The sequence below is a fragment of the Gavia stellata genome, chromosome 28, assembly GCF_030936135.1.
Source record: "Gavia stellata isolate bGavSte3 chromosome 28, bGavSte3.hap2, whole genome shotgun sequence".
In the NCBI taxonomy this organism is placed as follows: domain Eukaryota; kingdom Metazoa; phylum Chordata; class Aves; order Gaviiformes; family Gaviidae; genus Gavia; species Gavia stellata.
The window spans coordinates 8683128-8755216 of NC_082621.1; the positions used below are offsets into that span (position 1 = coordinate 8683128).

Consider the following 72089-nt stretch of genomic DNA (forward strand, 5'->3'; position numbering starts at 1 on the left):
CTGGTCAAGAGTCTCCCTGACCAAGGCCTCAGACCAGCAGGAGGACCATGCAGTATAACTGAGGCAACCCTTGGTCTTTGTGCTGTGCTGCAAGATACAAGCATCACTACCCTCCCAAATGGAAGGCCAGGACAAAAAGCGAACTTCACAGCAATATGTACATGGGGACGACAAGGAGGGTTATTCTAGTCTAGGGAACATCAGGTGCCCACGAGGGCTCTTCCTCCACCCTTGCAGGTGTGGAGGGCCTGGCAGGTTTCAGCAAAAGTGCAGCAAAAGGGAAACAGTAGATTGGTGTTTACCACTGTGGAAAGGATGGGGGGAAAGACTGCTTGAGAGAAGTACACTTTTATTTTGGCCATGCCAAAATAGGCCATCAGGCTGTCAAAATTCTCAAAGATTTGGGGTGTCCAAGAGGTTATTGGATTTTTTTGTAGATGAAGGGATAGCGACTAGTAAAATCATAGTAATGTACCTTTTCACTGAAGGATGTCGGTAATATAAATAAATAATATAGAGCCTGCTGACAAAAAGAGCACATTTGGGTAGCAGAAGCATCTACAGTTCCTCACTAAGAACTCCGTGAACTCCCCATCTGACTTTTTTCACAGTGACCTCCTCATGCTCCCATACAGACCTAATATTAAATCCTGCTGTTGTCATGTGGTCTATCTTTTGCTGTGTCATGTAATAAAAATACCCAAAGTTTGCCTCAGTCAGAGGGTTCTTTCTTCTTTTTTTATGGTAGCATTTGTCCATTTGACAGTCACTGTCTTATAACTCATGGGGAGTTGAATATTTTCCTTTTCAGATTTATACGTAATCCACTGAGAAAAGGGTGTCAAAGATCTCTTTTTCCTCTAGTGATGATGATTTGAGGGAAGTTGTGCTACACTGTTACATTTAAGAAACACCAACTGCTGTGTGGTCATACAAATAGAGACTAGCACCCTATGCTGAAAGGGATCTAAGTTACACACCTTCACATTTGCGTCACCCTGTTTCTCGTAGAATGTGAGACAAGTCATCACCATAATCTCATTCATAGAATCATAGAATATCTCAGGTTGGAAGGGACCCATAAGGTTCGTCGAGTCCAGCTCCCTGCTCCTCCTGTATGATATGCAAGGCTCCCTCAAAATTTTGGCAATAGTAAAAGACAAAAATCTTCCTCTAATTTATTGCATGTCATAGCAAAAAATTATCCTCAAGCACCATGCCATTCACCATGTAAAATTCTGGTTTTGTATAAGGTTCTACATAATTTTGATTTTCAGCAGTGTTGAAAAAAAATGGAATAATGTTTGCAACCCACAAATCCCAGTGCTTGGGGAAAGCTGCTTAGTTACATGGGAAAAAAATTTAAAGCATCTATGAAACATATATTCAGGCTGGGAACTTGTATACATGTGCACTTTCCACCTTGGGTGATTAATAGCTTGTCCATTCTTTCATTAGGAAGCTATGAAGTAGCCATCATAGCCTTCACCATAATTACAATAATGTCAGCCATGAGGAAAGCCTGGTCAGAACACAGGTGAATGACTTTTTAGGAGATAAATGGCCCATTGTAAAAGTTTCCCTATATTCGTATCGCTTACATTAACAGTGGGACAATATAAGGAGTTGTGCATGCTGACAGCTTCAAGAATAATCTGAGAACAATCACCATGTCCAAACAGCTGGTGTATATGGTAAAAAAATACATCTACACCCCAAACAAAAGTTTTATGTAATGGTACCTGGTCTAAATTAACAAATCTGTGCTCTTCTATGTATCTCCTAACCCCAGACCTCTGCATCTGCCACTCCATCTGCCACACATTTCCATGGAAGCCACAGGCTGTGCTCCTCCTGCTCTATCTTCCCTGCTGCATTTGAAGGAAGGGATAAAACTAGAGTTTCAAAATCCCCATCAGGGCTATGGAGTGCCGGAAGTGGCCCTTCCTTGGAAAGATCCATGTCGTGATCTTCTGGGGGCACAGTCTCTTGCTCAGTAGGGGAATGCAGTGCCCTGAAAGCCCTGTACACGCGTTTTCTTAGTATTCACATTTAAACTTCAATTCCTTATCTTTTCTAAACAATTACATTATTCATACACTTTTATGGATGTATATATTTAGGTTTAAATATACATATGTAAACATATTTGAGCACAGATGTAAATGTATATGTGTGTGCATGTGCATGCACACGTGTATATATGTATATCCTGGCCCTAAGAAAATAAGCAACCAATCACAGGGCATTATTTTAAAATCATATGGGGTATAACAGCATCAAAACCAGCAGCCCCAGAGGCAAGGAGCAGCAGGGTTACCCAGCCATGTGACTAGAAGAGAGACAGGACTTCCACGTCAGGTGGGACATGTGACTGTGGGGTGGGGTGGGTTTTCCACTGCCAGGTGGTGTCCTGGCACCTGTCACTTCTCATCCTGGATAAAGGTTGCATTTTGGTTAATCATGCAGACAGGGCAAGTTGTACTGAATTGCCCTCTGTCTTAAAGGAAGCCTCAGAAATCCTAGAAAACAACTAAATTAATCATTTGACAGTGTTTGGTGCAGTATTTGATGCTTCACTATAGAAGCACAAAATGGATCTTTAGCATTGTTGGATTATGCTGCTTCTTTAATTTAGCTTCTAACATTGACCTTTTAAAAGTCTGTGTTGAGTTTAATTTTTGTTAACATTACAAAGGGTTTGAAGTAATATACATGTATATATATTATATAATGTATACTACACATTAAATAATAATGTATAAATACACAATGGAATGGATTTTGCTTAACTGTAGTGGTGTAGATGCTATATCTTTAAGTCTCAGCTACCCATTCTTTGTAGGCACTGAAAAGAAATAAGCACCTCCCAGTCCTGATTCATCTGACCCCTTGATACACTGCCAACACAAATTAAAAGAAACATTTTGGGGAAAGAGAGAAAGAAGGAAAGAGAGAAACAGGGAGAGAGGGGTGGGGAGGGGAAGTTGTTGAATTTATTTAGTTTATGCTTCCTGAAAGTATGTAACTTTGTCAGTGGACTATGGAGAACTCATCCTGAATACTCATAAAATACAGAAAATTAAGTGATCTGGAGAATTCTAGATGATGGCTTTCCTCCTGGGCATTCCCAGATGAGAATGTCTACAGAATATGGGAAGTCAGAGGTTGTGGGTTCATTTGTTTCCCAGAAGCAGAGATTACTAGTCATTTAAATGCAGAATTAATCATGAGATCATAAAAAAGTAGATTGTAAGGTACCTCTAGAGGTCACCTAGTCCAGGAATAATATATGTTAAAATAAATAATTAATAAATACTCATAAATAATTACAAATAAAGTAAAACACCTTAGAGCTTTTATTAAGACCCTTGGGCATCTGAGTTAGCACTCCATAACCACAGCTGCTGCCACAATTATGTAGCCTTCATCCTTGGAACCAGAAACAACCTGCACACTCTGAAGAGATGAAGAAAGCATTAACTAGAGGATGCAAAGAGACAAAATCTTCTCTATCCTCTAGCACACAATGTTCGCCCTCTGTCATCAGGTGGTGAGTGAAGCAGCTATGGTCACAGGCAGTCTGGTTGCAGTCTCTGGTGCTAGTGCTGACAATCAGGCAGGGAGACAAATCGCTATGACTGGGTCTGGCATTTAAAAGAGCCGAACCTCTGGTGCATGCACAGCAGTACTAAATCCATGGGTGTGTGGGAGAGGACTCATGGCCAGAAGAGCAAGGCCCCAGGTCAGAATGCTGGACTACCAACAGTGCTGCTGAAAGGGAGATGCATATTGAAGCTGTTAGCAGATATTTGTAGGATTTTGAAGCTGGGATTGCAATAAGCTTCAGAAATACTGAATCCCGGTGTGGAGTGAAGCTAGGAGTTGGGTAGCTGAAGAACTGCTGGTACTTGGGAAGGATTTGGGAAGACGGGATGAGAGATGTAGGGATTAGGGGAGTTAGGTCTTGCATTCACACATGATTGAGGGAGGGCTCTGATAAAACCAATGTCAGTAAGAATAGCCTTGAGAGAACTCAGAATCAATGAGAAAGAGAAGTGCCACAGGCAATACTGTACTCATCCTGGTACAAGGACTTGAGATGTTTAACTGCTCACTTTCCCTGAGGATGAAGGACTCTTGACCTTGACCTATGATAACAAGATGGGTGAGAACTTAACTTCAGGGAAAAGGGACAGATACTCGTTTCTATGGAGTTTATCAGTAAAGATCTTAAACAGAAATTGGGTGACTGTTAGTATTACTGTGATTGGACTAGTAATGAGTGATTGTTACATTTTGATTAGACTGCCAAAACATTAATGAGACTAACAATGAAATTTCTTGTATTAGCACATATTCTTTGATGCCCATGACCAAATTGTGTAGGTAGTAGTGGTTAAAAGCCCAGAACTTCACTTCAGTTAGATCCACAAGTGGATATTAGTATTGCCCTAAAGAATGGTATGCCACCCTCTGATGAAGATGTTAGCGGATCCAGCAAGGGTTTAATCATCATCTTCCTAGCAGCAGATGAAATTTGTTTTTGTAGTAGTTACACAACCATTTAGGCTCAGGAATTCCCTATCAGTCAGAAATAACCAGGGGATAAATTCAGAAATTATAGGTATGGTTCATCTGTCCGAAGATAAAAAGGCAATTAAAAGTCTGAGCTAGACATGTAGAGCAGAATTCAAATAGTCCACCATAGTCTGAACCACTCTGATGGCACTGGATGCTATCTCAGACATCTCCACCAGATTGGCTGGTGAGACACGGGACCCATCGTTCTAGACCAGACACTGGAGGGCAGGCACGTTATTCTGGAGCATGTAAAATCACACTCAATATCTGTGTTTAGGACCTGGGTTCCATCCCTGCGCTTGCTAAGAGGAACTGTATCTTTTTCCTTACACTCTGTCCCTCAGGTCACTATGTTGACTTATTCAGATGTAGATATCTATATCAGATGTAGATATCTATATCAGCAGCATTGTAAATTATGCAGTATGAACACCCCCACAAATAACTCATGAAAAGATAGCTTGACTGTAGAATCACTCATAGATTGTGGTTCTTGGGCCTCCTGTAAGCTGTTGCTTTCTGAACTAAAGAATTTAAAGGACTAAAAAGAGACAAATGAAGAAGTGCATTATGTAGCTTCTCTGGTAAACTTGTTTGCAGTAGTGAAGACAAAAAAAAAAGGCAAACAAAGCTGAAGAGCGGAGAGGAAGCTGGTGAAGGGTCTAGAGAACAAGTCTTACGAGGAGCGGCTAAGGGAGCTGGGGTTGTTTAGCCTGGAGAAGGGGAGCCTGAGGGGACACTTTCTCACTCTACAGTTACCAGAAAGGAGGTTGTAGAGAGGTGGGTGTCGGTCTCTTCTCCCAAGTAACAAGCAATAGGACAAGAGGAAATGGCCAGAAGTTGTGCCAGGGCAGGTTTAGATGGGATACGAGGAAAAATTTCTTCACTGAAAGGGTTGTCAGACACTGGAACAGGCTGCCCAGAAAGGTGGCTGAGTCCCCACCCCTGGAGGTATTTAAAAAACGTGGTGCTTAGGGACATGCTTTAGTGGTGGACTTGGCAGTGTTTATGGTTGGACTTGATGATCTTAAAGGTCTTTTCCAACCTAATTGATTCTATGATTCTATAGGCAGACTGATAACATCAGGGAAGTAGGTAGGTGGTAAATATTTCCCAGTTTTTCTGTCTAAAGTGGTGTGGCAGGTAACAGGAGAGAGGGAGTAACCTGGATCGGTTCTTTGCATGACCTCGTTAGGTCATGCAGAGAGGGAATTAGGAAGGCGAAAGCCCAGCTAGAGCTCAACCTGGCCACGGTCGTGAGGGACAACAAAAAAAGCTTCTATAAATACATTAACAACAAAAAGAGAGCCAAGGAGGATCTCCATCCTCTACTGGATGCGGCGGGGAACATTGTCAACGAAGGATGAGGAAAAGGCTGAGGTACTTAATGCCTTCTTTGCCTCAGTCTTTAACAGCCACACAAGGTATCCCCAGGGCATCCGTCTCCCTGAGCTGGATGACAGGGATGGAGAGCAAAATAGGCTCCCCATGATCCAGGAGGAAGCAGTTAACGACCTGCTATGCCACCTGGACACTCATAAGTCTATGGCGCCTGATGGCATCCACCCAAGGGTGCTGAGGGAGCTGGCGGAGGAGCTTGCCAAGCCGCTCTTCATCATTTATCAACAGTCCTGGTCAACGGGGGAGGTCCCGGACGACTGGAGGCTTGCCAACGTGGCGCCCATCTACAAGAAGGGTCGGAAGGAGGATCCGGGGAACTACAGGCCTGTCAGCCTGACCTCGGTGCCGGGGAAGGTTATGGAGAGGCTCATCTTGAGGGCGCTCACGGGACACGTGCAGGATAACCAAGGGATCAGGCCCAGCCAGCACGGGTTCATGAAAGGCAGGTCCTGCTTGACCAACCTGATCTCCTTCTATGACCAGGTGACCCGCCTAGTGGATGAGGGGAAGGCTGTTGATGTTGTCTACCTGGACTTCAGCAAAGCCTTTGACACTGTTCCCCACAGTATTCTCCTGGAGAAACTGGCGGCTCGTGGTTTAGACAGGTACACTCTTCGCTGGGTAAAAAACTGGCTGGATGGCCGAGCCCAGAGAGTTGTGGTGAATGGGGTGAAATCCAGCTGGCGGCCGGTCACAAGCGGAGTGCCCCAGGGCTCAGTTTTGGGACCGGTCTTGTTTAATGTCTTTACTGATGATCTGGATGAGGGGATAGAGTGCTCCCTCAGTAAGTTTGCAGACGACACCAAGTTGGGAGGGAGTGTTGATCTGCTTGAGGGTAGGAAGGTTCTGCAGAGGGATCTGGACAGGCTGGATCGATGGGCTGAGGCCAATTGTGTGAGGTTCAATAAGGCCAAGTGCTGCGTTCTACACTTTGGCCACAACAACCCCAGGCAACACTACAGGCTTGGGGACGAGTGGCTGGAAAGCTCCCCCGCAGAAAAGGACCTGGAGGTGTTGATTGACAGCCGGCTGAATATGAGCCAGCAGTGTGCCCAGGTGGCCAAGAAGGCCAACGGCATCCTGGCTTGTATCAGAAATGGTGTGGCCAGCAGGAGCAGGGAGGTGATCATGCCTCTGTACTCGGCTCTGGTGAGGCTGCACCTTGAATACTGTGTTCAGTTTTGGGCCCCTCACTACAAGAAAGACATCGAGGTGCTGGAGCGTGTCCAGAGAAGGGCGACGAAGCTGGTGAGGGGTCTGGAGCACAAGTCTTATGAGGAGCGGCTGAGGGAGCTGGGGTTGTTTAGCCTGGAGAAGAGGAGGCTGAGGGGAGACCTTATCGCTCTCTACAACTACCTGAAAGGGGGTTGCAGAGAGGTGGGTGTTGGTCTCTTCTCCCAGGTGACTAGTGACAGGACTAGAGGAAATGGCCTCAAGTTGCGACAGGGGAGGTTCAGGCTGGATATTAGGAAAAAGTTCTTTACTGAGAGAGTAGTGAAACATTGGAATAGGCTGCATTGTGGGATGTGGCTTGATGGGCATGGTGCAGTGTGGTGTTGGGTGGGTTGGTTTTTGGTGTGTTGTGGTTTGTTTTTTGTGGTGTGGGTTTTTTTGGTTTTTTTTTTTTTTTTAAGGTTGGACTTGATGATCTTACAGGTCTTTTCCAACCTTGGTGATTCTGTGATTCTGTGATTCTGTGATTCTTTGCTGATTAGGGCTGAACAACTCAGAGAATAGTAGATACTGAGCTGTAGATACTGGGAGAGTTGTAGATGCAAAGCCATGGAAGTCAAGTGCATCCACAGACGTCTCTATAACCAAGTAGAGGTGAGGGGAGAGTGTGATGTGTCAGATACAATGCAATACACGACAGCAGAGTGGAGTGGTATATTCCTGAAAGAATCTTTCTGTCATGTGATGAGATGGGAAGAGACTGGAGCTGACCAAACCACTTAGAGGGAATTTAAAGTGAGGCAAGGAGAAACTCAGCTCCAGATGGATAAGGATTCACAGTCAGCTGAGAAATTAAATATCGGTCAATTTATACACACATCCAGCACAATGAGGCCTTCAGCTGTCCATGAAAGAAAGAAAGAGATGGAAAAAACAAAGAATGTCAAGAAATCTTTTAATTTCAAGGCATGACATGAAATTTTGACTTTTGACAAAAACATCAAAAAGTGAGGTAAGGAGTATTTTTTTTTCTCTTACTTGTTTTTATTCTTTTCTTAGTTTCCTTTCCTTTTTTTTTTCTTTATTCTGAATTTTACTACTTTTTGCCACTTTCTCCTCCTCTCAGTTGTTTTTGTTTTATTTAGTTTCCACTGTCAATATTGATTGAATTTCTCACTGGTCTCAATAAAGGAACTAAACTAAAACTGTTCTAAAACTAAATAATCCTTACAGGTCTGAGCATTTTCTCCCACTAAAGCATTTTCAGTACCCTTTATTCTCTACCTCAACTTTACTGGTGAAGTTACTAACACAGTAATGTGCAGATGCCTTCCTGCAGACAGGCTTACCATCTTCGTAGCAAAATGGAAGAAAAGTGTTAAAAAAAATGGAGGCAAAACTCATATAACTTTCTCCTGACCCAAAAGAAGAAAAAGAAGTGAGAGGAATGAAAGAACTTAGATAAATGGAAAGACTTTTAAAAGAAATCTGACCAATTTTTTTGTTGAATGTGATCTAGACATACTCAGCTCCCTTGAAAGACAATTGGGAAAAATGACATATTTTGGAAAATACTTGATCTGATACATGTTAGAAAAAATGTAGGATGGCATTAGCCATTCCCTGAGCTGGCTATACTGACATAATTAAGTATAAAGGGATTTTAAATTGTTTAATTGCAAACAACTTTGCAGCTGTCAGATGAATTCACCCAAGGGATTCATAAACCTTCCTTCAGATGTGAGTGTTCTGTACTTAGTTTCCTTTTATAATCAGTGGATGTGATTTAGGTTAATTGTGTAGTTTTAGAGTGCACTTCATCTAGCTTTGTTTACCTGTCTACCCTAGAATTAAATCTGTCTACCCTGGAATTACCTGCTTTTGTCAACTGGAAAGAGAGTAGACATGACTAGTTCAGATAAAGCCATTATGCCATAAACCACAAAAATTAACCTACCCATGGAAGAACGGACTGGTACTTTTTGACTTATATTCCATATAAATGCCAGTTCTCCGGGTGCAGAGAAAATAAAGAACATCTGACAAAATGTGGACATTTCCAGTTTACATTTCCAGTAAAATGCCCAAGTTAGTAGCAACCTAAATTACCAGAGTTCCCTAAAACTAGGAAATAGGAAAAGGGCATGCATTTTAGGCAATCTAAATATGCTCCACGTTCTTCAAACAGTTCTGTAGATTTGCACTACTGTTTGGTTTTTTCCATGATTACTGTCTGTTTTTCAGGGTTCTGCGGGGTGGAAAATGGAGCACAAGAACTATACAGTAGTTACAGAGTTTGTTCTCTTGGGATTGTCCCAAAACCAGGAAGTCCAGATGATTCTTTTCTTCTTCTTCCTGCTCTTCTATATGATCATTCTGCCAGGAAACATCCTTATCATTCTCACAATTTGGGGGGATTCCAAGCTGGGCTCACCCATGTATTTTTTCCTGGCCAATTTGGCATTCTTGGACATCTGCTACTGTTCTGTGACCCCACCCAGAATGTTGGCTGACTTTTTCTCACACCGTAAGACCATCTCCTACAGTGCCTGCATGGCCCAGCTTTTCTTCCTCCACTTCCTGGGAGCAACTGAAGCTTTCCTGCTCATGGTCATGGAATATGACTGTTATGTAGCCATTTGCAAACTTCTTCACTACACCAGGCTTGTGAACAGGGGGGTATGCTGTGTCCTGGTTGGAGCTACATGGGGTGGGGGCTTCATCCATGGCATCATTCTGTTTGCTCTCAGCATCCACCGCCCCTTATGTGGTCCTAACATCCTGGACAACTGCTTCTGTGATGTCCATCAGCTGGTCAAGTTGACCTGTGCCAACACTTACATAACAGAGCTTTTGATGTTCCTCAACAATGGAGTTGTTATTGTTATGTGTTTTACACTTCTCCTGATTTCCTACACTGTCCTGTTGCTGAAGCTCTGGACACAGTCCTCCAAGGCAAAGAACAAAGTAGCCTCCACCTATGTTTCCCACATCATTGTGGTTTTTGTCATGTGTGGCCCAGCTATGTATATCTATGGTTTACCCTTCCAAGCTGTCCCAATGGAAAAAGTTGTTGCTGTTTTCCACATGGTCATCTTCCCCTTGACTAATCCTATGATCTATACCTTGCGTAACAAGGAGATCAAAGGCTCGATGTGGAAGATGATCAGTAAATACATATTTTGGTGTGGAAAATTTAAAAAAAAAAATATTTTGAGGTAAGTAAGTGCAAGGTTTATTTTTGTTTTGTTTGTTAATACAAATTTCTTAGGAACAACTCCATAGTGTACATTACATAGCAACATAATATATATTAAGCAAACTTTCTCCTAATTATCAAAAAGCCTTAGGGTGACACTAAAACCTATGTGGAATATTTTAGAGGAGAACAATACTGTGTAAAGGAATTAACACGGTTGTGCTATGAAGTTCGCCTGCTAAAATTTTGCATCTCTACAGAAATTAACTGGCAGGTGTGAAGCATTTATAGAATCATTACTGAACTTCTGGTCCAGATGCAGATAGAAAAAATCAGGTAGCAAGCATGTTAGTTCATTTCAGCTTATACTTGAATCTCTGACTGTTGACACTGCCTGATGTTTGACTTTCATACAATTCTGCTCTTGAATGAGTCAATTGCTTCTCCACAAAGGGAGAATGTGCAAGTCATTGAATGCCCTAGCTTGTAGACAAGCTTTGCCTTTTCATACAGCATAGGTAGGCCTCTGAAGTCAGAAGTCAACTATCAAGTAAAAATCAAAGGCAATGTGGACATAGCCTTACAGTGTAGGCAGTAGTGACAGGATTTGTCTATCCAGTTATAGACATCTACAGCATCAGAATTAATCACCTAAGGATACCTGCATAATCAATGGGTGTTTCTAGTGATCAATTCAGCTAACCCATTTTTATTGTCTACTTTGGGAAGAAATAAACCATGCCTTAAGCATTTTTACCTTGCCCTTAGTACTCTCTCTGTTATCTACTTCTCAGTTTGATTCTAAGGTGGAATCATAGAATAATAGAATATCTCAAGTTGGAGGGGACCCATAAAGACCATTGAGTCGAACTCCCTGCTCCTCGCAGGACTACCTAACACTAAACCATATGACTAAGAGCATCCTCCAGATGCTCCTTGAACTCTGACAGGCTTGGTGCTGTGAGCACTTCCCTGGGGAGCCTGTTCCAGTGATCAACCACCCTCTCAGTGAAGAACCTTTTGCTAATGTTCAATCTGAACATCCCTGACACAGCTTCACTCCATTTCCTTGTGTACTATCACCAGTCACCAGAAAGAGGAGATCAGCACCTCCCCCTCCACTGCCCCTGTTGAAGAAGTTGTAGACTGTGTGTGATGAGGACAGCCTTCTCTTCTCTAAGTTGAACAAACCAAGTAAGTCTTGCCCTCGAGGCCTTTCACCATCTTGGTCGCCCTCCTCTGGACACGCTCTAATAGTTTGATGTCCTTATGTTGAGGTGCGCAAAACTGCACACAGTACTCAAGGTGGGGCTGCACCAGTGCAGTGTAGAGTGGGACAATCATCTCCCTCGACCGGCTAGCTATGCTGTGCTTGAAGCACCCCAGGTCACAGCTGGCCCTTTTGGCTGCCAGGGAACACTGCTGACTTATTTTCAACTTGCCATCAACCCAAACCCCCAGATCTCTTGCTGTAGGTCTGCTTTCCAGCCTCTCATCCCCCAATTTGTGTGTATAACCAGGATTATCCCATCCCAGATGCAGAATCCGGCTCTTGCTCTTGTTAAATTTCACACAGTTGGTGATTGCCCAGCTCTCTAGTCTACCCAGATCTGTCTGTAAGGACTCTCTACCCTCGAGGGAGTCCACAGCTCCTCCTAGTTTAGTATCATCAGCAAACTTACTTAACGTTCATTCAATTCCTGCGTCCAAATCATTTATAAGAACAATAAAGAGCACTGGCCCTAAAACTGAGCCCTGGGAAACCCTGCTGGTGACTGGCTGCCAGCCTGATGTAACCCCTTTTCCTAATCTTTGAGCATGTCCTGTCTGCTAGTTGCTCACCCAACATCTTATGGGCTTGAATCAGGCAAATAATTCCTTTTGAGGGGAAATCAGGATTTCAGGGAGGATGGTTTTCTTACTGTAGTACATATTCTATAGACAGGGTACGTGCAGAGTGTGGAACTATGGCTCCACCCACAAAGTCTTCCAATAATAGCCCAAAAGGCATTGCACCCTCACAAATCATAGTGTTCTCAGTCCTCATGAAACCCTTTCTGTTGCATGGTGTAAGAACCCAAATACAGCTGCACATGAAGTAGGGTTTTTTTGTTATTTATCCCCTTCCTTAACTATCCTACCTATTCTCTGGCAAAAGAAAATGAGTGCCTTACAAAGAGTGCCTTTCTCCTTTTGTCAAAGGCCATAAGCATCCAGCCTCCCCCATCCTGGGAGTCTTCCTTACCACTCAATAAAGTGTGCCCCCCGAGTTGTACATCCTTCATTGCCACAAGGGACTTTGGCTATTGCCTCTGCTCTGTCTCTTCTTGCAATCCTGTCCAGATTCTCTGGTGCATAGTCCGCTCACCTCATCCCATGACTCCTTCACCCAGCAACTCAGTACCTTGACTATGGCTTGTTACCCACACATGAAACCACCATCCATCTAAAAACAGCAAGAGGGACCTGCACCTGGACAGCAGCATCCCCACTCTGGAATGGTGTCCACAATCAGGTCCTTGATGTATTGGGGAACTTTATTCAGCTAGGGATCCTCAAGGAGCATGGTTACTACCATTCTGAGCAGTCCCACACTTTCTGGAGCAGAGTTTCTGTCCCTTTGCACTCCTGTCATGTAATTGGCCCTGAAACCAGTCTTTCAGCACTCTTTCCACAGTGAAAGACTAATCTTTGTCTATGATGTGATCTAAGTGATTCACCTCAGCCAACAGACCAGGAGTGTTCACATCCATACTGCCCACAGCTAGCCCCTTTTAGGGAAGTCTGGCTGCACCTACAGTGCACAGAACTTTCATAATTTCTGGCACAGTACCTACCCTACAGGCCCTCTGGGGGGCCTTGTTAGCCTACCATGTGGGGCACACAGGACACTTTTCTGCATTTGAGAGCCAAAGGACTATGCTAATTCTGAGTGTCACTTGCAGGTTAGGTGGCTTGATGCTCAGCAGCACTTTCTGGGGCAGTTCTAGAAACTTCTAAGGATTCTTCTCCACCCAACATCCTCCTTGAGGTGATGTCAGATATTCCCGCAGACAGAATCTCCTCTTTTCTGCATCCATCCTGCTCCCCCAGGTCTCTGCCTGGTTCCAGGTGCCTGACATTTTTTAAAAGACTTTTAAGATCCTCTACAAGGATCTACAAAGAAATGTGAATTTCTTTCTAATGCAGAAAACAGTATGGGAGGTCTGCCTCCCCACTTGCCACATTTGTCCTTCCATAGCATCGTGTTCAGCATGCCTGTTCTGTGTAGAAGGTTCTATGGATTTGTAGGAGACCATGATCGTGTAAGGATTGCTGGGTTGAAGCTGGAGAATGGGGCACAGAAAGGAAGAGAGGACTGGTGACGTGACAGAACCTCCATCCCTGGAGCACCCTTGAGTGATCCATGGAACAATCTTGTTGTCTAATGTGGGACCAGGATAGAATCACAGAATCGTTTAGCTGGAAAAGACCTTTAAGATCATCAGGTCCAACTGTAAACCTAGCACTGCCAAGTCCACCACTAAAGCATTTTCCTAAGCACCACATCCACTCATCTTTTAAATACCTCCAGGGATGGGGACTCAACTACTTCCCTGGGCAGCCTGTTCCAATGTCTGACAATCCTTTCAGTGAAGAAATTTTTCCTAATATCCCATCTAAACCTGCCCTGGCACAACTTCTGGCCATTTCCTCTTGTCCTATTGCTTGTTACTTGGGAGAAGAGACCAACACCCACCTCTCTACAACCTCCTTTCAGGTAGTTGTAGAGATGCTCCACTCCAGGAGGGATCCTAAAAGCTATACAGTCGACCTGAAGTGAGGATAAGGGGGGAAAAAGGGAGTGTACTAAACCTACAGCTGAGAGTACTACAAAGACCCTTTGTAATCATGTGATAAGAGGACATAACAATCAAGTTTACCAAGCTAGCTTTCAGGTGTGTTAACCTAGAGATGAAACTACACTAGATTGCTAAAGAGAAGTGAGACATGTGCCAGAGTGGAAGGTCCAGCTGTGATTTCCACAGGAGAGAACAAGGGAATGGTTAGGGCCACTACCCTATTTCCAGTCATCAGGAATCTCCCTCAGTTGACCTTTTGAAGATGGTAGAGCACAGCCTTGCAGTGACATGAGGCAGCTCCTTCAACACTGTAGGATGAATCCAATCTGGTGCCATTGACTTCTGCAGGTCTAACTGATTTAAGTTATCCTTATCTCCTTCAACCATGGCTACTGTTTCACAAACTCAGCTAGAAAGCTCAGGGACCTAAGAGGCCTGAGGGCAAAGCTTACTATGGAAAACTGATGCCAAAAGGCATTGGGTAAATCAGCCATTTCCATATTCCTTGTCACTAGGTTCCCGTCCCCACTGAGCAATGAGCCCACATTCTTCTTAGTCTTCCTTTTGCTGCCAATGTACTTTGAGAAACAATTCTTCCTGCCCTTCACCTCACTTGCAAGTTTCAGCTCCAGCTGAGCACTGGCTTTTCCTGAGTCCATTCCTATTTGGGCAGACAATGTCTCTGTGTTGCTCTGAAGTAGCCTGTTCCTGCTTCTACCTTCCGTGTAGGTCCTTTTTGTGTTAGAGCTGCCAGGAGATCCCTGTCCATCCACACTGGCCGCCTTTTGTACTTGCTTGACCTACTGCAAATTTGAATGCATTCTGCTCTGAGGAGCCTGACATTGAAGAGCAAACAGTTTTCCTGTGCCCCTTTACCCTCCAGGGCAGTTTTCCTTGGGATCCTCCCAAGCAGGCACCTGAACAAGCCAAAATTTGCTCTTCAGAAGGCCAGGGATGTGATTCTGCTGTTTCTTTTGCTCAGTCTCTCAGCCTTCTCAGAATCTTAAACTCCACTGTCCTATGGTCACAACAGTCCAGCGTACATTCAACCTTCACTTCTTAATCCAGTTCAGTGTCCTTATTTCCCTTCTGAAATGACTCAACAAGCTCATAATAATAATAATGCAATGGTAAATATTGCTGTAGAAATTGTTTGCTCATGCTGACACTTTGTATTAGATCATCCTTCTACACGTCTTTTTGAACACCCTCCCTATCCTCTCCCTGGATTTAAAGAGGGGTCTGCTCTTCTACATGCGTTCCAGCTAGGCACAGTTTCCATTCTGTCTCAGTAAGATCTGCAATCATGAAGACCCAGGCTTTAAAGCACAAAGGGGACACAAAAGTCATTCAGCCTGAAAAGCACAGTCAAGGGCACAGTGTTACACAAAGAAAGGCTCCAGAGCTTCATCACTGTCACTCCATGAATCATAGAATTATAGAATGGTTTGAGTTGAAAGGGACCTTAAAGATCATATAATTCCAACCCCTCTGCTATGGGGAGGGACACCTTCCACTAGACACCAGGTTGCTCAAAGCCACATCCAACCTGGCCTTGAACACTTCCAGGGTCGGGGCATCCACAATTTCTCTGAGCAACCTGTTCCAGGGCCTCACCACCCTTGCAGTAAAGAATTTCTTCCTAATCTAAATCTACTTTCAGTTTAAAACTGTTACCTTCCTCCTATCACTACACTCCCTCATAAAGGTCTCTCCCCATCTTTCCTGTAGGCACCCTTTCAGGTACTGGAAGGCTGCTATAAGGTCTCCCCAGAGCCTTGCCTCCCCTCCCATCCCCTCCCCTCATCTCCCCTCCCCCCCCCTCCCCTCCCCTCTCCTCTTCTCTTTAGCTTAAACAACCCAAATTCTCTCAGCTTGTCCTCATATGGGAGGGGCTTCAGCACCCTGATCATTCCCATGGCCCTCCTCTGAACCCACTTGAACAGCTCCATATGTTTCTCATGCTGGGGACCTGTGCTGGTTTTGGCTGGGATAGAGTTAATTTTCTTCATAGTAGCTACTACGGAGCTATGTTCTGGATTTGTGCTGGAAACAGCATTGATAAAGCAGGGATGTTTTAGTTACTGCTGAGCAGGGCTTACACAGAGTCAAGGCCTTTTCTGCTTCTCACACCACCCCACCAGCAAGTAGGCTGGGGGTGCACAAGAAGTTGGGAGGGGACACAGCCGGGACAGCTGACCCCAAGTGACCAAAGGGATATTCCATACCATATGATGTCATGCTCAGCATATAAAGCTGGGGGAGGAAGAAGGAAGGGGGGGACATTCGGAGTGATGCCATTTGTCTTCCCAAGTAATCGTTACGCGTGATGGAGCCCTGCTTTCCTGGAGATGGCTGAACACCTGCCTGACGATGGGAAGTAGTGAATGAATTGCTTGTTTTGCTTTGCTTGCCTGCGCAGCTTTTGCTTCAGCTATTAAACTGTCTTTACCCCAACCCACAAGTTTTCTCACTTTTACTCTTCTGATTCTCTCCTCCATCCCACCTGGGGGGAGTGAGCGAGCGGCTGTGTGGTGCTTGGTTGCTGGCTGAGCTTAAACCACAACAGGGCCCCAGAGCTGAACACAGTAGTCCTGATGGGGTCTCAGGGGAGCAGATTAGAGAGGGAGAATCACCTCCCTCGACCTGCTGGCCATGGTTCTTTTGATGCAGCCCAGGATATGATTGGTTTTCTGGTCTGTGTGCACACATTACAGAATCACAGAATCACAGAATCACTAAGGTTGGAAAAGACCTGTAAGATCATCAAGTCCAACCAAAAAAAAAAAAAAAAAACCACCCCACACAACAACAACAAACCACAACACAAACCTTATCCATCTGGAGCTGAGTTTCTCCTTGCCTCACTTTAAATTCCCTCTAAGTGGTTTGGTCAGCTCCAGTCTCTTCCCATCTCATCACATGACAGAAAGATTCTTTCAGGAACATACCACTCCACTCTGCTGTCGTGTATTGCATTGTATCTGACACATCACACTCTCCCCTCACCTCTACTTGGTTATAGAGACGTCTGTGGATGCACTTGACTTCCATGGCTTTGCATCTACAACTCTCCCAGTATCTACAGCTCAGTATGTACTATTCTCTGAGTTGTTCAGCCCTAATCAGCAAAGAATCACAGAATCACAGAATCACAGAATCACTAAGGTTGGAAAAGACCTGTAAGATCATCAAGTCCAACCTTAAAAACAAAAACAAAAACAAAAAAAAAAACCAAAAAAACCCACACCACAAAAAACAAACCACAACACACCAAAAACCAACCCACCCAACACCACACAGCTCCATGCCCATCAAGCTACATCCCACAATGCCACATCCACACGCTCCTTGAATACCTCCAGGGAGGGTGACTCTACCACCTCCCTGGGCAGCCTATTCCAATGTTTCACTACTCTCTCAGTAAAGAACTTTTTCCTAATATCTAGCCTGAACCTCCCCTGTCGCAACTTGAGGCCATTTCCTCTAGTCCTGTCACTAGTCACTTGGGAGAAGAGACCAGCACCCACCTCTCTGCAACCCCCTTTCAGGTAGTTGTAGAGAGCGATAAGGTCTCCCCTCAGCCTCCTCTTCTCCAGGCTAAACAACCCCAGCTCCCTCAGCCGCTCCTCATAAGACTTGTGCTCCAGACCCCTCACCAGCTTCGTCGCCCTTCTCTGGACACACTCCAGCACCTCGATGTCTTTCTTGTAGTGAGGGGCCCAAAACTGAACACAGTATTCAAGGTGCAGCCTCACCAGAGCCGAGTACAGAGGCATGATCACCTCCCTGCTCCTGCTGGCCACACCATTTCTGATACAAGCCAGGATGCCGTTGGCCTTCTTGGCCACCTGGGCACACTGCTGGCTCATAGTCAGCCGGCTGTCAATCAACACCCCCAGGTCCTTTTATGCGGGGGAGCTTTCCAGCCACTCATCCCCAAGCCTGTAGCGTTGCCTGGGGTTGTTGTGGCCAAAGTGTAGAACGCAGCACTTGGCCTTATTGAACCTCACACAATTGGCCTCAGCCCATCGATCCAGCCTGTCCAGATCCCTCTGCAGAGCCTTCCTACCCTCAAGCAGATCAACACTCCCTCCCAACTTGGTGTCGTCTGCAAACTTGCTGAGGGTGCACTCTATCCCCTCATCCAGATCATCACTAAAGACATTAAACAAGACCGGTCCCAAAACTGAGCCCTGGGGGACTCCGCTTGTGACCGGCCGCCAGCTGGATTTCACCCCATTCACTACAACTCTCTGGGCTCGGCCATCCAGCCAGTTTTTTACCCAGCAAAGAGTGTACCTGTCTAAACCACGAGCCGCCAGCTTCTCTAGGAGAATACTGTGGGGAACAGTGTCAAAGGCTTTGCTGAAGTCCAGGTAGACAACATCAACAGCCTTCCCCTCATCCACTAGGCGGGTCACCTGGTCATAGAAGGAGATTAGGTTGGTCAAGCAGGACCTGCCTTTCATGAACCCGTGCTGGCTGGGCCTGATCCCTTGGTTATCCTGCACGTGTCCCGTGAGCGCCCTCAAGATGAGCCTCTCCATAACCTTCCCCGGCACCGAGGTCAGGCTGACAGGCCTGTAGTTCCCCGGATCCTCCTTCCGACCCTTCTTGTAGATGGGCGCCACGTTGGCAAGCCTCCAGTCGTCCGGGACCTCCCCCGTTGACCAGGACTGTTGATAAATGATGGAGAGCGGCTTGGCAAGCTCCTCCGCCAGCTCCCTCAGCACCCTTGGGTGGATGCCATCAGGCACCATAGACTTATGAGTATCCAGGTGGCATAGCAGGTCGTTAACTGCTTCCTCCTGGATCATGGGGAGCCTATTTTGCTCTCCATCCCTGTCATCCAGCTCAGGGAGACGGATACCCTGGGGATACCTTGTGTGGCTGTTAAAGACTGAGGCAAAGAAGGCATTAAGTACCTCAGCCTTTTCCTCATCCTTCGTTGACAATGTTCCCCGCCACATCCAGTAGAGGATGGAGATCCTCCTTGGCTCTCTTTTTGTTGTTAATGTATTTATAGAAGCTTTTTTTGTTGTCGCTCACGACCGTGGCCAGGTTGAGCTCTAGCTGGGCTTTCGCCTTCCTAATTCCCTCCCTGCATGACCTAACGAGGTCCTTGTATTCTTCTTCACTTGCCTGCCCCTTTTTCCAGAGGTGGTAAGTTCTCTTTTTTTCCCCGAGCCTCAGCATAAGCTCCTTGTTCAGCCAGGCCGGCCGTCTTCCCCGCCGGCTCTTCTTACGGCACATGGGCACTGCCTGCTCCTGCGCCTTCAAGATTTCCTTCTTGAAGAGGGTCCAGCCTTCCTGGGCCCCTTTGCCCTTCAGGACCGTCTCCCAAGGGACCCTCCCGACCAGTGTCCTGAACAGGGCAAAGTCTGCCCTCCGGAAGTCCATGGTAGCGGTATTGCTCACCCGCCTCCTTACTTGGCTAAATATTGAAAACTCTATGATTTCATGGTCGCTAAGCCCAAGACGGCCTCCGACCTTCACTTCTCCCACCAGACCCTCTCTGTTCGTAAACAGCAGGTCAAGCAGGGCACCTTCCCTTGTAGGCTCGCTTACCAGCTGCGTGAGGAAGTTATCTTCCACACACTCCAGGAACCTCCAGGACTGTTTCCTCTTAGCTGTGTTGTACTTCCAGCAGACATCCGGTAAGTTGAAGTCCCCCACAAGAGCAAGGGCTTGCGACTGTGAGACTTCTGCCAGTCGCTTGTAGAACGCTTCATCGGCCTCTACGCCCTGGTCGGGTGGTCTATAACAGACCCCCAGCAGGATATCTGCCTTGTTTGCCTTCCCCCTCATCCTTACCCATAAGCATTCAACCCTGTCGTGACAATCATCCAGCTCTATACAATCAAAGCACTCCTTGACGTACAGAGCCACCCCACCGCCTCTCCTTCCTTGCCTATCCCTCCTGAAGAGCTTATAGCCCTCCATCGCAGCACCCCAGCCATGCGAGTCGTCCCACCATGTTTCTGTGATGGCGACCACGTCATAGCTGCCCCGCCGCACGATGGCTTCCAGCTCCTCCTGTTTGCCGCCCATGCTGCGTGCATTGGAGTAGATGCACTTGAGCTGGGCTATCGGTCTTGCCCCCGATAATGGCATGTCACCCCTAGGCTCACCTCTGGGTAGCCTGGCTTCATCCTCTTCCCCCTTCAAGTCTAGTTTAAAGCCCTCCTGATGAGGTTTGCCAACTTACGGCCAAGGATCCTTTTCCCCCTTGGGGACAGCTGAACACCGTCTGCACTCAGCAGGCCCGGTGCCACGGAGACCACCCCATGGTCAAAGAATCCAAAATTCCTCTGGTGGCACCAGTCTCTGAGCCACGCGTTGACCATGTTTGCTTTCTTATTCCTTTCAGTGTTCCTCCCCACCACTGAAGGGATTGCAGAAAACACCACCTGCGCACCCGATCCCTCAATCAGTCTCCCCAGCGCCTTAAAGTCCTTCTTGATCCCTTTCACGCTTCTTTGCTCTATCTCCTCGCTGCCAACCTGCAAAACTACCAGTGGGTAGTAATCGGTGGGCCGTACCAGACTGGGGAGTTTCCTCATGACCTCTCTCACCCGGGCCCCAGGGAGGCAGCAGACTTCCCTGTGGGCTGGGTCAGGCCGGCATATTGGGCCCTCTGATCCCCTCAGGAGGGAATCGCCTACAACAACCACCCTCCTTTTTGCCTTGGTAGAGGTGGTTGTGATGCGTGGGGCAGGCTGTCTCGCCCTAGGCAGCCCCGCAGATGGACTTTTGTCCATGTCCTCGTTAGCCTGGCCCTCAAGTTCCAGAGCCCCATATCTGTTATGTAGGGGCAGCTGAGAAGGTGAGGGTGAGGGAGGCCGGGAGGGGATTCGCCTGCGGCCCCGAGCAGGGACCTTTTTCCATTCCCCTTCGCCTCCTAGGTCCCCTCCTTCTGCCTGGCGGCAAGAGGGTAAGGGGTCCTCTGCTTCTCGTGGAGCCTCCATCCTCTGCCTTTGCCTCAGGGACGGTAGGGCGTGGCTCCACCAGTCTATCTCCCTCTCGCACTCCCTGATACTCCTCAGCCTCTCCACCTCCTCCTTCAGCTCTGCCACCAGACTGAGCAGATCGTTCACCTGGTCGCACCAGGTGAACCATTGCTGGCTCATATTCAGTTATTCATCCACCAGTACCCCCAAGTCCTTCTCTCCAGGGCCGTTCTCAATCCACTCATCGCCCAGCCTGTATCCATGTTTGGGATTGCCCCGACCCAGGTGCAGAACCTTGCACTTGATCTTCTTGAAGTTCATAAGGTTTGCACGGGCCCACCTCTCTAGCCTGTCAAGGTCCCTCTGGATGCCATCCCTACCCTCCAGAATATTAACCACACCATTCATCTTGTGAAGCAGCACCTCTGCCTGGAAGGCACCTCATCTACAGCAATTACTTGCAAGTTAAGCTGAACTGAAGCCTATCCACGGAGCTGCAGGGGTTCTCTGTCTAGATATAGAGAAAAGAGTCACCCACCCATGACCCGCTTTCCCCAACTTTCCACACATCATTTGGGCTGGCCTGACATATAAATCCACACTAGGCTAGGTGACGTGTGCACTAACAAATAAGTAAGGACAAGTGAGGTGGCTGTCTCAGCTCCCATCAGAGTCAAGAAGTCTGGAGAGGGAATCTGCTCACCCTAAAGGCGACATCACTGTGGCCAGGCTAGTCCTCATTAGGCTCCATGGACAGTGTGATTTGGCTCAGTCTCAACCCCAATTCCTTTCCAAGTTCTTGTATTTCCTTATATTAGATGATTACAAAGATCTCTGCATCACAGTCCTTTTTCAAGCTACTTTTCAGTCAAATAAATGGCATGAGTTAAAATCACAGAGACAGCGTTGAAGGCTTCAGAAAAGTAATGTTGTAATATCCAATGAGTTTGGAGACACTGTGAGGAAGTTTTAAGAGAAGAGGGCAGCTGCCAATCCCCACCCCCGCCCCAGTCCAAGATGACTGGAGTAATTTCTCTGATGGACAGTTATTGCCTTTATTTGATTCAGTTAGAAAAAATCTTATTTCTTACAAGGAAAAGTCACATGCAGAATAAACCAGGACTTTTTTCTTTTCCCCTATAAACTGGTAATTTACTCCCAAAATGGAATTTCAGAGAACTGTAGAGACCAGAACTTCCTGCACTTTTCCATTGTCTTTGGTGAACACTCTGCAGGGATTCTGTAATTTTTTTCCCACCACAGTTAGCTCCTTAGTGTCAGTGGAGAACTGCCTTCTAAATCCGTATAAACACATTCCTATTTTTTGCTTGCATATAGCATTTTTTTTCCACAGGTCCAAAAAGGAAAGCCACTTTTGGTATGAAATCCTGTTTTGTAACAATCCACAGCTAATACTGTATAGAGACTTGTTTTTGTTGTCTGTAGAAACAGAGTATTTTTGCACAAGTATGGGAGGACAGAAAAGAAGGCAGTCTGCTTTCAATTCAAACCCAACCTTTCTCTTTTGCCTCACTAATCTCCCTAGCATAGGACTAAGATCAAGCTCTGGGAAAAATCTGAAAGACAGAAATGCTGTTAAGACAGCTATCAGTGGTGCAGCATAGACTGTCCGCCTTCAGACCTGTCCCAATCTGTGGGTAGTGTCTCTGAAGCTGTCTCCATTAAGGAGGATATATTACAAGTGGTAAGCAAGCATTTTCAGGTCATTTTCTCTTTCCTAGTGATACTCTCTTTCCTCTGTATATACACTGTCATTGGCAGTGCATGGAATTAGTTGTCTTTTCAGTATTTTTGTCAGAAAGAGTAAATACCTCCAGCAACCTGCTGTTTCTGTGATCCAACTTCACAAAAGCTCCTAGATGTCATTGTCAAGTTACAAGATAATACCGTGAAGCTCTACTCAGAGGAGCAGGGCGTGCAAACCTACCTCCAAGACGACTCCAGCAACCTTCCCTTACAGGATTCCTGATGCCTGTGTCAAGGCCAGTGCTGGGATTCAAGAGGAAAACAAAATCTCAAATCACCTTGATCTTCTGGTCATTCAAAAAAGAATAACAGTAATTAGCAGATTTGAGATTCTGTCACCACGGGGCTAATTAAAAAGTTCTTGAAGTGCTGGAGTGCTTCACTTCGTTTGCGTGGAGCAGGACTACATGCAGATGCAGGAACCTCGTGATAACTGGAGCAGAACTAAGATGGGGATTTTCTTTGTAGGAAAAAGAAGTAGCTGAGACTGTTTACATTGTAAGCGGAGCACAGCCCCATGACCTGAGGCTGGTAATATTTAGTCAGGTCTTAACTAGTTATCTCAGCTCACTCTGTAGTCAATGGAGAGAAGCAGACAACATTGGTGGGCGGTTCACCCGAGAAGAACCTACCTTTGTGAGGTGCCTGTCCCACTTCAGGTGCGCTTCAAGGGTTGCTTCTCTCTAGGGTATCCCAGATGACTGCACTGGGCTGGCAGACATGGCATAGGGCCATCCAGAGACACAATCAGCTGGGGCCACAGTTGGTGGCCAGGTGTGCATCCCACAACACAAGTAAGGCAACAGCTGCCTAGGCTGAGGATACTGAATTGTATTTTTAAGCTCATCCCTTGGTATTGCACTTCAACCAGAGGAGAGCTCATCACGGGAGTAGCAGGCAGGAGTCCTCTCTTCCTGAAGCAACAGTCTAAGGGAGGGTCAGAAGTGGAAGGTTCCCAAAGGCCTTATTTCTCCAGCCTGATTTAAAGGCATTATGCTGACAAGCTCAGATGTAGACAAATGTTCTGTAGTGTGTGAAAACAGAGGAGAGGACTTCCTCCCAGGTGACTGGCTTAGGCAACCTATGTTCCTGCAGATAAACAAGTGAGTGAAATTCAGCGCTGGGGTTCAGAACCAGCAACGCTCTCCCAGGCCTAGGTGCAAGGGCCATAGCTGACCTGGGATCTTTGGAGGAAGAGTGTGTTCCTTTGAAACAAATCAGTTGCACAGGTGCTCCCCATTTGTTTAAGGGTCCATGATGTGGGGTCCCAGAATACCCTCTCTTCTTTGCTATAGAGTCTGGAATTCAGGGAAGTGCTTAAATCATTGACCTCTGAGAGGGTCTTGCCTCTGGGCTACCTTTGATGGTTGTTCAGAGGTCTACAGGTGGTAGTCAGAGGTACACAGGTGTCTCCACTGCCCTGCCACGGTGGCCACAATGAAGCTGGGAGTTGTTACAGGCTGTTTATTAGCAGAGTTTCTCAAACCGTGGCCACAAGCCCTGGGAATGAACACTACAACCGGGATAACAAAATATGAGAGAAACCAGCCTGAAGCCAGCAGTGGTCAACATGCTGAGGCAAGAAGAGTGAAAGAGCCTGGAACACACTTCCCTTCAGAGACGAAGCGTCATAGGACCCATGGTCCTGCTCCAGCTATGGACACCGAGCTCCTCACTGATGCAGGTCCCTCCTGTAAGGGTATGTAGAAGGACAATGTCTTCTCCTTTAAAGGTATCTGGTCAAAGACCTTTTCAATGCAAAAAAAAAGGATATTAATAATAATAGGAGGGAGCCATAAACACGACATGCAGGGACACAACCCTGACCAAAAAATGGTAAGGGACACAGTGATTTGAACCAAACCTGGTCGTCACACTAACTGATGAGGGCATATGTTATGCAAGTCCTGTGTGTAGGTGCTGTAAATAGCAGCACCTTGTTTGATGGCAGCACCTTTGTCTGCCAATGTCCTTTTATGTCTGTGCATGTGTGTGTCTGGGATACCTGCTCAGCCTCTGTACCAGTTGAACCTGCAGATGAAAAAGTGGCCGCTGCATCCCTCATCCTGGGCAGAGACCCCCTGACTTGGCGGCACTGGGCTGGGCTCCAGCAGCCAGACGGGAGGGTTCTGGGAGGAGGCTGCTGGAGATGGCAACCACTCCTGACATACAGTTTTGTAATCAGCAGGATCTGGTTGAGCTGTCAGTATTCCTGAGCATGTATAATCCTTAGGTGAGGGGGGACTGATCCTTTGTTAAAATGCACACAGTGATAAAGTTGTAACCAGACTTCTAGAGCATTATGATGCGGGCATCCAAATGGGACCTGTGCTAGTAAATCCTTGGCTAAATTGGATGAATTGGGTTGCAAAGATCTTAACAGAACTTTAGAAGGATAGTAAGAGGTGTAAACGGCTCCAACAGCAGGCCTAGTGACTGGGCTTTGTAGTTTGGAGGATGAAAAGAGATGCTTATCAAAGTATGCACAAGACCTCCAGTAAGTGACAGATCACTCCCTGCTATTGAATCAATAATGATATTGGCTACAAAGCGATGGTTCACTGGAAATGAAGGGGTGTGGGAAGGGAAACACCAACCTTAATTAGGAAAACAGCAACGTCTTACCATTTGTGAAAGAATGTGTAATGTGGACTAATGTTACTGCAGTGAGAGACTAATTTGTGCCAGAGCTTAGCACTAGTGACTAAAGTAAATGAAGCCTTAGGCTGTATGAATTGGACTTTAACTTTAGTTTTTATCTAAGGAAATGTAACCGGTAGGTAAGGAAGTGTAAGTCACAAACTAAATACAGGATATTCTGTACAAAAGATAAGGAAATGTCTCAAGACACAGAAAAAAAGGGTGCCTGCAGGCTGCAAGACAAATCGGAAGAAGACCCCAGACTCTGCAAACAGGATTGGATGAGCAGAAGTGCCATCAGGAAATCAAGCGACTTGTAGAGACTATAAAATCCAGTAACAATCGACAGACGGGGTCCCTCTTCAGAGGCACGCAGCTCCAGCTGTAATTACTATTGGATATTAAACACAGCAGAAGAAGGAACTCTGTTTGATTCTTTTATTAGAGTGGAACCTAGGGATGAGCCCTGTTGAGATGGCATCCGCTTAATTCCTACCATGGTCTAGGTGATGGCTGTATAATTCCTCAACAGTTACAAATGGTGCAGATCTACCACTGGTTCCAAAAACTAAGAATTAAGCCTAGCTGTCTTCGATAGTGACTCAGCAGTCAGCACAGAGCTAACCCCAAAGCAGGTCACCAGTGCAGATCACTTGGCTCTGCCGGAATGAGACCAAAACGTCCCATGACCTGGTGCCTGGAGAGATGCAGCTATCAAGGCCAAACAACTGGCCTTGCCTATACAAACTGTTACACTTACAGAGGTGTTACTCATCTTAAATGCCTCGGTATGTTCATGGCTATTGCCTCTGATGGGGTGGCCAGCAACCGCAGCCCTTGCACACACGCCCCACCCCCAGGTTAATGCCCAGAGGAGTCAGGCTCCTGCCCCAACGTGTGCAGCCCATAGTGAGGCCCATTCAGACTCCATGGGACAGAGGAGTGGTGCAGCTTCTTCCAAGATTACTGGTCAGTGGGGGAGTGTCATGGGATGTGGAAGGAACACATCTGCTCTTTTAAGGCTATCTGGTCAAAGAAGCCATAAACAAGAACACACAGAGATAAACCTGACACACGATAAGAGAGGTCGTGATGAGAACAAACCTGATCAGTCACCCTAATTGGCAAGGATGTGTGGAGCGAGTCTGAGAACACTTTTACAGTTGGGAAGTTAAGGAAAGGGAGGGAGACAAACACACCGACTCATAAAACCTGACCAATTAGCATTAGCAAACACAGTACCCAGAAACAAACATCATCAGCCACACTAATTGATGAGCTCTCAAGAAGCTATAGGCAAGCAGGACTTTGCAACTGGCAAGGATGCAAACCTGAGCATCCAGGATGTTGGATGGAGTCAGTGGAACCATGTCAGCTGTTCAAGGAGTGTGCAGGGGAGGCGGAGCTGGGAGCAACAAAGATGGGGGTAGACAGAAAAGAGGTATAAAAGAGTCTGGTTGGGTGTAAACTTGGGCCAGTCAGTGCTGCTCTGGCTGAGCTCTACACTTGACCACCGCAGTCTGTCCTGTCTTATTAAACCTGTTCATAACTCTCTCTGCATAATCTTACTTTACCCTGTGTGTCTGTGTGCTGCAAGCACTAAACGCCAGCTACTGGGGGGAGATCAGCGTGAGTGTATTTGGTGCCAGCTACTGAAGTCAGACTGGGATTGCGGGAACCTCTGACCTCTGGTGTCAGCCAGTGGGATCCCAGTGCAGCTACCAGAGCAAGCAGGGTCTTGGTGCCAGCTACTGGAGTCAGTGGGGCTCTCAGCTTCCAGCTGCTGGGGCAGGAACAGTGTGTACCCCAGAACCATTTACTGCGGGGACTGGCATGAGTGAAGTGAGTGAGGGGCTCAGCACAGGCAGCTGGAGCGGTGTATGGGGTTTCCTTGGCAAGGCTTTGGTAGTGGCGGGGCCACAGTGGTGGCTTCTGTGAGAAGCTGCTAGAAGCTTCCCCTATGTCCGATAGAGCTAATGCCAGACGGCTCCAAGATGGACCCACAGCTGGCCAAGGCCGAGCCCATCAGCGACAGTGGTAGCACCTCTGGAGAAACATATTTAAGAAGGGAGAAAAAACCCTGCACAACAGCAATTGCAGCCAGGAGAGAGGAGTGAGAATACGTGAGAGAAACAGCTCTGCAGACACCAAGGTCAGTGAAGAAGGAGGGGAGGAGGTGCTCCAGGTGCTGGAGCAGAGATTCCCCTGCAGCCCCTGGTGAAGACCATGGTGAGGCAGGCTGTCCCCTTGCAGCCCATGGAGGCCCAGGGTGGAGCAGATATCCACCTGCAGCCCGTGCAGGACCACATGCTGGAGCAGGAGGATGCGCAAAGAAGACTGTGACCCAGTGGGAAGCCCGCGCTGGAGCAGGCTCCTGGCAGGATCTGTGGACCCCTCAAGAAAGAGGAGCCCACCCTGGAGCAGGTTTTCTAGCAGGACTTGTGACCCCACGGGGGACCCATGCTGGAGCAGTCTGCTCCTGAAGGACTGCACCCTGTGGAAATAACCCACGCTGGAGCAGTTTGTGAAGACCTGCAGCCCATGGGGAGGACTCACATTGGAGAAGTTTGTGGAGAACTGTCTCCCGTAGAAGGGACCCCACGCTGGAGCAGGGGAAGAGTGTGAGGAGTCCTCCCCCTGAGGAGGAAGGAGTGGCAGAAACACTGTGTGATGAACTGATGGCAACCCCCATTCCCTGTCCCCCTGTGCCTCTCGGCGGGAGGAGATAGAGGAAATCGGGAGTACAGTTGAGCCTGGGAAGAAGGGAAGGGTGGGGGGAAAGCTTTATAAGATTTTGTTTTATTTCTTATTGTCCTACTCTGATTTGATTGGCAATAAATTAAACTAATTTCCCCAAGTTGAGTTTGGTTTGCCCATGACGGTAATGGTGAGTGATCTCTCCCTGTTCTTATCTCAACCCACGAGCTTTTGGTTATATTTTCTCTCCCCTGAGGAGGGGGAGTGATAGTGTGGCTTTGGTGGGTGCCTGGTATCCACGCAGGGTCAACCCACCTCAAACGGGAACGCAGGTCACAGCCCAGTACTGCTGGCTGCTGCAGGGGGTGAGTATCTGTATCTTCCCCAAACTGTTGTGTGTGTGGAGGGTGTGTGTGTATTCACCAGAAAACATAAACTGGACCAGTGAGTTAGTAGGAGGCCCCAGGTCCGTGCAGGGGGTCAGCTAGCAAGGAGGCTAGCCTAGTGCTGGTTCCTGGGTGCAGTGTGCCTGTTGGATGACTGTGTGAGTGCTGCGTGTTTGCAGGGAGCATCATGCTGGAGCAGCCGGCAAGTAAGGGACCTGTGGTGTGGGGTCAGAGGGCCAGGATCTGGGCACGGGTATCAGGAGAACAGAAGGGCTGTGCCAATGCTGAGGGGACACGCAAATATCCATGTGGCTTGTGAACCCTGAGAGTGTTGTGTGTGTACCTGCACTAGTGTTCTGTCTCTGACAGCCCCAGAGGACATGGGGACATGGATGTCTGCACTTGTGTGTGATGTGGATCCTGTGTGTCAGTGCTGTTGACAGCAGTGCCTTGGATGTGGCAGTCTGTGTGACTGGTCGTGTCAGTGTCCTTTTGCATGTGTACAAGGGTGTCTGTGTGACTCTGGGATACACAATGAGCCTCACTACTGGTTGAGCCTGCAAACAGGAAAGCAACAGCTATGGCCATTGACCTGGGATGGAGACCCCGGATCTCTAAGCTTGGCTTTAGCGGCTAGGCAGGAGGAATCACCAGGCTGTGGAGCTGCTGGAGGTGGTGGCTGCTTATAACATCCCTTAACATGCATCAGTCCAGATGATGAAGATGATACCAGTGTTAAAACAGAAGTGATCAGCAGGGTTGTTAAAAGGAAAGCCTGGAGTTCTCACATGCCTATGAACTGCAAAAGGGTTAATTCCCTCAGGGCGGTCTGGTTTTCCATCTTATCATCATAGTTTTTCTGGGCAAACATTGTAAATGAGATAAATAGGGCCACTAAACCCAAATCTGGTAGGTTTATGCTGATGTCTCTGAACAGGTCTATGCATTCACATAAGTCTGATTCACTGCCTGTTCCTATAACAGCTTTCCATCTGTTTTACCACTACTTTAAAAGAACATTTTTATTTCAGATTATTATTCCTCAAAATAAAAATAACCATGTAAGTAAACCCATTCCTCCATTCCTTTACTTTTATGTGTTGCAAACAGTACATACTCTCGTCTATAAGCCCACACTTACTCTCTTCTGCATGCCCTCTTAAAGCAGCTAACCTAGTAGCAATTACTTTATTACACTGAGAGAGGCAAGGTCTGAGGTCAGCATTTACAGCAATGTCTAAGTTTCTAACACATATGGTAAGGTTGACACTTTCAATGACTCTTCATGGTTGCTACCTACTGAGTGGGAGGTTTCCAAGGACAGAAATGCATTTAAAAATCCTTAGGGAGGTATAAAAGCTCCAGCCATAATTTTAAAGGGTATTGTTGTGGGTTTTTTTTCTTCTCAAACGAATTCTGATTTACTTGAGTATAAAAGGCCAGAATTCCCTAAAATTACTTCCTTATGAGAAGCCATTTGCCAGTGAATACCTGCTGAGTTTTTCATTCAAAGATGAACAGGCGAGACAAGGTGGCTACCTAAATGAGGATACCTACCCTTTACCTGAGATTAATCTAACCATACAGGAAACTTTTTCTATAAATCTTTGTTTTTGTTCAAACAATGATTAATTAAAGGAAATCATACATTTCAAATTACACAGACAATCAGTTGAAGCATTGAGAGAATCAATATTCTTGATTGGGATAATGATATCAGAAATTAGGGAGGCATTGTATATCAATCACATAAATCACATAAATGATGCAGAACATAAATAACAAGTAGGATTGCTTATGCTGATCTATGCTGATTTTGCTATGTTAAAGGTCAGTGGAGCCACAACAAACATGAACACAAACCCCTCAACCTCTTTATTTTAGAAGAATTAAATTTTGTAATCATAAAACATCTCTTTCATAGTAACAAATAAATACCGTAAATGGCAGAGAGCCCTTTTATTTTTAATTTTTGCTTTGATGAATAATGAAAACAATGAAACTTTGGAAAAGACTTGGAAGCATAATCTCAGAATAAACAAGTGGAAGAATAGGCAACCAAGTGTGTAAGTCAAATACTGTCCACAGATCACACAATCAGGAGGTAGTATTTCTGCCTGCCTAATCATAATCTAAATCATCTGCCTTCTTTATAAAAGTTATTGATATGTACTTCCCAAAGAGGTCTTCACTTCTTTGTTTCTCAAAGTATAAATGAAAGGGTTTAGCAGTGGCGTTACAAGGGTGTTCAGAAGGGATACCACTTTGTTCATATTTAGCGAGGCATGCCCTCTTGGCCTGACATAAATGAATACAACTGCCCCATAAAGCATGAAGACTACAGTCAGGTAAGCAATGCAGGTAGAGAAAGTGTTCTGTCTCCCAGAAGGAGGTAGGATCCTCAACATGGTAAAAATGATGGTGAAGTAGGAGATGACAGTCAAAAAGCAAATGCTAAACAGAACCATGGTAGCAACAGTGAAAATAAGCCATTCAATATGGTGGGTCTCAGTGGAAGCCAGATTCAGCAGTGTCCCAACATCACAGTAGAAGTTATTGATCATATTGGGGCCACAGAATGGCAGCGTGAACTCCAGAACAGTTTGCACAAAGACAATCAGAAAGCTACCCATCCAAGATCTAAATGAGAGCTGACCACAGTTTTCCACTCACGATGGTGATGTAGTGGAGAGGGTTGCATATTGCTATGTATTAGTCAAAAGACATGGCTGTGAGGAGGAAAAACTCAGTAGCACCAATGAAAAAGTGGGACAAGGCTTGGGCTTTACACCCAGCTGTGCTGATAGACTTCTTGACATCCAGAAGACTGGCCAAAAGCTTGGGTAGAGTGGCCGAGACATAGATGATTCCCCAAAATGGCAGATTTCCAAAGAAGAAATACATGGGTTTGTGGAGAGTTGTCATTCACCACTGTGGCAATGATGATGACACTCCCAGTGACAGTCAAAATGTAGATAACCAAGACTCCCACAAAGAGCAAAACATGAACACTTTGAAGGCTGGGGAAACCAAGAAGAATAAATTCAGTCACAGAAGTATGGTTTTCCATCCTCTGCTTCCACTTTGTTTATTTCTGCATTAATAAATATGGCAAGTAAAGGGGTGATCACAGTTTTTTGTTATGTGAGTAGGAAAGAGGAAATATATAGATATACATGTGTATGCGCATATAGGTATGTATACAACTATATGTATGTAGGAGACATTTTTTAATTGATTTTAAGTTATTTTAAAGAAACCAGGAGGTTTGAGATCCTTATAATAGTTTTACTGTTTCATTTCTCAGTTACTTTGAGTTGAAAAAGGGATCTTTCTTAGACTAGAAGACTGTTTAGAAGAGTGAAGAATTTATGATCAACAGTGATATATACTGGTAATGCTCCCTCTACCACTTACGTTTCTACAGGAGCCATTACCCTAATTTATGTCCTCTAAAAGATGGATGTCTAGTCAAAATTAATCTAGGCTCATACTTTGAAGCCCAGAGTACCACCAAAAAGTGATTAACCGCATCTGGACATAGGCAACATGAACTACCCCTTACTATAGGTGTTTCTCCACATGTTGTCCGTAGCAGAAAATAGGATACCTAGATGGCAATAGTATCCAAAAATGTTATGATTTAAACACAGGTGAAATGTATATCACCTTCTGTATGTACAAAGCCTTCTTAAATCTGTCCTGGACGTAGCTTTATCTAAGAATTCACTCTCTTTCCAAGGAATTATTTCATGCTAAAAAATAGACCATGTAGACAACATTTTAAAGCTCTGCTTTATTAAACTTTATATCACTTGGGTTTTGTTACCTTAGTCTTTTTCATCCTCACAGGTTGTTGTCAAGCGGTTCTAAATGAGAGAAAGAGCATATGAGTCACATCTTGAACCTATTGCTAAATGCTATTGCAAATGCTCATGCATTTAGTTTTGCTACAAAAAAACCCACAAAAGTACAAATGTTGGGGTTGTCCTTTCATTTGTACTTATCAAAATAAGCATTAAGTTGACTTGGGAGTAGAAATCATGATCTTCCCTTGCTAAGTATATCTTAAAAATCATTCAAGTTTCTGCCCTTTCTTGCTTTAGGATAGGAATACCTTACTATGTTATTGTCAACACATTGTGTCTCTATTCACCCTTACTTCTATCATCCAATCTAATTACACATACGAGCAAACAGTCTAAATTTCTTGGACAACAGATTTCTCTGAAATATTTTCTTTTTCTTGTCCTAAAACAGAGTAGAATACCCACATGTCTCAGTCTCTTTAGGGCCTGGATTACATTCAGTAGCCACCAATGGTTCTCTGAATAATGAAAAGTCAAAAATGGAAAGAATATATTCACATTCGTGAACAAGCCATCAATGTTAAAATTGTCATCCCCAATAACAAATATATTCTGAGGAGGGAAGGGAGGTAAATACCTGTCAGCAATGTCTGTACTCAGCATATAATTAAACCTCTCTATGTGCTGTTGTTAAGCAAACTGAGTGGCTCCAGACAGGGAAGATATTCAGGTAGCTCCACTGCACACTCACAGGCATTTAATAAAGCCCATTACTGTGCAAAGACTAGTAGCTGGGAAGGAGCAATTAACTCAGCTCATCCAACGTGAAATCTTTAGGGGAAAAACGGATCACTTAAAAGGCATAAAAGGTCTGCAGAACTCTAAAAAGCAGCCTGATAAATCAGCATGGAAAACCACAGAGCACCTTAACTAGTAACAGAAATGAGAATCTTGTAAAGAGTCATGAAAAGAGCCCCAAATTCTCAGACAGACCTGATGAATCAGCTGTTGCAGAGTATGTCAGCTCTATGGATTCAATGAATATAAGGATCTATATTTCCTTTCCCTGCGCTTCTTTTCATTTCCGGTGGTCATGATGAATAAAATTTGTGAGCAAGTCTACACAGCCTCCTCTGGGTAAGATGGCTTTGGTAACAGCTGCTGCTAAGACAGTAAAGTGAGTGCAAAAGGATTGTGGGACCAGAAGATACACACCTGCCTGTTCTGAGAACTCCTTCTGAAGTATACTGCCATACCATAACGGCAGCTTCATTCCTGAATTAACTCAACAAACCTTAGGCTGTTATTATCACAAGTGAAGCTCTCTGTCCCACATGCCCTCTACCTCACCTTCACTCTCACAAGGAAGTCCTTTGACACAGAAGGAGCACATCCACTTGATCTGAGTGGGAGGGCACGGGTGACGGGCTCTGCCAATGTTCTGAAACTTGTTTGACACCAAAGTTGAAAGCTTCCACTGGGAGTTAAAAAATTACATTCCTTAACTGCTGAGAGAAAGAAAATAATGAAGATATTTTCACTGGGGAAGAGTGGAGGTTGATGAGTGATTACGAACATGCAACACAGCTGAGGAGCAGACAGGAAGGATGGGCCAGGAGTGTATTTTGTGTACACAACTGCACAGATATGCAAACTGAAATAAGAGCCTTCATGCAGAAGTTTTTCTCATTTTGGTTTTGCTCTTGCTCAGCTACAGCAGCTTCCAACTGAAGTTCCAAAAATTTACATCTGCAAGAACAGAACCCCAAAGAGTTTTGGCTCCTACAGTTGTTTCCCTCCCACCCCCAACCCGACTCCCATTAATTCTGTTGTCACAGAGTTTCACAAACCATTAGTCAGGTTTTTCTCAGATATTTGTCTCACTACCCTTGGGTCACATGCTTGAAAGCATTTTTTCCTATCCCAAACTCCCAGGGACTTAAAGCAGCCCCTTTTTCTTCTTTACACAAGAGAAAGACCCCAGCTCTGACCACAGCCAGCCCACAGCAGAGAGACAGTCCTCGAAAACACCAACAGAGACTCAACACTTACCTCAGACAAAGGGTGGGATGATGAAGCCCTACTCCTACTAGCTGCACCTATATTAAGGATGGTGCTTTTCCTCTCCTCTTATATGCAAGATGCGTAAAGACAATCATAGCCTAACAGATGTTTTTTATGAGTATTGTTATTAGTACCAGGGAGAACGAGCAGCTGATATTTGGATTGCCAGCAGAACACATAAGCACTCTGGGAGGATTAATCAGCCTTTTTGTTTCTTCCTGCTGATCCCACTAATGGTTTAGTTTCGGTCAGGTCTCAGACCGAAATAGATCCATTATCAACAATCTTCCCATCCATAGGAACATGTCAGTAAAACAGAGAGTGTGGTAGACAGCAGAACAGTGACAAATGCAGCATCTCCTTCCCGCCTGAAGGACCTTTAACAGTACCGCGTTATCTGTATGCAAATGGTGAATGTGCCCTTCCAGTACTAGGTACTCCTGAAAGTACGTCAAGCTAGAGAGGGAGTTGGCATTTGATGAGACCCATCACCAGTTCTGTCTTCAGCTTTCTCTTCCTGCTAGCCAGCTCAGAGGGACGTTGTTGTTACCTTGGGTATCAGGTTTTTCGGTGCATCAGAGAAGACCCTTGTCTCTTGGAAGGTGATCCCTGTCCCATTTCTCTGGGCCCTTAGGGCATTCAGTTTTTCAACAGGCATATGATCTGAAATCTGGTTTGTCCTGTCTGAAGTGAAAGGAAAAAGGCCCATGCATGAGTTATCCCGTGGTACTGGGATTGACAGCCTCCTGGGAATCAGTTGCAGTGCACTGCATGCATTGTGGCGATCATTTAAAAAGATCCTGCCCTGAAAGTCTTAAAAGGAGGATCACAGCGAGCATGAATGGTAATATCAGCAGATCTCATTTGCAACCAAATAACCTGAGGCCGAATAACCTGAGGCCAGAAGAAAGTGTTACTCATCGCTTTGCCAGACACCTGAGAAACATGCTGTTCACCACCGTCCATAAGCCTTCTGGCAATGAATCAGACCTCACTCGCACTACAAAGCCAGTGCTCCAGAGAGATCTCACTGCAGCCAGAGCTCCTCGCAGGTTCTGATTCCAGGCAGGCACATGAGCAGGTATCTTTCCTTCGCTGAATAGGCTGGTTTTCAAAGAAAGTTGTTAAACACCCAGAAGGCACAAATTTGCAAATAGATGTGGTGGTTTTGCAAATACTAAGCAAACAAGAACATCGTTCACCTTGATTTGTTTCACCACAAACATAACAATTAGTTCTATTCAATGACTTAGCAATGTTTTCAGCAAGATTCACAAATAGATTTTTAGCAACTGTGGGAATTTCATATTTCACTCCTGTTTCTATTTCATGATAAAATGAGTTGAATAACAGTCTATGTTGCACTGATTCTTTTGTCCTTTCTTTGATTTCAATATTAATAACTACACCTGGGTCTTTTCCAGGTCCATATATCTTAAGTCCAATTTTGGTTACTTTTTTCTGTTTCCAAATTTCTAAATTTATGAGAGTTAAATTTACCAGATTGTAGGTACGGGTTGTACAATTACTGTCTGTTTGCACCCTTGTGATTGAAGCTTGTAAATTCCCACATTGATCATCATATCCCCAGCCTGCAGTATCCTAATATACACAGGACCATCCCCTTCTGCATAGAGCATACTGGGTTTGGTTATGAATGCAGTTTCCTATTTTCTGGTCTTTACAGTCATAGACCATATGATACATCAAGGTTTGGGAGCTTATCCGTCCCTTTCTAGTAGTTACTATACATTGACTGCAGTTGTTTGCCGTAGTCTGGGTTTAGGAACTCACCCCAAGTAGAACTAGAAGAGGTCCGGTAAGGGCCATAGTGATCGGCGGTCACAGCCCAAAGGGGTTGCAGCCCTTGGCAGACCTTTCAAGCCGCAACACTGGTTCCCTATCCGGTCTTGCCCTCTTCCTTAATCTTAAGGGGTGTCCTTTTCTGAGTACTCAAATGAGTTTAAAGTTTGCCTGTTTTCCAATTTGTCCTAAAAATCCCGTGTATACTGCGGATAGTCTATTGTTATTTCTAGGGGATAATATTTAACTGATCCCAGTTATTAATAAATCGTTTCCTTTAATAGGTATCTATTCAGGAGTCTCTCTGTTTACTAATTTTATAGGAGTAATCACAACAAAATTCCCACAGCAACTTAGCTTATATTCTTTGATGAAGGCCTCTTCAAGTTCGTCTGATGGTTAGTTTAGTTTCTCCTGGTTCAGATGTTACTTTCCACTCCTTCACTGGACCTTTTACTCGTGACACATGTGTCCATCCTTTCTCAGCAGTTCTCACAGCTGTTTTTGTAGTTTATAAAACAAGAAAAGGTCCTTCCCAGAGGGGAGATAGGTTTTCCTCTTTCCATGTTTTTATTAGAACCTTATCTCCCGGTTTTAACTGATGAATTGCAAATCCTAGAGGTGGTGTTTGAGCTATCATCCCAATTTCTCTTAGTTCTTTTAATCTCTCTCCAATGGTAATTATATATTTTTGGATACTATGATCCTCAACTACATTGTTTCCTAGAGGCATCCCTTGGGAATAAGGCATGCCATATAACATTTCATATGGCGATAATCCAGTCTCACTGTGTGGTTTAGTTCTTATGTTTGAAAGTGCCAATAGTAAACATTTCGTCCAGGGCATTTGTGTTTTGATCATTAACTTAGCCAATTGTTGTTTTATTGTTTGATTCATTCTTTCTACTTTCCCCGAGCTTTGTGGGTGCCACGGAGTGTGGTATTCCCACTGAATGCCTAATGATTGACATAATAGTTTTATTATTTTAGAAGTAAAGTGTGTGTTCTGATCAGAATCGATGTACTGGATTATCCCATATCTAGGTATCAAGTGTTCTAATAAAATTTTTACCACCGTTTGTGCCGTAGTTCGTGCTACAGGATAAGCTTCTACCCATTGTGTTAAATGATCTACTATTACCAATAAGTATTTTATCCTCCCTACCTTGGGCAATTCAGTGAAATCAACTTGTACTTTCTCGAAAGGTCTGTAAGCTGTTTTTCTTTATCTTCTTCAAACTTCTCATCTGCTTTTAGTGTAAGTATTGAGGCTGGAAAAGGACGTGAAGTCCTGATCCATAATCCTGCATAATCCCTTTCCTCCTGACTAAAAAGTTCCTTTGCATTAACATGTATATTTAAGGCCTGGCAAATCCAGTCTTCAAAGGATCCAAAAACAGGCCAAAAGACATGTGGTCTTAAAGGCTCCTTTGGTCATTCTACCATACAATACTGAATCATTTTTAATTTACTTTTTTTCTTTTCTGGGGCCCCTATCGTTCCAATTTCTAATCATTATTCCTAATGGACTTTCTGGTGGTATGTCTGGTAATTTGCTCCCTTTCTTCTGGTCCCTGGTCTTCGATTTTGTTTCACCCATCTAGGAATTTTACTATGGCAATTCCTACAGCCCTTGGTTACCTTAGTAAGAGTGTCTTGCAGGGGGTTTAGGACCTATCACCCACCCACGAATCCTATAGGAATCGCTTCGGTCCTTCACCGGCCAAGTCCCTCGCGGGAGATTGGAACCGCGGTCAGAAGACCTCCACAATCGCTTCAGAACTAAGTTCCGTCTCAGTCACACGCTTACGCACACAGGCAACCGAATCCCACCCAACCGAACGGTATACGCCTTAAATACTTACGACTCCGTCGTCCTCGTTCGGATCTTCGCGCGCAGAATTACGGGCAAAATATAGTGCTGCAGCCGGCAAGGGAGCTCATAGAAAATCAAATTCTTTGCTTGTCTTTATTCAGATTCAGGATGGCGTTAGTCCTGACCCGACTCGAACAGGAGCCACCAAATGGTGGGGCGCCCCTCCTAGATCAAATCAGAATTCAGGAACCAAAGCCATCCCGGACGAGCCCCCAATTGTGATAAATGACTCAACCCCAAATAGGATTGCAATTAAAGTTTTCAATTTATTAAATGAATAGAGGCAAGCAAACAGCGCTGGGTGCGCCGGGAGTCTCTGCTCCACCAAGACGCACACCGTACAGTTCTTGTTTTCGGTTTATATTTCTCCTGCTGCTACATATTCATAGGAAAGGTTGGTCTTTGTAAATGAATTAGGTTCCCCCCCCATATGTGACGTGTAGCATGATTTGGGTGGAGAGACGAGTGCTATAGTCATATATGTTTAGCATGACCTCTATAATCTTCATTAGCATATGCAGGGGTGTGAGTTGTAATATGCATTTCACAGGTAATGAAGCAAAGGTCAGTTATCGGACACGAAGCCTTTTCAAAGAAACAAAGGACCTCTCACATTCCTGTTATCTTACTGTCTTTGCTGACCATAAGCAGGGCTATCCTGCCTCCACAGGACCCCCTCCTTATCTGCACCCTGTGTTAGCCGGGTGAGTCTCCACTCCCCCGGGTCGCACAAGAGATAGCAAGGACAGTCTTAACAGCTCTTTGAGCACAGGAATCCCACCTCGTTATCCAAATTCCACACGCCCTATAGACTTCTTTTGCTTAATACTATGCGGTTAGCAACAAAACCAGTTTTGGAATATTTGTCAGGCAACCCTTGCAAGATACAAGAACTATATACATTAACCACTCTGTGTTTCTTTGGCTTATGGGAACTATATACATTAACCACTCTGTGTTTCTTAGGCTTATGGTTAACAAGGGTATGTAGGACAGAAAGTCACATTTCATCATGCGGCCCTAGCATTGTTCCATATTGACACGAATCAGATGAACACATTTCACACTGGCTAGCCCCACCACAGCCAGCACAATCCCCAAAACAATTCAGAGCACACATCTGGAGCAGCAGTCTGTACAAGCAGCACTGCCAGATTGCTGAAACTGCTAGTTTTCAAGATGCACGTGCCTGATTACCCTAGTAGCTTTCTGGATGGTCTTTCTTGGCGTCTTATACAGGAAGATTATATTTCTTGTGTATACAGTTCCCACATGCAAGAATGTTCTCTTTACCTCAAAGGAATAAGGCAAAGACATTTTCTTCCACTACCTTTTAGTGAAGACTCACGTTTCTGAAAAGAATCCGTCCCTCTCCACCCACCCCCACCCCCCGCCCCGCCTTTCTGAAAGTGTTCTGAAAGCCAGGCACCTCCAGGGATACACCTGGTACACAATATGTTCCCTCCAGATCATCCCTACAGTTCTGAGAAGAAACAGGAATGTTTTGTAGCCAGTGGTGCACAGCTTGTGCGCACTCTCAGTGCAGGCCACAGCTTTCCTGATAGTTTTTCTCAAGACTTGCTTGATGTCTCTGTTCCTCAGGCTGTAGATGAGTAGGTTGACCAGGGGTGTGAGGGTAGTGTAGGAAAAGGAGAAGGTTTTGTTCAGGTTTCTCAGTGGAGGTGTCCCAGGCAGCAAACAGACAGTAAGAAGTGTCCCTTAGAAAATGCTGACCAGAGTGATGTGTGAGAAGGCTTTTGCTTCTCACACATGGTGGAGAAGGCCTTCTGCCTCCCCTTGCTCGATGGGATCCTCAGGATGGCATCTGTAATGCAGACACAGGATGCCAGAGTGAACAAAAATGGCAAGCCTACATCTGGGCCGGACATTACAGCAGCCTGGTGTCACTGCAGGAGAGCTCCAGCAAAGAGATCAAATCACAGAAGTGGTCAGTTGGGCTGGGGCCACAAAACTTCAACTGCCTTGAGAAGTATGTGATGATCGTGGAACTAGCCATTCCCCCAAGCCAAGAGCCAGCTGCCAGCTCCAAAAATACCTTCCAGTTCATCATGCTTGTATAGAGCATGGGGTGACATATGGCCAGGCACTGATTGTTTGACACGTTGGCCAGCAGGTAACACTCGGAGACTGCAAGAGATCCAAAGAAATAAAGCTGAGCCATACAATCCTGAGCAGAGGTGGTCCTGTTCCCAGCCAGGAAGTTGGCCAGCAGCCTGGGCAGGTTGATGGAAGTCTAGCTGATCTCCAAGCTGGACAAATTCACCAGAAAGAAACACATTGGGCTGTGGAGACACTGGTGTGTCACCACCAGCACAACAATGAAGATGTTCCCAAGCGCAGACTCTGCACAGACAAGGAGAGAGAGGAGCAAGAGAGGCACCTGGAGTCAGGTGCTTTCCCGAATCCCCGCAGCAGAAACTCTCTTGGTGACATTCGTTTTTCCCATTCCCCTTTCTCCATGCAGTGCTCTTGGTCTTTCTTTCCTCCTCTTGTCAGAAAGGGCACCTGTGAGAGAGGGAATGTTTGTGAAAGAAAACATTACCAGGGAGAAAGCAGTGTTTTGCACACATCAGGCTGTATTCACATTCTCTTTAGGGGCTCCACGCTTCGTGCAAGAAGAGGAACAGGTTCTTGGCGAGAGCTCATCCTAGGAGAACTCCTTTCCACCAAACAGGAGAGTTGCGCCATGAAGGTATGTATTACTCTCTATGGAATAAAAAGGGAATGGGCGTTTGCTCAGACTTCAACAGCCCAATTTCTACGCCTGAAGTTACTCCAAGTATGCTCTTCACAGGTGTAAAGGACAGAGTTCCTTTTGCTCTCAGCATGAGAAAGCCAGCTCAGTGTGTAAGAGGAGATTTAAATCTCAGCTCCACCGTAAGTGAAAGAGGGACCAGCACGCATATACTTAGCTTTGTGTATGGCGAGACAGAAGCTCACGTTGCTTGCTGAATTGCTGCATGAGTGTGTCTAGCTCATTATTACGTCGTAGGGTGGACACTACAAGAAGATCACTGACAGGACAACTTCAGCGCAAGGGCAAAGTGGCCGATTGCGTCTGGGTCAGTCTCAGAGCTTCAGGAAAGCAGAACTGACGTAACAGGGACAGGAAACAGCAACCTGTCTGGGGAAACTGGGGAAGCACAGAAAGCCACAGGCCATTGAAAGCAGAGGGGGTAAAAGGCCAGCTCAACGGTCGTGGGGCGAGATTAGCAGGAGAATCCTCAGTGAAGACCCCACCACCTAATACACTGCTGTGGAGGTGTAGCGATCCTGACCAAGACCGCTGCATGTCGAGGAGTTAGTGCTCCACATAACAGTTCACTGGGGAGGCTGAGGCCTGTGGCGGGCCGGGCCGGGTCGTGCTGGGCTGAGCCGGGCTGTGCCGGGCCGGGCTGTGCCGGGCTGTGCCGGGCCGGGCTGTGCCGTGCCGGGCCGTGCCGTGCCGTGTCGCACGCAGAGCGTGGCCGTCAGGCCGGGCCGGGCCGCACAAATCCCCCGGCCGCAGGGCAAGCTCAGCAGCTCCTTGTAACGGAGGAGCCCGCAGGCAGCGCGTGCTGGGTGCCGGCGATGGCGGCACCTGCCTGTCCTTGCCTGTGTCTAAAGGGGCAGCAAGACGTTCTCGTGTGAACATGCTTTCTGATCGACGGCAGAAACGGTGAATGCAGTTGTTTTCCTTTCAGAAAATCCTCCAGTAGCTCGAGCGACCCTTCCACGGCGGGATCTGTGCGGCGTGCTGCACCCTGCTTGGAGACCCGCTGATGCTTTACAGCTTGGCGTTCCCAGCATCTGAAGGGACATGACATTAGCTATATTTTCCTCTCTTTCTTTACAGAGTTAGCCTGAATAAATAGCATTTTCAGTGATAGTTTACAGGGTGCTTTTCTTACTGGGGTCATAGGGATCCAGCACCTCCGCATGCAGAACAGGAGGTGAAGGTCTTCTCCAGGCCACCTCAGCATAGCGGGGGGGATGATCTTGAAACCCCCGTGCCCGAGTGTGGACTCTAAGGGCTCTAAGGGCCCGTACGCAGGTCTTGTGGACCTCAGAAGGTTGGCAGCTCTCAGGGATCTGAGAGTGCTTGTCCCAAGGCACCTGGAAGTGCCTGCGTAACTGTAACGCTACGCTGCTACTAGTGGCTGTGGCTGTGTGGCTGCATTTTTGATAGGTATCCACTGCCAGTTGTCAGAGTTAACCATATCACAGCTATACTATAGACACACACTGGCAAATTTAAACAAACATAACTGACATAAATGTGCCTGCTGTTGCTGTGATTATCATAACCACATGCATAATACACAGTCTGGGTAAGGTACTACAGATCGCTACACGTATGCATCTTACAGTCACGGTTTCTTTCCTCACTGGCTAATACAGCTTTACACTTTACCCCCAATAACCCCAATGCCCGAGGAAATCACACTACTGATGTCATATCATATCAGATGCCCTTTCTCCTGTCAGTAGAAGAATTGGCATGGCAGGTATTGAGCACCTCTCAGCTTTCAGCTGTGGTTTCAGGGCTCTGTGCTCAGTGTGGCCAGGCTGAGTGAACAGCGGGTGAAGTGCAGAAGGAGCATCATCTAGTGCATGCTTGTGGTAAACACCTGTTACGAGCCTGAGTGCGTGCCCAGGGGAAGTCCACACTTGAGGAACAGAACCCTCTGCCCAGACTGCATCCTAGGGTTTTCCTAGCACTGTGGATAAGCACAATGATGTCCCTGCTGATTTCCTCCCCATGACTTTTGAGCCTTTACAGGGAGCTGGAGATGCTGAAGGGCAGCACCTAGGTGGTCCATAGAAATCCTGGGATGGATAGGCTGCTCAAAAAGGTGATGCACCCAAACTCTAATACACCTTTCTCCCAGGCTGGGATGAATTGTGTCTGGAAATGCTGAAGACAGGTGGAATTAGGAGAGATTCCCGCACTGAACACTGTGAATGAAGAGTTTCCAAACTTCCTGGGCAAATGGATGAGAGTTAAGTGTTAAAAACCTGAAGGAGTGAGATGAAAACCCAGGTTACAAAGAGAGAGGGAGCGTTTTATGGAACAGCCCAGTGGGAGATGAAGTGAGAAGTATTGGCCACCTTGACCTATACTCCTCCTAAGCTTCTCCAGCATCTCAGCTGAGGTGGGTAAGCGTCCCAGGGCTGGGTCCAACACTGCAACAGCACAGCTGTAACTCAACACCTGTAACCATGCTCTCTAGAATTTCAGAAGGGGTAAGCAGGAGAAAGACATCCAGGAAAGGGCAGAACTAAACCACACATCTTTGCCTCTCATTTTCACTACATAAAGACCCATGGGCTAAGTCAGAACAGCCCAGATGTGCCTCAGCAAACATGGCACTTTCCTGTAATCTTCAGCCTAAAGTGAGGACCTTTCCTGTGATGGGGCCTGGGAAGGAAGACTCAGGTCTGGGTGTCACCTGTTCTGCCTCATGTCACTTCCCTCCCTATTCTCTCTGAAAACCCTTATCGCACAGGAAGGCCAACAGAAACCGTTCAGCTCTTTCACCCTTCCTTCCATAGATGAAGCTCTGGGCCTGAAGCACCTGAATGCCATTTCCTAGTGTTATGGAAAAAAACAGTGTCCTGGAGGGTGCCTCCCTTGGGATTTCAGGGAAGGAGCACTGCATAAGTGCATCCCTGCGGAGGGTGACAGCTCTGAGCTGGTGCAAACTGTTTCAACACCTCAGGCAATGACTGTCCCTCCCCAGACCGCCAAAGCATTTCAGCCCACTCCGAGAAAAAGAGAGACTGAGGTGGGGCAACAAGCACAGGCTTTTCCAGACTGATGCAGCAGAGCCCCGTGAGGCTCCAGAAAGGGGATTCAGCTCACATCCTGCAGAAGACTATAATGGGATTGATTCCTTCACATATAAGCAGCCATGGATGACTGAGGATGCCTTTTCAGCCTCTGCCAATTGTCAACGGGGAGAAAGAAGCAGAGTCTGGTATTCCCTCCAGGCCATGGAGACCAACTAAGTGTGATCAGATGAGTCACCCTTGGGGTGTGTCTAGGGGGGAAGAAGCCAAAACCTCTCTCTGGATCATCAATGCATTTGTTGGTGACTGAAGTAAGCTGAGCGACCAGTATTTCTTCACAGTCATGATTCAGCTCTCCAAAATGTGAGGTCCCCAATGCCCTTCTGTCCTCCTTCTACACTCCAAGGAGTGTGGGAGGGCACATTCGTCTCAGCCCTCCCACGCTCCTTGCATCTTTGGGGAAGGTGACTCCTCTGTCTCCTCACTGACCTCCAGGGCAGGAGAGGGTTGCCAGTGCACACAGACCTTTGCACTGTGTCTGCTCCAGACAGCAGAGGTGAAGCTTAAAGGGAGACCAGCATTTATTTTCAGTCACATGCTCCAGTGGAGTTAAAAAGTTAAAGCTAAAACCAAGCTGGACATTAATCACTTGACAACTCTTGTGTAACAGCTGGGATAAGTTAGACATCAGTCATCTATCTGTTGAGCAAAGTGCTGCTACAGCCGCTACTGCTAAGATCAAGCTGAAATAAGTTCAAGCCAAAAGTAGTCTAGAAAAAGCCTGGCAAGTCCTCAGCTCTTGTCTTGCTAACCTAGAACAAGTCTGTGCCTTTCCAAGAGCAATGACAGCACCTTATTTACTGTATTACAATACACAGCTCTCTGAGAAGCAATGTCCTTTTGTTACAAATCTGTAATATAAAAACTCATCTACACAATGTATGTAGGTGAGCAGGCACTTCTTTATTGCAGCGCTGGACGCACAGGGGATCGCTCCACCTAGTGTGCGTGCCTAGCTTCTCCGCTACCAAAGTTATATACAATCAAAGTATACATATTCATCATATTTTCCAAGAAACAATTAACATAGTCATACGATTTCCGAGAACTCATTAATATATGTAAATGCTCGTGACGCATGCGCCTTCAGGTACAGGGGTGGTCGTCTAAGGTCCTCTGGTGGTCATCCATAGTCTTCCTCATGGTGTCCTTCAGTTGAACTCAATCTTTGCGCATGCTCAGGTTGGTTGCAAAATCCCATTCTTGGAATCTTCTTAAGTTTTCCCCGCTTTACTGACCAGGCCTACAACTTATCATTCTCTTGACAAGCAAATTCTACCTCTTCACAATGCTACATTGTTCATAGCTAGTTTATGATTAAATCAGGGATAGCTCATACCTAGTTACCCTTATACAGAAAATATATATATATATAATTTTTAATCTTTTAATAATCACTTTCTAGCTTATAAGTTTCTGTCAATTTCCATGCCTATGAATAATCAATGTTTATTTCTATTAATATCTATTGATTGGCATTCTTGATATTCATATCAAGATGGGGAGGGTAAGGTCACACTGTCACAGGACTCAAACAAAACTTTTCTATTCAATTCTTCATCGTTCCATCTCGTTACTGTTAGTTCTTCAGTATGGAATGGTGACTCCCTGGTGAGGTTCCTATGGTTATTGTTTCTAACTTAACAGTCCTAACTTATTTATTTATTAATCAAATTTAACCTTTTCTATATATATATAAAATCATATTTTGATTTAAAAAAAAATCAGAATATTTACAACACTTTCATGCCCCTCCTCGTGACTTGTAGATGGCCCCTGGAAGGAAGGATCGTAGGCCCAACTGCAGTAAAGGCTATGTCACACCTTTTGGCTTACAAAATATTCACCGTTTATTGGAAAATTAATCAGAGACTTTGCCACCATGGAGTGAGACCCATGGATTCAGGGCCCTGGGGCAGGAGGGAGTACATTGCATGACTGGTTTGCCAATCAAAAGTTCCTGCAGTTCCACCTCCAACATGCTGATAGTTTTCAAATCGATCTTGCCCCACATGAGCTCTCTTGGATATTATGGTGGGCTGGGTCTGATGTAGATGAGAGTTTTCTTTCCAAAACGATTGTTTTACATGGCAATGCAGATATGGGAGTTCCTGACACAGCCTGGTCTTTTGGGGTAAAGCGAAGAGGTCAGCAAGTGGGGTGCAGCAGGAGTCCTTCATTGGGAGCCTCTGCTATTGTGCCTGCTGTTGACACCTCTAAACATTCATCTTTTCTAGTGTGCACAGCACTCTCTTTTCAAGACAGAAACCATAGAATCATAGAATTATTTATGTGGGAAAAGACCCTTAAGATCATTGAGTCCAACTGTTAACCTAACACTACCAAGTCCACCACTAAACCATGTTCCTAAGCGCCATCTTTGTGGAAACCAGTAGCCCATTTTGCCAAAGCCAAATTTGGGAAGGGAAACCACTGGGAATGTGGTGCTTCCTTCCCACTCCCACCTCCGCCCAAGCCAAACACGCTGGAGGCTCTGAGCTGGAGGGTTTCTCTTGAGGAGTTCAGCATGATACAGGTTCAGCCCAGCTAGTAGAAGCATAAGCAGTGAGAACTAATCTGTAATGTAAGACCCCAGCTGGTAACAACAGTGGTATCCCAGCACGGTAGGTGAATTTAGGCTATACTTTCTGGCCCTTTTTAGCTCTGCAGCTGCTCCCAGTCTGTATCACAGAGCCTGAAGATGCTTGACTTCATGCTGCTCCCAAGGAGGGTGTTGGCTGCCTCCAGGCACCTGTCCAGCTGGGACACTGCAATCAGGGAGAGACAGGGGCACTAGGGGAGTCAGGCAGGAGGGAGAGTCCACAGACAGAAAGGAGAAAGGGGACACAGGACTCCTTCACCTGCCCCCAGGAAATTGTGGTCCTGTGAAGGGGTGAGGCATGTCCCACTGGAGAGAGAAGGGAGGAGGCTGTGCTGTGGGGATCAGCAGGAAAAGGACCCTCAAGACTCACCAGCTTGGCTGCACAGCCAGGTCACAGCCTTGGCCTCCAGCAGCTCACCGAGGTCTTGGTAACACTTGTCGTGTCTGTGCAGCCAGGTCACAGCCAGCACTGTGGCCCAGATGCTTGGCTCTATGACCTGTAGGAGAACAATGACTCAGACCAGCGCGCAGTGCTGAGCATCCCCCTGTCCCCTCACTGCTTCCCACCCCTTCTTTTGTGACTTCTGGTTTCTGATCCCTTCATTCGTCTCTGGCTGCCCTGTGGATGCCAGTGTTGCCACCAGCCAAGGGGTTCCCACTGTCCCAGGATCACATGCTGCCACCATAAGAGGTTCTCTCCTTACCTCACCAGGCATCTTTCCCTTGATTTCAGCCTCATCGATTTCCAGCACAGAGGCCAAGCCTGAGCTGAGGGCCCAGGAGCCATCTGCATTCTGCAGTGCCACCAGCTCCTGGCACTCAGCAATGGCTTCAGTGAACCAAGGCCCAAAAATTGGAGAGCACAAAACAAATTCCATGGGATCCACATACTTGAGAGAAGAAATAGATGGTGGTGGTGGTTTACATGCTGTGGGAGAAGATGTGAACAGGAGGGTTGGGAGAATCACAGGAATCTGACCCCTCTCTACTCTCCTGTGCAATGCTCCAGAACATTATCTCTGCTCTTCTTTGGGCAGCTACCTGCAGTCTAAGCTCCTTCCTGCATGTCCCCAAAGCAGTCCCATCCACAGCCCTTTCTGGACACCCCTAAATCATGCCCAGCTTTGACCATTGCCTCTTCTCCTGGCATTCCTGCCCAACCATGTCCCGAGACCTCTCTTGATAACCCCCCAACACATTTTATCCAAATACGTATCTATGATCCAGCACCGTCCCTGTCCCCTCCCTGGGTGTCCCTGAGCTGGGTCTCATATCTGCTGAAGGACTTTCATGTTTAAGGGTAACTAAGGGAAGGGTTAAAGGCAAAATTCATTGGTTTCCACGCCACGGGCAAGACATGGCAGGATAACCCTCCTATAAGACACTAGATTATCCCTACATGTCCCATCTGGGTCAAGGCCCCATACCTTTTGAGCAAGCGCCCTGCTGGGGCAGGGCAGCAATGCCACGGGTGAGTTGACAGAGGGCAAGCCACGAGGCACACACTGCTGTCAGCCAGCCAGCCAGGTGGGACCCCGATGCTCACAGGATAGCAGGAAGAGACATTATGGGAGTAACAAAGCTCAGCGATCTGGCAGGGGATGAGTGACTGGCGGGGTGGCAACAGTGCCAGGGGCCCTTCGAGGGCAAACAGGGAAAGGGGCTGAACTAAGCCCATGGGAAAGAAACACCTGGTGGTGATGGGGCCTTGCCCATGAGACTGGGGGTGCCCAGTGGCTGGGGTTCCAGCACCAGTGGAATGACGACATCCCATGGAGCTGCCTCATCAGCTCTTTCCTGCAAGTGTATTTCCTTACCTTGGTACCAGGTGAGCCTCTGTGATGTGCGAACCCCCACATAGCTGGTAAAGGGGCAGATGATCCCTGAAGTGAGGCTGATCTCAACTGCGCGATGCCTTGGTTCATCGCCTGACCCACTGGCAGCCTCTTGCAATAACCTCTTCAGCAAGCATCTCATGGCCAGACGATGCCCAGCCAGCCTGGGGACAGAGTGGGGTGAGGCCTGACCACCTGGCTCATCTCCATGCTGGGGAAAGGTGGACAGAGAGAGAGCCTGAACACCTGGGTTCTCTCCCTCCAGGGGTGAGGATGGACAGAGGGAAAACTTGGATGCCTGGGTCCTCGTCTGTCTGGAGGGAAGTGATGCCCAGGTTCCTGGGTCCTACCCCTGTTGGGTCAAAGCAGGGAATTTTGCTTACCACCTTCCGACCGATGCCCAGCCCAAGCAGCAGTCCCCCGGCCAGCTTTCCCCCTAGTTTATATACTGAGTATGACATCATATGGTATGGAATATCCCTTTGGTCAGTTGTGGTCAGCTGTCGCCTCCCAACTTCTTGTGCACCCTCAGGCTACTCACTGGTGGGGTGGTGTGAGAAACAGAAAAGGCCTTGATTCTGTGTAAGCCCTGCTCAGCAGTAACTAAAACATCCCTGTGTATCAACACTGTTGTTTTCAATACAAATCCAAAACATGGCCCCATACTAGCTACTATGAAGAAAATTAACTCTATCCCAGCCAAAACCAGCACATTCTCCACCCCTTATTCCATACCATTTATGTCATACTTGGGTAGCACACTATCCAATACATTCTCATTACCTACCATCACCTTTCCCATCCTTTGATATAGTACGCAGATATCATTCCCTTAGTCTATGGATCACCCCTGTGAAATGTCTGTAAAGTGTCCATCAATATCCACAAATGTCCACAAAATGTCCATTGAGTTCATTTAGTCCATGACTTTGGGCTCCATCTGTTATGGTGGTCACTCAGGACCAGGAGAGGTGTTGTATTGCATGGAGTTATTGGGCTCCACAGCCAGCTCAGGTCAGGTCACTGCTGCACTTGCACTGCTTCTTGTAAGGCTTGTTCTCCATTGGTTCAGGAGGTTCTGGCTATAGTAATACTGTAACATGTAACTCAAATTATGGATTAGTTTCACCCAGAATTAAATCACCTTGAGGTACGCACTAGACTCCCCCGTCCTTCTGCATTACCTAACAAGTGCACCCGGGTCCTTGAGCAAAAACAACCCCGCGAATAGGTTTACCTTTTCCTGAGGAAGGAATAACCCAGACTGTTTTTCCCAGCAAGTTCTTTATATGTACTACGGGGATCTTATCTCCTTCCACAGAGCTCAGGGGTTTTGATTGGGCAGGGCCAGGTCGACTGGCAGAGCCTCTACTGTTAAGTAGCTAAGTGGCTTCTGCTAAATGTGTATCCCAATGCTTGAATGTCCCAGCACCCATTGCTTTCAGTGTAGTTTTTAACAGTGCGTTGTATCGTTCAATTTTCCCGGAGGCTGGTGCATGGTAGGGGATGCGATACACCCAGTCAATGCCATGCTCCTTGGCCCAGGTGTTAATGAGATTGTTTTGGAAATGAGTCCCATTGTCGGATTCAATTCTTTCAGGGGTGCCGTGTCGCCATAAAATTTGCTTTTCAAGGTCCAAGATACTGTTCCGGGCAGTGGCATGGTTCACGGGGTATGTTTCCAACCATCCGGTAGTTGCTTCCACTATTGAAAGCACATGCTGCTTCCTGTGGCGGGTTCGTGCTAGTGTGATATAATCAACCTGCCAGGCTTCCCCGTATTGATATTTCAGCCATTGTCCTCTGTATCAAAAAGGCTTTAGCTGCTTAGCTTGTTTGATTATGGCACATGTTTGACATTCATGGATAATCTGTGCAATGGCATCAATGGTCAAATCCACCCCTCAATCGCGAGCCCATTTGTATGTTGCATCCCTTCCTAAATGTCCTGATGTGTCATGGGCCCATCGAGCTATAAATAGGTCACCCTTATGTTCCCAGTCCAGATCCACCTGAGCCACTTCAATTCTAGCAGCCTGGTCCACCCGCTCATTGTTTCGATGTTCTTCAGTGGCACGACTCTTGGGTATGTGAGCATCTACGTGACGTACTTTTACAACCAGGTTCTCTACCCGAGGAGCAATATCTTGCCATAATTCAGCAGCCCCGATGGGTTTACCTCTGCGCTGCCAGTTGCTCTGCTTCCATTGCTGTAGCCACCCCCACAGAGCATTTGCCACCATCCATGAGTCAGTATAGAGATAAAGGACTGGCCATTTTTCTCATTCAGCAATACCTAAAGCCAGCTGAATGGCTTTCACCTCTGCAAACTGACTCGATTCACCTTGTCCTTCAGCAGTTTCTGCGACTTGTCGTGTAGGACTCCACACAACAGCTTTCCACCTTCGATGTTTTCCCACAATACGACAGGATCCATCTGTAATCAGGGCATATTGCTTCTCAGTCTCTGATAATTTATTATACAGAGGGGCCTCTTCAGCACGAGTTACCTCCTCTGGCGACACTCCGAAGTTTTGGCCCTCCGGCCAGTCCATGATCACTTCCAGGATTCCTGGGCGGTCGGGGATTCCCATCTGAGCCCATTGCGTTATCACTGTGACCCACTTACTCCATGTAGCATCAGTTGTGTGATGCGTAGAGGGGACCTTCCCTTTGAACATCCAGCCCAGCACAGGCAATCGAGGGGCCAAAAGGAGCTGTGCTTCAGTACCAACTACTTCCGAAGCAGCTCGAATTCCTTCATATGCTGCTAATATTTCTTTTTCAGTTGGAGTGTAATGGGCTTCAGATCCCCTATATCCCTGGCTCCAAGACCCTAGAGGTCGACCTCGAGTGTCTCCAGGTGCTTTCTGCCAGAGGCTCCAGGTGGGGCCGTATCCCCAGCTGAGATGTAAAGCACATTTTTCACATCTTGTCCTGTCCGGACTGACCCAAGCGCTACTGCACAAACTATCTCCCGTTTAATTTGTTCAAAGGGTTGCTGCTGCTCAGGGCCCCATTCAAAGTCGTTCTTCTTCCGGGTCACTCGATAGAGAGGGCTTATGATCAGACTATAACCTGGAATATGCATTCTCCAGAAACCCACAACACCTAAGAAAGCTTGTGTTTCCTTTTTGTTAGTTGGTGGAGACATGGCTGTTATTTTAATGATCACATCCATTGGGATATGACGGCGCCCATCTTGCCATTTTATTCCTAAAATCTGAACTTTCTGTGCAGGCCCTTTGACCTTTCTTTGTTTTATAGCAAAACCAGCCTTCAGGAGAATCTGGATTATTCTTCTCCCCTTCTCAAACACTTCCTCCGCTGTGTTGCCCCACACAAATGATGTCATCAATATACTGCAGGTGTTTGGGAGCTTCACCTTGTTCCAGTGCACTCTGTATCAACCCATGATAAAAGGTAGGACTATGTTTCCACCCCTGGGGCAGTCGATTCCAGGTGTACTGGATACCCCTCCATGTGAAAGCAAACTGTGGCCTGCACTCTGCTGCCAGAGGGATTGAGAAAAACGCATTGGCGATATCTATAGTTGCATACCATTTGGCAGCCTTTGACTCCAGTTCATATTGAAGTTCTAGCATGTCTGGTACGGCAGCACTCAGCGGCTGTGTGACTTTGTTCAGGCCTCAATAGTCCACTGTTAACCGCCACTCTCCGTTAGATATTTGCACGGGCCATATGGGACTATTAAAGGGTGAATGAGTCTTACTGATCACTCCTTGACTTTCCAGTTGACGGATCAACTCATGGATGGGAACCAGGAGTCTCGATTGGTGCGATATTGTCACCGGTGCACTGTCATGGTAGCAACTGGCACCTGCTGTTCCTTAACTTGCAGCAACCCCACCACAGAAGGATCCTCTGAGAGACCAGGCAAGCTAGACAGTTGTTTAATTTCCTCTGTCCTCAAAGCAGCTATACCAAAAGCCCACTGGTACCCTTTTGGGTCTTTGAAGTTCCCTCTCCTGAGATAGTCTATGCCAAGGATGCATGGAGCCCCTGGACCAGTCACAATAGGGTGCTTTTGCCACTCATTCCCAGTTAGGCTTACTTCAGCCTCCAACACAGACAGTTCTTGGGATCCCCCTGTCACTCCAGAAATACAGATGGATTCTGCCCCCTTGTAATCTGATGGAATTAGAGTACACTGTGCACCGGTGTCCACTAGAGGTTTATACTCCCGTGGGGCTGATGTGCCAGGCCATTGAATCCACACAGTCCAGTAAACCCGACTGCCCCTTTCCTCCGCCTGACCAAAGGCAGGGCCCCTCTATTCCTGGTCTGAGTCTTCATTACTTGGTTTCTGTAAGTGCATAACAGAGGTCCCTTCATCAGGGTCAAAAGTACCGTCAGCCCTTCTACTCTGCCCAACAGACACTGGGGCAGTAATTTTCCTGGATGGATGCTTTTTGGCTGTTGTTTTCCCTTGCAATTCCTGCACCCGAGCTTCTAGTCTCCAGGTAGGTTGACAATCCCACTTCCTCATGTCCTCCCCCTGGTCACGCAGGAAGAACCACAGGGGTGCACGTGGTGTGCGCCACCCATACCCTTTCGCTTGAACAGGAAAAAGCTGACTCTTAATAGCTGAGGCTTTGGTTGGAGTGCATGAGGAAAACCTACCCTTCTCAGCTTGCTCGAACATGTTTTGGGTCAGTCTGTGTCCGCAGCCGAGACACAAGCACACATGGAGGGAGCAAGGTTATCTTCGTATTCTCGGAGTTGCCTGGCCAGTTCATCTGTAGTTGGTGCCTCAGTGTCTGTCCAGCTCATTATCGCCAGGGTGTGGGTGTATAACGTCGCTGCATTTCGTACAAACTTTCGCCACATGGACCGTGTGCATCGGATTTCATCCGGGTCTTTGCATGCCTGGTCATTATAGATCACCTCCAACACAGCTAATTCCCTCAGATACTGGATGCCCCCCTCAATGTTGGTCCATTTCCTTCAAGAATTTGCGAGTTCTTCCTTGAAGGGATACCTGTCCTTCACACTTGATAGGAGTTGCTGCCAAAGACTGAGGACTCCTGCCTTTTTTCCAATCCCTTTGTCAATGGCCTTATCCTTAGCAAGGGATCCCAGCTGCCAGGCTTCCTTACCCTCTAATTCCTGACTACTGGCCCCAATATCCCAGCATCGAAGCAACCAGCTGAGAATTAGCTCACCTGGTTGACGGCTAAAATCTTTTTGCATATCTCGCAGCTCGCTTAGGGATAGGGAGCGGGTGGTTTCTGTCTCATTGATTATCTCGGTCTCTTCTTCCTCCTGTTCTTGTGGCTGCTCTGCTGCAGAACAGGCTGCCTCTTCTGATTCTTTCTCCTGCTCCCTCTTAGGAGAAGCTTCTTCATCCCTTACTAAACGAGCTGACTTCTGCTTCCAGTGTTTCTTTTTAGTTATAGGGGTGACTGATACAGTGCCTGGTTTAGCCACAGTGTCTCTACCACTTCATCAGGTTCCTGTAGTTGTTCAGGAGTAAAGTTCCAGACCATTGGAGGTGAGAAGTCCTCTAGATACCTGCCCATATTCTCCCACATGCCGTGCCACCCATGATCGTACTCGTGCAGAGCCTGGGTCATATTCCTAAATTGCTTGTTAACTTTAGACAAAATTGAAGCAGTATTTCTAAGAAATACCAATAGAAGTATTTTAACTACCCAAGGATTTTCAAGGTACTGGGAAGTCATTGTAACGAGGGAGGCAAGATCAGAGAAGAAGGTAGCAAGGGTGCCGTTCTGCATTTCCTCCACAAAAAACCTCTCAGAGGAAGTGTAATTGTTGAATGTCTCCATGGGATGGTACCCGAAGTACAGCAATGGCTTCAGTACAGAGAACAAATACCAGATTAAGCTCAAAGTCAGTGTTTTAAAAACGGATCTCCCATGCAAAGCATCACTAATTGCTACAGAGCACAGCAAACTGAAAAAGCCAACGCCAATGTTTAAAAGGTACAGCAAAATAAAGAGCATGGTGCAGATGAAATAAACTAACGTCAAGAACAAATTAATCAATATTGTGACCTGTAAATTTTAATAGATAGAAACCCTTTCTAATATGCTCTGTTGAATCTCTTATTGTCTCAAACGCTTCGAGCCCCACGTTGGGTGCCAAAAAGGACTGTCGTGGTTTAAGCCCAGCTGGCAACTAAGCACCACACAGCAACTCACTCACTCCCCCCTGTGCCCCACTGGGATAGGGGAGAGACTAGGAAAAGTAAAAGCGAGAAAGCTCATGGGTCGAGATAAGAACAGTTTAGTAAGTGAAATGAAATAAAATAAAATAATGATAATAATAATGATAATAATGATAATAATAATAAAAATTGTAATGAAAAGGAAAATAACAACAACAAACAAGAAAGGCAAGTGATGCAAATGAAAACAATTGCTTACCGCCAACCGATGCCCAGCCCAAGCAGCGGTCCCCCGGCCAGCTTTCCCCCTAGTTTATATACTGAGTATGACATCATATGGTATGGAATATCCCTTTGGTCAGTTGTGGTCAGCTGTCCCAGCTGTGTCCCCTCCCAACCTCTTGTGCACCCCCAGCCTACTCGCTGGTGGCGTGGTGTGAGAAACAGAAAAGGCCTTGACTCTCTGTAAGCCCTGCTCAGCAGTAACTAAAACATCCCTGTGTATCAACACTGTTGTTTTCAATACAAATCCAAAACACGGCCCCATACTAGCTACTATGAAGTAAATTAACTCTACCCCAGCCAAAACCAGCACACCTGAATAGCTCATTAGTCTATTAGACTGAGGAGTAACTGTTCTGCAGAGCTCTGCACAACAGTCTACCACCTGCAACAGAAATACATGGGCCCTTATTAATTATAATACATAAAATGGAATAATTAGGTCCCTTACATGCCATGGCATGTAAAATTTGGTTATCATCCTAAATCTGGAACTTAGGATCAAATCTAATGAAGGAAATTATTTCACCTTCCTTTGAACACAACAAATTCACATTTCTCAGGTAAAGCTCCTTATCCTATAATCCATTTGTAGTTAAAGGATATAACCAGGTATTTCCAAGGCCCATCCTTGACTACAAACCTGACGTTTTGAGAGGATTTAGATTAAGATAGCTGCGACAGATAAATTTGATACTGGAGGAAATGAGGAGCCAGAAATCAGTTGCCAACACAAAGGTGCCTAGCAGTATTTGCTGTGCTCTGAGGTATTCTACCTGCCTTCCAGATGCTACTCCAGAAGTATTTAGTACTCCAGAAAGTCCTGTGTCGTATCTTCCCGCCATGTGTAAATTGTTTTAGGTGCTTATGTTTAGGAAATTGAACCCAGCTCTTTGGTTGCCTGGCTCTTCAGACCTGACTGACTGTATTATTGTCAAAGTCCCACTTCTCTGACCAGGTTCTTTCAGATATTCCACATGAGAAGATTTTAAATTTTAGTATAAAATTCACCTATTTGAAGATATTTGGCATTACATGGGATTGTGATTTAGCGGAGCAATACAGCTATATAACGAAATCACAGCACAAGCGTAATATAGCAATTGTGATATACAGTTGAATGACAATACAAACGTGATACCCATTACCAATCCCCTGTGCTCACCATCACGATACTGGGCATCCCCGGTTGCCAGGAAGGAGTACATGGTTTAAAGCCAGCTGAAGCCCATCACAGTCTTCAAAGTTCATTTTATTATCTGTCAAGTTGTTGCAGTTTATGTTGGGCTGAGCCATGCATACAGTCCCTTTATCCCCCCACCATGCTGGTCTGGCTAGATCATTACGCTCTACCAATTATGTCGGGAAAGGCTATGTATACAACCTGATGACACACTGGTACAGCTGTATGTCTAAAACAAAGTCTGCCTTGTGTTGAGAAAAGTTCAGCTTACTTTACAATAGTGGTTGGTCATTCCTTACATACTTTCCTTAGCTCATCACTCTTGCCCATCTTCAGTGAGCCATTGTGGAGGTGTGTTGGTCAGTCACAATTATGTAGGACATGAATTTAGAGTCAGAAGAGTTCGGTCAGATGGCCATCGCACACAACCACACCTTGATTTTGCACAGAGACATCTTAATTTTGATCTGATGTCTTCCCAAAGATGGCTAGAGATAAGTGAGATGAAATCCACTATGAGTTTGCAGTTGCCACACCACATGGTTGTGGGAATCCAATAGGTCCCATTTTATCATATATGTGGCAGTCCTATGCAGATGTTGTGGATATGCTAGCTACATACACGTATTGAACTGAACTGGGTTCCTGTTCAGTGCAGTCAGTGGAGGATGGGACTCAGCTAGTACTTATGGAGGTAAACAGTTGTCCAGACTTAGGTATCGAGCACCCTTTTAGCTGCCCTATGATATCTAAAATGTCCTCCATCTGCTAATCCAAAAGGGCCCTATTTTTTCTGTAGGTCCTGTACCCTATCTAACCACATTACATAGATGTATACCCTGGTGCATCTCAAATGGCATGGCTGCCTGTATTTAGGCAGCTCAATCCCAGTCTTGCTGTAGACGTATAAAAGTAGGTGAGGTGTTCAGCATCGCTTGCTTCCTTCTAGTGGTTGTGTGATGTCCCGCACTTCTCAGTTCAACATTACACACTTGTACAAGACTTCAAAGAGGAAACATGGATATTCACCTCTGCATGGCTGCAAAGGTCCCTTGTCCCAAAATATGTCTTAGACTTGGTATTTCTGTTGATACATGGTGAATGTTAAATCTTCTCCTCTGCATTTGTTTCAGGAGTAATGTCCCTGTATTCTCCTTGATACTGAGAATCCCCTCTGAACTGTGTCAGTGAGGTCTTTTTCACTTGCTTTCTTCGCTTCCCTGTGGTCTTTTTGGTAGTGATTCAGCTTATTTTAGAAATTCATAATGTGGGATTGTGAAGCCTCCCTTTATAGTCAGAGGAAATAAATGATCAGTTAAAGGCTGTGATTCATTTGACCAGCTCTGAACCCAGATTTAAGTTCAAACAAACATATAAATGCATAAATGTAGGTGTCTATAATGAAGGTATTTCCATGTGAGGTATTTCCCTGTGTGCTGGGAAATTAAACCTTTTTCTTTTTGAGCCAAAGGACCTAAATACAATACAATCACTCTGGAGACTGACTCATCTGATGAATTAGAAGTTTCTACTTCAGAGCAACTGTGAAAGCTCTCCACCCTCCACTGGGTAGAAAGTTACCCAAACACAGGCATCTAATTCCACCTAAGATGCCTGAGGATGTCAGAGGCAACCACACAGGGCAAGAAGATTAACATAAGAAAACAGTACCCTCCTGGAGATGTGGAGAGATAATGCTTGTGTCACCTCAACCTCAATGGGTTTGTTGACTAGGAATGTGGGGTACAGCTGCAAACACATAAATATCTGGTGCTAAATATCTGCTACTCTTGGGAATCCCACCTTACTTTCAGATGCCATAACAGCATTTTTTAGTTTCTATGTGTCTCATTAAAGGGCAAGGCAATTTGGCAGAAAATAAACCCCCTTGCGTTCCAGCTTGTCCTCAGATATCAGAGGGGCTGGGGGCGGCTAGGCTTAGATTCTGAGTGATGCCCAGTTCTTCCTGTTACAAGTCCAGTCGCGATCAATGTATTGAACTATCACAATTACGGATACACTCAGAACAACATACACTTTCAGTCTGTCACGTTCCATGAACTAGCACGGCCACACTTAAGGGATTTGGTGGCGTTCAATGAGAACTCTCATGGCTAGATTAGTGAATAGTGCAGTTTATTGAAGCAACAGATGCACAAGTTCTTTTGGATTGCCAGTGATAAAATTACTGCCTGCAAAGCATGTGCAAATACCAAGAATATGAGTAATACAGCCTAGCTACAAACGCATTAAGTTATAAAGCAACTCTATAGAGATTTCTAAGCCTCCTGGGGAAGCACTCGGTATAACCAAGTGTTCCAATCTTACCCAAAGGCGTCCCTATTGGGGGGGAAGAGAGGCTCAGCCCATCGACTGATCCCAGGTGTCAGAACAGGTCTGCGATGCTATCTTCCTTGGCATCCCTCCTCTCTTAAGCCATTTTTATGTTATTTGTCCTTACAGGTGGAGCTTGAGTGACTCTAGTCATACATACCTCTATTGTAATTGGTGTAAAAGCTTCTCGTTCTGCTTTTCAAGGTATAGACTAAGAAAAATCCAGAGCGTAAGCTCAGCGAAGGGTGGTCGCACCTTGGAGGTGGGTAGCTTTGGGATGGAGGTGTGCTTTTTGGTATTATAATGAGATTATAATGAGCAAAGTTCACCCAAAGGATAGTATTTTGTCAAAAAATGACAGATTGTTGGCTCAGGGTGGTAAATATGCAGCTCAGGGTAGTAAATATGCAGCTTGTCATTTCCATAGTGCCTTCCAGTTCCCGTCTTATCACAGAGCCTGGCCAAGGTGTCTTCACTCCGCTCCACCCTCCGTGTAGTTTCTCTTAGAGTCAGCGCACCAAGCTCCCCTGGTGTTGCCAACATCTAAGGTTGCCTAGGGAACTTCTGTGGGATGTACTCCTTGCATATTCTCCACACGCCACCCTGAAGATTTCTTCAATGCTGTACCTTTAATATAAATTTAATTCCTAAATTACCTCCAGCAATTATTCCACACTATGTCATATATATCAGCTCGATGTGGAATAGAGCAACTGATTCTTGTCTTTCTAGTATTTTAGGGGACTACCAAACTTTTCATTTTCAACAACCTGATGCAAACTTTAGAGATGGGATTCCTCTGACAAGTCGACGTTTCTATGCTATAGACTCAGCTTGTGTTGACATCTGCTAGCTCCCTTTGTAGTAAGTGGGGAGAAACAGGCACTTCAAGGGCACCTGACTAACTGTAAAGATCTAGTTTAGGGTGAGATGCATCACTCCCTGTTCCTTTCCCTTAGTTCCTAAGAAGCAAGGAGGGAAGTGAAGATATGGAGGTGTCTGTATTATGACTGTCTCCATTTACTCAGACGATAGCTATCTTAGATATCACAAAGTGTAGCCTGGTGCGCATCACCTAAATTGTTTTTTAACAGCCTGTCTACATCTTCCTTAAATCAGTGGGGAAAGATGTTCTTCCAGAGGGTGAGACTCTCCTAAGTAGTTTAAAATATAGTGCATATGTCATCAAAAGGCCAGCTGAGAAACAAAAGTTCAACAGCTGAAAAGTCACTCACCATGCCTATCAACACTGTCTATTCATCTAAAAAACACTCACCAGCCCTGGTTCCCATCAGAACAAGACCTAAGCAAAAATATGAAATAAAATAACCCATTGCTAGAGAAAACAAGATCCATAAACCTTTCATGCTCTGATTTGTAATTTTTCTGCCTCTACAGAAAAGTAACAATAAATGGACTTGAAACATAATAAGAGTCAGAATTTCTTTAATCCCTTCAAGGGACATTGATGTAATTTACCTCAACTTTAGTAAGGCTTTCAACATTGTCTCCCAAAGCATTGCTATATGCATTAGGATGTTACGGTCTGGGTGGGTGGACAATTAGGTTGCTAAAAGTCTGGCTGGATGGTTGGGTTTGGAGGGTAATAATTAACTGGTCATACTCTACCTGGAGGCTGATAACAAGTGGAGTACTGGAGGAATCTACACTAGGACCCGTCCTATTTAACATCTTGACCTGGAGGATGTTGCAGAATACTTTTCCGGAAAGTTTGCAGATGACACAAAACTGGGGAGACCAGTTGATAGCTTTGAAGATCAGGCTAGGGTTTTGGCAGGCAGAAGGAATGGGGACAACAGGAGCCGCACAAAATGTAGCAAGGAATAACCCTTGGCAAAAATACAGAGTGGACACTGATTGTCTTGGGAGCAGCTCTGCAGCACAGTGCCTGGAGACCTTGCAGACAGCAAGCTGAACATGAATCAGCAGTGTGCACTGGTAGCAAAGAAAGCCAACAGCATTCTGGGTTGTGTTAACAGGAGCATAGTCAGTAGATGAAAGAAAGAGGTTGTCTCCCTCTAGTTGGCAGTCATTAGACCACTTCCAGACTACTGCATCCAGTTTTGGGTCCCAAAATCAGTAAAGACACCAAGAAACTAGACTGAGTTGAGCACAGTGCCATCAAGAAGATCAGGGAGTTTGAGCACATGTGCTATGAGGAGAAATTGAGGAAACTGGGATTGTTCAGCCTGGAGAGGAGAAGTCTGATAGTAGCTTTGCAGTACCCAGAGAGTTGCAATGAAGAAAATATAGCCAGGTTCTTTACAGTGGTGCATGGTGAGAGGATGAAAGACAATGAGCATAGTTGAAATTAAAGAGGTTCTGAATGATTACAAGGTAGTATTTTCACCCTGTGGAGACTGAAGCATCGGAGCTGTTTTCCCGGAGAGGTTGTGCAAATCTCCATCCTTTGAGAGTTTTAAGTTCCAACTGGATAAAGTCCTGAGCGACCAGATCTCATAGCTGACCCCACTTTGAGCAGGCAGCTGGACTAGAACTCCTGGAGGTCCTTTCCAACACTCATTATCCTGTGGTGCTGTAGATGTTTTATACGAAATTAGCCTTAGCTAGTTTGCAAATGACTGGTTGGATAAAAGCATGATATTTAAAGAGGCAGATTTTAATTTTACTTTAATGGTGCTAACTGGGAGGACTGCTATTGACTTCTGATTATAAGCATAATGATTTTTAACTGGTGTAAACTCATACTGGTGGGAGGAATTTCTACACATTATTTTCAAAGACAAAATGCCATCAGATTTCTATTATTATGCAGAAAATTTTCATTAAGTCATAGTCATAACAAAAAGCTGAACACTTGTTTTGGAGAAAAAACTCCTAGACAATCAATTTCCTTGTGGCACCTTTCATCTCTTTGTTTCTCATGCTGTAAATGACTGGATTCATCACTGGAGGTAGCACAGAATAGAGAACATTCACAGTGAGTTCCAGAAGTGATGGGGTGGGGGGGACATAGGTATGACAGACAGTGATTCTAGTGGAAATGAACAAGAAGGTCACACTGAGATGAGAAGGGCATGTGACATAGGCCTTGTGCCAGCCATGCTGAGGGAATTTCATGCTGAAGAACATGTTCCTGATGTTCAGAGAGAACCTCCTGTGTTTCAGTTTGTGCCCATTGCCTCTTGTCCTGTCGCTGGGCACCACTGATAAGAGTCTCACTCTGTCTTTTTCATTTTCTCCCATCAGGTGTTTATACACATTGATAAGATCCCCCCCTGAGCCTTCTCTTCTCCAGGCTAAATGACCCCAGCTCTCTCAGCCTTTCCTCAGAGACGATGAAGGCTGCTCCAGTCCTTGATCATCGCCATGACCCTTCATTGGATTCTCTCTGTCTCATATGTCTATGTGTCTCTTGTACTGGGGAGCCCAGAACTGGACACAGCACGCCAGGTGTGGCCTCACCAGTCTGATGCCTACACTGTAACCTCTGTCTACACAGACAAAAGCATCAATTCCAGAGAGCAATCTCTGGCTAGCCCTTGGGTACTGGGTGGCATGTTTCTACAGTCTCTGAACTCTTCTGCACTAGTCTGGCCAGGTAAATGTCATTTGCTGAAACACAAATAACTGGAACCATTTGAGATGGCCATGGTTAACAGCATGGAGCTGGCACATACATCGCAGGGTTCAGAGTAAAATTGTACCCATACAGAGCAGCGGCTGAAGGCTAGGCAGGACACTCCCTGTGTCTAAAATGTCACAAGAAGCGGCATAATTCAATGATGTTGCCTGTCTGTATCAAGCTCCTTGGGAGTGCCAAAAATGGTGACAGCAAATCAGAAAATGGCAGTGCAATTGGAATGGACTACTCATCAACAAGGTATTTCCTACACAATCCTATATCGAGGGGCACTTAAGAACATTGGGGGGTACTGAGAGTTCCCGAAAGACTTTGGGAAAGAGCCCTACAACTCTGCGTCAAGAATCAGGACCATCTCTCTAACACCCAGAGAACCTAAGAGTACCAGAGGTCACCCAGTTGCCCTCAGCAGAAAGTCTTTTCCATCTCATAACTATTGAGTGAGTCACAATCCCAAAGTTCATTCCAACAAAGACACTGCAGTGTCTTCGGTAGCATTTAGCACTGGGTGAGGACATCCAAATGCGCACATTTCGTGAGAGACTCTCCATGGGGGCCACCGAATCTGAATTCACAATGTCATCAGTGGGGATTTAGTCACTGCCATGGCCGAGTTCAGAGAACAGTCCATCCAGCCAGACGTTGTCTGCTTGGGCAGTGCTGAACAACTCTCAGCTGCAGTGACTATGTTTTGAAGCTCTCCCATGACCAGAAGGGGAGTTTAGGCACCCACACCACATTAGGCATGGCTGGAGTGACATTTTAGTCCCTAAACATAGGTCTTGAACAATATTTTAGGGTATTGAAAACATCTGCATGGGGCTGGCAGTTATGACCTATGATCTAGCAGAAACGTGCCCTTCTGGAGTGGTGGCTGTAGGCCAAATGGGATGGCCATAGGCATTAAAATGTCGCCAGATGACTCTGTTTGGGCACTTATATTGCTCCCAGCCTGGTGGTTGAACAGCTTAACTACTAACGAGCTTGTTGGTTCTGCTCTCGGAATTTTCTTAATCTGAAAAAGAATACTGACTTTGAAAAGGCAGAGTAGAAACTAGCTAATCCATTCTGGAGAAAAACAGATGTAGAGTTAGGGGACACCAAATGATGTCAAAGCAAAATTGTCAAGGGGGAAAAGGATTCTCGCTCATGAGTTGGCGAGCCTCATGGAGAGGGCTTTAAACTAGATTTGAAGGGGGAAGGGCATGAAACCAGGCTCCCTAGAGATGAGCCTAGGGGTGGCATGCCGATGTTGGGGGCGAAATTGATAGTCCAGCTCAAGTGCGTCTACTCCAATGCATGCAGCATGAGCAGCAAACAGGAGGAGCTGGAAGCCATTGTGCAGCAGGAGAGTTATGGCGTAGTCGCCATCACAGAAGCACAGTGGGATGACTCGCATGACTAGAGTGTTGCAATGGAGGGCTATAAGCTTTTCAGGAGGGATAGGCAAGGAAGGAGAGGCAGTGGGGTGGCTCTATATGTTAGGGAGTGTTTTGATTGTATAGAGCTCAACGATTGTGATGACAAGGTTGAATGCTTATGGGAAAGGATGAGGGGGAAGGCTAACAAGGCGGATATCCTGCTGGGTGTCTGTTATAGACCATCCAACCAGGACAAAGAAGCCGACAAAGCATTCTATAAGCGACTGGCAGAAGTCTCACAGTCACAAGCCCTTGTTCTTGTGGGGGACTTCAACTTACGAGACGTCTGCTGGAAGTATAACACAGCCGAGAGGAAACAGTCCCGGAGGTTCCTGGAGTGTGTGGAAGATAACTTCCTGACGCAGCTGGTAAGCGAGCCTACCAGGGGAGGTGCCCTGCTTGACCTGCTGTTTACAAACAGAGAGGGTCTGGTGGGAGAAGTGATGGTCGGAGGCCGTCTTGGGCTTAGCGACCATGAAATGATTGAATTCTCAATTCTTGGCCAAGTAAGGAGGGGGGCCAGCAATACCACTATGATGGACTTCCGGAGGGCAGACTTCAACCTGTTCAGGACACTGGTTGAGAGGGTCCCCTGGGAGACGGTCCTGAAGGGCAAAGGGGTCCAGGAAGGCTGGACCTTCTTCAAGAAGGAAATCTTAAAGGCGCAGGAGCAGGCAGTCCCCACGTGCCGTAAGAAGAGCCGGTGGGGAAGACGACCGGCCTGGCTAAACAAGGAGCTTTTGCTGAGACTCAGGAAAAAAAGGAGAGTTTATCACCTTTGGAAGAAGGGGCAAGCAACTGAAGAAGAGTACAAGGATCTCGTTAGGTCATGCAGAGAGGGAATTAGAAAGGCAAAAGCCCAGCTGGAGCTCAATCTGGCCACGGGCATAAGGGATAACAAAAAATGTTTTTACAAATACATCAACACCAAAAGGAGAGCCAAGGAGAATCTCCATCCTTTACTGGATGTGTGGGGGGGAACATTGTCACGAAGGGTGAGTAAAAGGCTGAGGTACTTAATGCCTTCTTTGCCTCAGTCTTTAACAGCCACACCAGGTATCCTCAAGGTGACCAGCTCCCTGAGCTGGGAGACAAGGATATAAAATAAGCTCCCCATGATCCAGGAGGAAGCAGTTAACGACCTGCTATGCCACCTGGACACTCGCAAGTCTATGGGGCCTGATGGCATCCACCCAAGGGTGCTGAGGGAGCTGGCGGAGGAGCTTGCCAAGCTGCTCTCCATCATTTATCAACAGTCCTGGTTAACAGGGGAGGTCCCGGACGACTGGAGGATTGCCAACATGACGCCCATCTACAAGAAGGGCCGGAAGGAGGATCCGGGGAACTACAGGCCTGTCAGCCTGACCTCAGTGCCAGGGAAGTTTATGGAGAAGTTCATCTTGAGGGCGCTCACAGGGCACATGCAGGACAACCAAGGGATCAGGCCCAGCCAGCACGGGTTCATGAAGGGCAGGTCCTGCTTGACCAACCTAATCTCCTTCTATGACCAGGTGACTCGCCTAGTGGATGAGGGAAAGGCTGTGGATGTTGTCTACCTGGACTTTAGTGAAGCCTTCGACACTGTTCCCCGCAGTATTCTCCTAGAGAAGCTGGCAAATCGTGGTTTAGACAGGTGCACTCTTTGCTGGGTTAAAAACTGGCTGGATGGCCGAGCCCAGAGAGTCGTGGTGAATGGAGCGAAATCCAGTTGGCGGCTGGTCACAAATGGAGTCCCCCAGGGCTCAGTTTTGGGGTCGGTCTTGTTTAATATATTTATCGATGATCTGGATGAGGGGATCGAGTGCACCCTCAGCAAGTTTGCAGATGACACCAAGTTGGGTGGGAATGTTGATCTGCTGGAGGGTCGGAAGGCTCTGCAGAGGGATCTGGGCAGGCTGGATTGATGGGCCCAGACCAATTGTATGAGGTTCAGCAAGGCCAAGTGCCGGGTCCTGCACTGGGGTCACAACAACCCTGTGCAATGCTACAGGCTTGGGGAAGAGTGGCTGGAAAGCTTCCCTGCAGAAAAGGACCTGGGAGTGTTGATTGACAGCTGGCTGAATATGAGCCAGCAGTGTTGCCAGGTGGCCTAGAAGGCCAATGGCATCCTGGCCTGTATCAGAAACAGTCTGGCCAGCAGGAGTAGGGAGGTGATCGTGCCCCTGTACTCAGCGCTGGTGAGGCCACACCTCAAATGCTGTGTTCAGTTTTGGGCCCCTCACTACAAGAAGGACATTGAGGTGCTGGAGCGTGTCCAGAGAAGGGTGACAAAGCTGGTGAGGGGTCTGGAGCACAAGTCTGATGAGGAGCGGCTGAGGGAGCTGGGGTTGTTCAGTCTGGAGAAGAGGAGGCTGAGGGGAGACCTCATCGCTCTCTACAACTACCTGAAAGGAGGTTGCAGAGAGGCGGGTGTTGGTCTATTTTCCCAAGTGACTAGTGACAGAACAGGAGGAAATGGCCTCAAGTTACGCCAGGGAAGGTTTAGGCTGGATATTAGGAAAAATTTCTTTTCTGAGAGAGTGGTGAAACACTGGAATAAGCTGCCCAGGGAAGTGCTGGAGTCACCGTCACTGGAGGTGTTCAAGGAATGTGTGGACGAGGCATTGTGGGACATGTTTTAAAGGGCATGGTGATGTTAGTTGATGGTTGGACTTGATGATCTTACAGGTCTTTTCCAACCTTAGTTATTCTGTGATTCTGTGAAAAGTACACACTGGAGCAGACATTAACAGTACAGCCCATAGATGAGACCACAGTGTAGCACGTGGATATGCCCTGAAGGAACTATGGCCTGTGGAGAGCTCACGCTGGAGCAGGTTTATCCTGAAGGACTGTAGCCTGTGGGAGGGATCCCATGCTGGAGCAAGGAGAAGTACGAAGACAAACGGGCAACAGAGGTGAAGTGTTATGAACTGACCATCAACCCCCATTCCCCATACTCCCTAAGCCTCTTAGAGAGTGGTTGGAGGTAGAGGAGCTGGAACTGAAGGAATGAAGTTGCGCCTAGGAAAAATCACAGAGTCATAGAATCATGGAAAGGTTTAAGTTCGAAGAGATCTTTAAAGATAATCTAGTCCAACCCCCTGGCCATGGGCAAGGACATCTTTCACCAGATCAGGTTGCTCAAAGCCCAGTCCAGGCTGACCTTGAACACTTCCAATGATGGGGTATGTCCAACTTCTCTGTGCAACATTTTTAAGAGGTGGGGGTGGGGGGAAGGTGTTTAAGCTTTTTTCTTTGTTTCTTGTCATTCTACTCCATTTGTGTAGAATCGAGCCAGCAGTGTGCCCAGGTGGCCAAGAAGGCCAACGGCTTGTATTAGAAACAGTCTGACCAGCAGGACCAGGGAAGTGATCGTGCCCCTGTACTCGGCGCTGGTGAGGCCACACCTCGAATGCTGTGTTCAGTTTTGGGCCCCTCACTACAAGAAAGATACTGAGGTGCTGCAGCATGTCCAGAGAAGGGCGATGAAGCTGGTGAGGGGTCTGGAGCACAAGTCTGATGAGGAGCGGCTGAGGGAGCTGGGGTTGTTCAGCCTGGAGAAGAGGAGGCTGAGGGGAGACCTCATTGCTCTCTACAATTACCTGAAAGGGGGTTGCAGAGAGGTGGGTGTTGGTCTCTTCTCCCAAGTGATGAGTGACAGGAAAAGAGGAAATGGCCTCAAGTTACGCCAGGGGAGGTTCAGGCTCGATATTAGGAAAAATTTCTTTACTGAGAGAGTGGTGAGACACTGGAACAAGCTGCCCAGGGAAGTGGTGGAGTCATCTTCCCTGGAGGTATTCAAGGAACGTGTGGACGTGGCATTGTGGGACATGGCTTAATGGGCATGGTTGTGGTTTGGTTTTTTTTTTGGTTGATGTTTGGACTTGATGATCTTACAGGTCTTTCCCAACCTTAGTGATTCTGTGATTCTGTGATTTTAAACAGCAACAAATGAAATCAGTTTTCCCCAAGTCAAGTCTGTTTTGCCTGTGATGGTTATCAGTCAGTGATCTCCTGGTCTTTATCTTGACCCATGACCTTTTTCAACTTATTTTTATTTCATGCTAAGTATTAAGTTTATTGATTTGCCAAAAGGGAAATCTGTAACCAAAGGGTAGTAATCAAATTAACAACAAAAGATCTCAGAAACCTGTAGTTTATTGGAGACAATATTAGTTAATTACAGGAAAAAAAAAAAAGTATGAGAGGGTTTTGTGCTCTGTGAATGAAGTCACTGACAATAGGGCAAGCTGCTCAACCGCTCAACAGATAGGAAAAGAAATGATGATATTATTGCAAACTACTGATAGTTGTATAGGTCACTGATGTTTGCCACAAGATGTGACAATTTATTTCAGGTATGCATTAGAATGTCGTATGCAAAGCAAATGCTGCTACCACTGAATAGCCAGCATTTAGCATTAATATTTTTGTGTATTTGAAGTTATTGTGTGTTATACTGTTTTATAGTGTGCAGGCATAAAATTACTTTTGAATATGCTTGTGCCAGAGAGAGACTTTCACAATTTAACTATTAATGTGTTAAAATAATAAATTTTCATGGAATTGTCAAGTGTTTGTTAATGCAGCTGGCTTGTTTAGTAAAGCTAAAGCATCACAGCTCAAGACCTGAGCAGAATGTTCTCATTAATCAACTGTGGAAGCAGGAGTAAGATGGGGTTTAGCCGTTAACACTGCCACTAAGAAGAACTTGGGTCTTGTGGTGTCTGCAGCCTGCTAAGTAGGGGTGTAAGCAGAGACTTGGCCTGCTACCAGACTCTACTATTAAACAACTAGAGTGATAGCACTGATGATCAGAAGATGCCAGGTCATCAGGGGAGAGAGTTGTAATCTTATGTCTGCAGACCCTGCTGTAAGCCCCTACCCTAGCCAGGATTCAGCTACCAGTGTATCAAGGATCTAAGACACGACTGTGTTATGGCACAGCTGTGTATCCATGGCTCAGACAACTACCAAAGAGCTGTAAGGAAGCATATATAGAGAAAAATAGTAGAGTACTGCCTGGTTAGAGACAGAAGACACATTTCTAGCCACATGAAGAAGAAGAAGAAAGTAACCTGTGAAAAGTCAGTCTGGATTTACCAAGCGTAAAACTTGCCTGATCAACATGATCGCCTTCTATGATGAAACGGCTGGATTTATGGACAAGGAGAGAGCACTGGATGTCGTTTACTTTGACTTTAACAAGGCTTTCAGCGTTGCTTCCCACAAAATCCTTGTATCTAAGTTAGGTCATTATGGTCTGGACGAGTGGACAATTAGACGGGTAAAAAACTAGTTGGACAGTTGTACTCAGAAGATAGTGACCGATAGGTTGTGCTCAGCTTGGAGGCTGTTAGTAAGTGGAGTGCTGTGGGGGTCTGTATCAGGACCCATCATGTTCATCAGTGACCTGGAGGAGGGCCAAGGGAGTGCATTCTTGTCAGTTTCACCGATGACACCAAATTGAGGGGACCAGTCAATATGCCTAAAGGCAGGGCTGCCATTCCAAAGGACTTAGGCAGGAGGAATGGGGCCAACAGGAACTGCAAGAAGTTTAGCAAGGACAAATGTACCTTCACCTTTGGCAAAAATGCATACTGGGGACCCACTGTCTTGGGAACAGCTCTGCAGATAAGTGCTTGGAGGACCCTGTGAGCAGCAAGCTGAACATGCGGCCCTGGCCGCAAAGCAAGCCAACAGCACGCTGGGCTGCATTAACAGGAGCATAGCCACTAGATCAAGGGAAGTGTTTCCCTCTAGCTGGCACTCATTAGACCACGTCTAGACAGCTGCATCAAGTTTTGGGTCCCCCACTTCAGGAAAGACATCAACAAATCGGAGCGAATCCAGAGGTACACAAAAGTGGTTGGTGACTTTAGCAAGTCATGTGAGGAACGTCTGAGGGAGGAGGGCTTCTTGGTCCTAGGGGAAGGAAGGCTTCAAAGGAACCTAACAACAGCCCTTCAATACACGTTATGAAAAGCAGGGAGCCAGGCTCTTCATAGTTGTGCAAGGTGGGAAGATGGGAAACAAGAGGCTTAAATTTAAAACAGGCTGTACTTAAAAGAAACCTTTTTTCACCTTGAAAACAGTCAAGCATTGGAAAGAGGTTATCCAGAGATGTCCTTGGAGGATTTCAAAACCAGACTGGGCAACTTGAATCAAGGCTCTGCAGTTCCATGTTTACACGGAGAAGTCAAATTTTCCAAGTTTTCCCTCAGCCTAAAGCTACACCTGCACTCTATATGTTGATATGATTTCAGATGTTTACCTCTTCCCGTGCCCACCTGTTTATGATTATCTTCCACTGGAGAGGTCTGGTGACATCAAAGATACACAATCAGTGCTTCAAGTATTCTCTGAGTGGTAGCAGTTACACTGTGCTTTGTACTTCCTCATGTACCAACCTTTCAGGCATTGCTTCCACAGCACAGGCATTTCTGGTCTGGTACTTCACAGCAATGAATACAGCAATGGCCTTAACATGATCTACTTCAGTGGTCTTGAAACACTTAATAAAAAATTTTTGAGCATGCACCCCTGATTTATATATTTACTTATAAATTACGTACATATACTACTGCACTAACACATTATGTACATTATAAAACATATATACAAATAGAAATTAAAAAAAAGGATTGGATAAAGATGAAGTAAACACAACTCTATTTTATTTTATTTTATTTTACTTTATTTTATTTTATTTTATTTCGTTTTATTTTATTTTATTTTATTTTAAATATTAATGTTACAAAAATATTTTCTTCCCACTCCCCAATGGCTCGTTTTGCACACCCCACTTTGGACACCACTGATCTACTTCATCCAAAGGCGTTGCTCAGCACTATGCTAGCTATGCCCTGTAAAGATCCCTGTCATGCACCTGGAGTACCAAGAAGTTTCTGAAGATACGAATTTCCTAGGTTTTGATTAACTTCAGGGATGCTATCAGCATGGCCCAACTTGCCTCTTGGTCCTCTGTGGCCTTTCTTGGCTTTGAGAGAGCTGAAGAATTTTCTAGATTAATGTAGGAAACAAATCCTTTGACCTCTCTGAGCAGTCTTTGGCCTGAGCAAGCCACTAAAACTCTCTGAGACTTCGTCTGAGACTTTCTGCAGAAGGGATCCTGGGAACCATCTAATTTTTCTGCAAAGCAGCGTGTCAAAGGGACAGAACCCTGGCCTGAAAACTTGCTACCCAAGCTGGCAGCATAGACACGCTCCAAGGGAAGGGTTGATTTGCCTTAACACAGGCGTCTAATGGTATTTGAGACTTTCAAATGGGTCTGACAAAGGACTTGTGGGATAGTCTCAGCTTCTCACCCCCTGAAGCAGCATTTGGAGGGCAGGTGGGATCCCTGTGTGTGCAAGATGTCACTAGATGTCAATATTCAGACACCAGTATTCAGGCAACGGACTCCTCCCACTGCTGATGTCTTCCATGTCGGAGTCCCTGTGCTTCTGAGGTGCCCAAGTTCTAATCTTCTGATCCCCCAGTTGTTTGGGGGAGAGCTGGTCAACAAAGCCACTGAGGCCAAGAGGGTGTTTTAGGTCACTTTAGAGGAGACCTGCATTTGACCAGATTAATTGCTCTGCTGGCTTAATTGACTTCACTAAGTGGATCTGCACTGACTGTATCAAGTGTTGAGACACCCACCTTGCAGATACAAAGCTTCACTGTACTTGCCTAAATCCAAATGTCTGCATCCGCAGCTGATTCCCCCCTCTGCAACTTAGGATGACTTACATTGGTGCTTCATCTCCCTGTCACCCCCATTGGCTGATCATTACAAGCCAGCATCATTTTCAAAAACGAAGGTGCTTAAGATGGAGCTAAGAAAAAGTGGCATGAATCTTCCCAAGTTATTGTGACCTCTGGCTTTTACGTCTAAGTTACAGTTGTTTGCTCCATGCATGGCCAAAAAGGATCTATGCAATGTGATTTATTTTTCTTAAGACTGATGGCTAAAATTATTGTATAACTCATCCTTTGGAGGGATCAATATTCCTCTCTTGGCTGAAGGCAGTCTCTGAACCACTGTCTTGGATTTAGACTGTCAACCGAGATGAATCCTGTCCTTAATCCTGTCCTTACTTTGCAGTTCATGCAGTTGTTGGATTTGACAGCATAAGTAACGTGGAAGATTGTGATGGAGCGAAAGAGACTTCACTGTAAGGTTCAAATTAACAATTTATTTGAAATTTACTCACAGGTCCAATACGCCACTATTGCAGGGTTTTATGGATACAATGGAGGAATGCACTATTACAGTTAAATACACTATTACAACCTACAGGTGATTTCCAGAATGTACTAACACAAACCACAAGCACGCTAGATATTAGTAGCTTAAAAGAGTGCACTAATCACGATCATAAAGCGTGCCAAATAACATACGTATGTTTCTTAATCACTTACATTCTCTCTCAGGTAAGGCCTCTTAATGCCTGGGAAGTTACCTTGTACAGCGTCCTGGACAAGGCGGGGAGACTCTCCTACAGGCCAGCTGTATCACTGGAAAAAGACTCTCCACTTTTCTGCCGATACCTTATGGTTTTTATTCCCTGATTTGATGGGTGGGGGCAGGATTACGTGTGACTGTTTATCTCTGGTGCCTTGAT

General features: G+C 46.0%; 1 protein-coding gene and 1 pseudogene across 1 annotated transcript; one reads left to right on the forward strand and one right to left on the reverse strand.

Annotated features, from left to right (window-relative positions):
• The first annotated feature begins 9420 nt into the window (after positions 1-9420).
• LOC132319446 (olfactory receptor 4N5-like) lies at positions 9421-13722 on the forward strand. The gene is made up of 2 exons (XM_059830235.1): positions 9421-10343; positions 13599-13722. The coding sequence occupies exons 1-2, from the start codon at positions 9421-9423 to the stop codon at positions 13720-13722; spliced, it is 1047 nt and encodes a 348-aa protein (XP_059686218.1).
• A 17079-nt stretch (positions 13723-30801) lies between these two features.
• LOC132319447 (olfactory receptor 6X1-like) lies at positions 30802-31712 on the reverse strand (annotated as a pseudogene).
• Positions 31713-72089: the final 40377 nt, after the last annotated feature.

What these genes read in the sequence shown, in the direction of transcription:
- LOC132319446 (XM_059830235.1), top strand. Translation starts at nt 9,421, where the DNA reads ATGGAGCACAAGAACTATACAGTAGTTACAGAGTTTGTTCTCTTGGGA. An exon ending in ATCAGTAAATACATATTTTG is followed by an intron (nt 10,344 to 13,598) that starts GTGTGGAAAATT and finishes GTCCTTCCATAG; the next exon opens with CATCGTGTTCAGCATGCCTG.